The 50,912-nt window shown below is 48.5% G+C and overlaps 1 protein-coding gene across 1 annotated transcript; it reads right to left on the reverse strand.

Moving 5' to 3' along the window:
- Window positions 1-7,162: 7,162 nt before the first annotated feature.
- ACVR1 (activin A receptor type 1) lies at window positions 7,163-32,567 on the reverse strand. Its single transcript, XM_010713958.2, is given in 11 exon segments — window positions 7,163-8,420; window positions 9,126-9,256; window positions 13,496-13,636; window positions 13,639-13,692; window positions 16,475-16,750; window positions 18,779-18,925; window positions 21,486-21,585; window positions 24,559-24,776; window positions 24,983-25,237; window positions 28,072-28,148; window positions 32,424-32,567. Coding segments are annotated over 11 exon segments (1,587 nt in total). The 5' UTR covers window positions 32,477-32,567; the 3' UTR covers window positions 7,163-8,285.
- Window positions 32,568-50,912: the final 18,345 nt, after the last annotated feature.

Raw genomic sequence — 50,912 nt, forward strand, 5'->3', positions numbered from 1 at the left:
GCTTCAGGTTGCGGAAGAGCGCTACGGTCATGAAGTCCAAGCGCCGCTTCTCCATCGTCCCGTTATCTGGCCCGTGCTGAGGGCCTCAGAAAAATTCTCCTTTCGGTCTCACGAGCTGTCCCGTGTGCCACAAACTGCCAGGGAGCTTTTTTTACCCCGCTGTGCCTCGTCGGTACCGAAGGGTACCATCAGAAGTCAATCGCATTGCAGACATAGCCAAGGAAATTCTAAGAGGGCCGCAGGCACAGGCTGTGCCCTAAGCCAGCTTCAGGTGTTGTACGCTCCGTGTGTCTGTGTTTGCTGTAAGACAGAGACACTCCCAAGAGCCCAGTTCCCCACGGGCTGTTACATGAATTTCTACTGCTGCCAGTTAAGTAGCACTTTCCATGAACTTCTTACTATTATTACTATATCTCCATTAAGTCTTTTGAACGTAACAGAAATTTCTGCGTGATATCACCAGCACAAAAACCAAAGCACTTGTGGTTCGTGTCAAAAAAGTAACAAAATAAAAACTGAAATGAACTCATTCACCCAAACAGCACTCCCAGCACTCAGTTTGCTTCCCCTCAGCCTCAGTTCTCTCTGAATCGATCGGTTCTGCAATTCCAGTCTGGCCTATTGCAGCCCACTGTGTTCTACCTGACTTGTCCCAATGAGCTCGTAGAGGATCCATGATGGGACAGACAAACAAACAAATAAAAACAAACATAGAAAACCATCTGTTGCTCTTGGTCATGTATTTTCCTTAATTACTTTTCAGGACCGTCTCAACCCAACCATCCTATAGCTCAGTGATCCCCAAGGACTTCCCAACCCAACCATTCTATGACTCCCCCTGCAGCTGGAAGCGACATTCCGGCCCCCAGGAAGGACCCGGCTCAGCACAGAGCTCTGTGTGCCCCTTTATGAGAGGGGCATCCAGGGGAGGAGGCCTTGAGGAGGGACCCCGAGGAAGACAACAACACAGCAGGCAATGAAAGGAGCACAACCGCCTTCCTCACCCACTACCTCTGCACTCCAGCACAGCCCCAGGGCCCTTCACAGGGCACTGAACACCGCACTGCTCCCCAGGCTGCAGGGATGTCGGCTCCTCTCCTTCCCCACAAAGGCACCTTCACAGACCTGAAGGATGAGGGCTCAGGCCAGGCCAGGCGACTTGGGAGCCAGTAGAGCAAACAGAGCGTATTTGTTTGTTTCAGAGCTGTGGGTTTGTTCCCTTAATTCCATCGTGGACTTACCTGAATTAATGTGCTCACATTAACATTATTTGATTTCAGTGCTTCTTCAAGAGCACACTGTCACAAGAAATATCACTTGACTGAATATTTCTAGAAAGACTATGAGTTAACCTCTACCAAAATAAAACTTAAGATACAGAAAAGACAAAATCCAAAAAGTCCAGAGTTGCACAGCCATTGGCTAAGACCAAAAATAGTTGCTCTCCTACAGTTCTACCCTACGAGCACGATTTATAGACAGAAACTTACTCTGCACGTGCAAGCAGTCGATATCCTTGAGAACTGCACTGTCACAGAGATAAGGGTGAGAAGTGACTTAATACCATGCTCTGGGTTTGTCATTTAACTGCCAGGCTCCATACAACATCTCCCATATAACTCTGGTGGTGACGCCTGGCAGCGCTGTCACCTCTGCACCAAACCAAAGCCGTCAGACTGAGACGGTGCACAAGGACTTGAGGTCGCTTCCCTCAGACAGCAGTGAGAGCACGGCGCGATGCGAGCCGCGCTGTGACGGCATCACAGGAAGCTGTGCTGCAAAACCGAGCGGACAGCTTAAAAGCAGGCAGGCTGTGGGTGCTTCCTTCTTTGGCTCTGCAGCAGAGGTCCTCCAGCAGTGCCATCCCAGCAGGACAGCCCTGCTGTCTCCATTGCTGACAGAGGAAGACCCACCGCACAGCAGCCCTGAGCAGCACCAGCTTCCCAGAACTGAAAGAGCCGACCTGAAATCCCAGCACCTCCAGGCTCCTGTTTGCCAGGGCTCTCACCTCCTAACACTGCTTCAATATAGTGTTGTCCAGGCCAAGAGGCTCACGGCAAATCTGCTCTCAGCTGAACGTGCTCCATTTCAGAGCACTTTTATCCCCACGTCGTGATGAGGGCAGATTTACACCGGGAGCAGCAGAGGAGCAGCTGACTGAAAGCAGAACAACTTTCAGCAGGAAGCGCTCGGATGAGAAATCCTCATTTCATGGTAACAGTAACAGTAGAACACCATGGCACGAGAAGAGTTGGGAGCTGCCCGTCTGCAAAGGCACAACCAGCCCGGAGCTGCCCTGCTCACACCTCCAGTGCTGCTGGGATCGCTGCAGGAGCTGCCCCTTCCCCAGCACTGCAACGAGGCTGTGCTCACAGCCCACTGCAGCCACGGAGCTCAGGGAGCTGCCTGGCCGGGTGGCACTGCTGTCTGCAGCCAGGATGCAAAGCACTCAATGCTGTGCTACAGAAAATAGTTCCATTCCACTGAAATCGTTTTCTCTTCTGCCACAAAACGACATCCAGAAAATCAATGGCACAGAACCCCGCACAGGATGGGGTAAGTTATTTCTAATGCACTGCTGAGAGAAATCGCTCAGAAAAGAAAAACATGGGAGAGATTTCTGGGGACAAATCAGACAGCTCTATGGTTTTGTGCTGGGCTTTGGATTGCTGGCTTTTGGGGGTTGTTTGTTTTCAAACAAACAATATGGTTTAAGACTAATTAACAGCTTGGAGACATAAATTAATATATATATTTATATGTAAGTTTTTCAGCCAGAGGGTGGTGAGGCACTGGGACAGGCTGCCCAAGGAGGCTGTGGATGCCCCATCCCTGCAGGCAGTCAAGGCCAGGCTGGATGTGGCTCTGGGCAGCCTGGGCTGCTGGTTGGTGACCTGCACACAGCAGGGGGTTGGGACTGGATGAGCGCTGTGGGCCTTTGCAACCCAGGCCATTCTATGATTCTATGGTTAAAAAAAAAAAGGCTTTATAGAACCCCAGCAGGGCAAAGTGCTGACAGACTGAGCACCCCAAAGAAGTGCAGCCCTGCCTCTTTAAGCAGTGCTACCAACAGCTGTGTGTGAAGTGGAGCCTTTCCTTTGGGGCCGGGGTGCACAGCTGTTAGAAAATAGAAGCTCTAAGGCTGCTGACCCGCGTCACTGCAGGCAGTTTGTTAATCACCAGACCAGGTTTTATAAAATAGAGCTTGTGTATCAGAATAGGAATAAGGTTCTGCTTACTTGTTAGCACAGCGCTCTGTCTGGCTTTTTCATGCATCGAATGACAACGCTGCTGCTGCTATCTATTTTAGCCCTCATCTATAATACTGCTAACACTGTGTGTCTTCAAAACACTCTTAAGACCTTTTGTTTCCATGTCAGCTACTAAAAATTAATTGTCTGGATGCTCCACACACTACTATATTTTGTGGTCTACGATGCCTGCATGATTTGGAATAATGCCTTTCAAATCACCCCTTGGGTCTGAAACTTACTTTGGAAGGCTTTGTGAAAGTAAATATATCAGAATTGTTGTAATTATTATTGAGACAAAATTATAAACTGTGCCATTGCAGAGCTGCTTTGAAACAGAACTAAGAACCAGCCAACCCCACACTGTTGTTTTCTCAGCCCTTCTCTCCCCTCAGCTCTCCATTCTTGTTTGCTCTCACTCCAACCCAGCCACTGCTCAGGAGGCACCCAAAGTTGCTACACTACAAAAGGCAGCTCGCTGCTGGAGCAATAGCAAATGGCCTCGTGACAAAGTTGCTGCTCTGAACATTGGCCTTTTCTTGTTTTCCAAAGATTACCAGCATTACTTTACTCTGAAGGCATCAGCGTGGCAAGCTGTTTGAGATGCAATAAAAGTGGGAAATGCTGTGGTCTGAATTTAAATTGCACTGCTGGGGACTTAAAAGCGGGGCTCACTCAGCACAGAGGTGGAGATGCTGGGCGCCCACCCTGCTGCCAGCCGGGGTCTGGGGATGGGGACACGGCAGCCCCTGCTGTGCTGAGGGTAGAGGGGCTGGGAGATGCCCAAGATCATGGAAGGGACCTTAAAAATTACGCTCCCATCCAACCCAACCATTCCATGGTTCTATGATCTTCAAGGTCCCTTTTGGCACAACTGCTCATAGTTCTATGATTTGAGGCCCCTTCCACCCAAGCCATCCCATCGCTCTACGATATGATACCTGCAATCACTGATCCCTCACCTTCTGTCCTCATCAGACCTCCGATGCACCAAACGCCAGTGGGAACACGAGCCGACCAAACAAGGGATGAGAATAAAGAGCAAAGATCCCACTCTGAGGCCATCGTAAGACAGACGTGCTCCCAGGCTGGATGTCTGCACGGCGTGGCTCACAGGGGACCGAAACAGCGCATCTGAGGGATGTAAGGGCCTGTGGAAAGGGGTAACGCCATAAAAGCATTTACCAACTGAAAGTACTTCTGGGGTTGGCAGGGAAACAAGAATTCTGTTCTGTAACTTGTTTTGGTCCACACCAGGACAAAACTGAGACCGATGGAACTTCAGTGCAAGCAGAACGAAGCAAAGCGCACAGACAGCGCCGCGCACACGGCCGGGTCTGCGCCGCGCTGCTTCGCTCCTCAGAGCTGCCAGGAATCCACACAGCTGCCGTCAGAGCGACGTCCGCGGAACGGCACCGCTCCGAGAGCGAAAAGGGGAAAAGACTCCGAGATTCCCGGCCGTTCCGGGCGCCGTCGCAGCGCGGAGCTCCGCCGGGCACCGCCAGAGCCGCGCTGCCGGACGCTTTTAGCGCACAAATGAGATGATCGCTGACCCGAATCCCCGCTAACAGCCCGGCCTGACGTCACCCTCAGCGCAGGGCGGAGCGGACCGACGAGAGAAGGGAATCGCGCAGCGGAAAGCGGCGTCCCACGAGCGGAGCGGAGCGGAGCAGCATCAGCTCCCCGGCGGCAGCTCCGCGCCCGGCATCGCAGGCACCGCCTCCGTGCGGGCACCCAAACGTCGGTTTGGGATTTTCCTTCCAAGCGGGGACAAAGCGCACACATTATTCCCGGTTGGGAACTTCTGTCACAGCTCAGCGGCGCTGCGGTGGTTCCAAAGCTCTTTTCCACCTTCACGGCTCTGCAGTTCCGCTTTGCGCAGCCGTCCCGCAGCCCGTGCCGAAACGCAGCACCTCTTCGTGCCGTGGAGCCTCGTGTTGATGCCCCCCGTTATTCGTTCTCACACACCGCCCCTCCCCGTGCCCGCGGCCCCAGTCCGGGCCATCGCCATAGGAATAAATGCCGCAAGGCGCTGAGTGTGTAACAGCACTCCAAATCTCTTTAGAAGATTAGATTTTATGGGAGGAACAGAGGAACACCCATTAATAAGCACACGGGAGAAGCACAGTGCTGGGGGAGGCGCTGGCCTGAGACACAGCACTGGGGGCTCCGAGATGTGCCCCCCTCCCCTTCCGCAGTCTTAACAGCACCAGCAGCACCTCCCGCCTGCTCCGACCCTCAGCAATGGGACCACAGCCGCCCCACTCCCAGCACTGAGCTCTTCCTCCTCGGCCCCTGCTCCAAACCCCCACTTCTGCACATCTGGAAGCACGGCTGTACTCCCTGCCCCCCCCTCAGCCGTGTGTCAGGGACACAGAGCACTGAGCGACTTGGTGCCACTGCTGACCCATCCCTTCTCACCGTTGATCCCCACGCAGGGAGCTTCTCCTGATGCAAGTCTGAAGGTCCATCAATGAAAATGACCGCTGACATTTCACGAAGCATGCAGGGCATGCAGGTGGGTTTGCTCAGCAGCAGCCCTGGCAGCTCCACACGCTGAAGGAAGCTTCCAGCAGCAGCTCCAACCACAGGGGCTCACTCCGGCACATCCAGTGCCTGGCACTGAACAAGATTTAAAAAATGAATTAAAAAATAATTTACTTTTACCCTGGGAGCAGCTTGCTTGGATAATCTCTACCTAAGCCTGAGTAAATGAGTGGTTACTGAGGTTTTCCTGGCTTGTTTTTCCCATAGCAGGTTACCCTGCTCTGCTGACAGGGAAGGCCAAGGCTCCAGGCTTGTCACACTGCAGCTCTCCCATCCAGGACGGCCCATCCACGCTCAGAGGACAGCAGAGCTCTGTCACATATGCACGTGGCAACACGTGTGCACCAAGCAACAAGAACTAAGGAGCCTTGGGCAACAGCTGGTACCAGAAACCATCACTAGCACTGCTGATCTTGTCATTGAGATGCTCCCTGTTACCTCCATTCATATCCTGTTGCTCCATTCGTATCCCAGCTCCAGTCCAACAGACTGATTCCCTCCCCAGCTGCAGCTGTTTAACAGCCCACCTGGCACACAGCGAACACCCAATTCAAGGCCAACCGGAGCACATTCAGCCAACACAGCCTTTGACTTCCTATTAAGAAAAATCAGATCCCACATTTTGGCAGCAGCAGCACTGGATCTGCTCAGATTCTCACCAGGGATAATTGCCAGACCCAGTGACCGGTGGCCATGGAGCCCACGCTGCAGGCTGTCACACCAGGCCAGCCCCCAGCCCAATGGGGCACAGCACCCAATGAGAGGCAGTGCCAAGTCCAAACAGCAGCACCAGGAACCAGGGACACATCACACCATGCAGGGCAGGGGAGATGAGGCCGAGGAGGAGGAATCACAGAGAAACAGGAGAGAGGGATCTGCTGGTATACAGCAAAGAAGGGAACCTCTGACAACTGCGAATCCAGAGGTGGCACAGCATAATGGACATGTTTTCAGTTCCTGGGGTTGTCTGCAGGATCTCAAGCCCCGAATGAGGGATTTCACCAACAGACAAAAGCACACTCACTGACCAGCTGCTGCTCTGCACGCAGTGAGGGACGAGGGGAAGCAGGCAGGCAGAGCTCTGCAGGAGCACAGCTGACCTCTCCCCGTCCGTCAGGACCTCGGAGCCGCTCCTGCAGGACATGCCCTGTGAGCCTGCACAGCCAGCACCCACCCCTGCCCGGATGAGCACAGCTCCCTGCCGCACTGCTGCAGCTCTGCACAGCAGCACACAGCCACAGCTGAGCCTCAGCTGCTCGGAGCTCAGCCCTGCACTGCCGGCCCGCTGCACCTACCTGCGAGCACAGCCCTGCTGCAGCAGCATGCATCACTAGGAGGCAGGAAGAGAACTAAAACACCTTCGCTTGACTTGAAAACATTCTATTTAATTTATACAAATAACTACTAAATAGAAAAAGTAGATTAAAACAAAATAGTTATTTTTCTGGCAGAGTTTAAATGCATATTATATAGCTTAGAAGAAATAAAATGCATTCTCCCCACAGCATTCATGACCTAAAGTTCTAGTTACTTCCTCCGCTGCTTTCCTCCTCTAGCTCGGTAAGATACTAGACACGCCGTCCTGTGAGTAATGGCTATATATATGTTCCATATTTGAACTGAAAATATGTTACAGACCACACACCTACAAATGTGAAGCACTTAAGATGTGACTATTGAGTTGTAATAAGATAATACAGAAAACAATTTATGCTTCAGGTTATATCGTGTTACAAAAACGTTTGTGTAAAATCATGAAAGAGGCCACATAAAAATAAGCTTTAACTTTATGCACTCACTGTACAGTTTAAAAACTGGCAAGTGCACTGTAATAAATAATTTGCAAGTTTTGTATAAACGAGAAATTCCTAATGTTCAGCATTATTGTAAACATCAGTACACGTAAAATGCAGCTAAAATCTGACGGTTACGTTTTCTTTCCTTTTCCAAATTCTTTTCCTATTATTCAGGCATGGATCAACGCAGTATACAGCCAATTGTATTTTTGGCAAGTCATGTCATTAAAATTAACAGTGACAGTGCAAGTAAGGAATGCAAAGAATTCCTAGTGCAATAAAGAAGAGAAGCACAGGCAATATTGCTGATTAAAATTACCACTTCCGCGTGTTCACCCTGGGAGTGATTAGGAGAATTTAAAAATAAAACAAAAAAATGGGAGGGGGGAAGCTGTTCAAAGCCATTATTTAATGCCCTGATCTCGTCTTAGGATTTCTCTGTCTTCCTTCAGGCCACTACCTTTGCAACAGTACATCCAGCATGAGTCTTTATAGCTTGACCGTTTGTGAAATGCCCCTTGTAGTCACTGAGCAAAGTCCGTATGGTTCCGTGTCTCCCAGCCGGATGGCTTGGTAGGAGCTGCTGCCTCTGCTGGAAGCCACGTGGGGACCGATGACATGAACTGCCTGGCCGGGCTGCCTCTGAGCCAGACAGGTGCCTTCCTGGCAGGAAAGCACCACAAGAAGAAGGTCAACAGTCAGCTTTCAGTTTATCTAAGGAATTGTCAATTTTGGTCAAAGTCTTTTTGATTCGCAGGGCTGTTAGTCTTGCTGATGGATTCTGATACCAGCATTCTTTCATCAACTTGGCAAGAGATGTTAATGTCTGGAAAAGAATAAGAACAACACACACACATAAGTACACAAATCACAATCCAGAACTGCAACAGATTGGGCTGTTGGGCCCTAACACAGCGTGGCTTTACTACCTTACACAGCATCTATTAAGTATTTCAAATATATGAGCTGTGAGTTGAAAAATAAGAGTTTGATAATTAAAGAGAATAAGTGACTAGACAATGGGCTGACTGCAGTGTCAAACCATCATAATTTTAGAAAAGTAGTCTGAGGGTCCAGACTGACTGTGATGAAAGAAAACTTCAGCAGCACTTTCAGAGAGAACAGTCCCTTATCACATAGGTAGGGGCGGTGTGGTGCAGAAATCAAAACCGTTCCAAGTCTGTATGCTTATGAGCCACAGAAAGGCCTAACAGGCTCCATTTCCCCTACGCATACACACCCTTGGAAAGTGAGTAATAACAAAGGGAGAGTAGTGTGAAAACACTTATTAATTCTTATTACTGGAGGGCCAGTATGAGAATAGCTCAGATTTAACAGTCTGCTCATCAATTTTTTGTCCTTCTGCAACATCAAGGTCCACACATACATGTCTGAAACCTATATGGGCAATTCTCCTGGCAAGTAGCACTGAGATCATCTCAGCTTCAGGTGGTTATGGCAGCAGATTGCATGGCTTCAGTTCAGAAGAGGGGTCAGCTTCTACAAACCATACACAGGAACATCCACTTACAGGGTCTGAGAACCACCTGTTGGGAATGTTTGGCCTTTGCTGATCTACACAGACCACCTTCCTCATGTCTTCAAAACTGGGATCGTTTGGAACCAGGTCATAAAATGGTGGTTTATAGTCTTCTACAATACCTAGAGAGATACAAACAGGAGAGGCATCATTAAATGGCTGTCAGTGAAGGAGCAGCTCTGCAAAGCCAGCACACAGGACTAGCTACCTGAGAAGCACAAGAATATTTTTAAGACTCTGTGTTAAACAGTCATTAAAAAAATAGAACAGCACTTACTATCATAGCAAGAGTTTCTCCTACCGTTCTGCAAATTAAAAGCTATATCCATTTTGGAGATGCCTGAGCCAAAGTAAGAGGTAAAATTCACTTGCTGGAAGTGTGGACAGAATCTTCTGTAAGGCATGGAGGTTTACAGGATACCAGAAAACTGAGATTTCTATTAGAACAGCATAACATTTCCACATCTGCACTGTTGTTTTCAATAGGTTTGACACACTTTGCATTGTTTCACACATCATGAAAGAATCCAGTAAGCATGTCAGCATCTACAGACCTTCATGCCACTGCTTCATATAAAATCATTTCTGCTACAACACAGTAAAATGCTTAGGATAAGTGGCACCACGTATCTTCAGGTATAGGCTTTGCTATGGTGTCTGAATGCATTTTCCAAGATTCTGTCTTGAAAAGTGAGCAAACAAGAAGTTAATTTGTGTCCTCTCCTCTCATCCCCCAGGTTACATAAGACCAGCAGGCTAAAAGACTTTTTCCTGCTCACAATGGCACGCGTGCAGCACTGCTGCTGTTGTGGATTAAGCTCACCAATGATCTAGGGAGCTCAGCCTTCTTTGGAAATCAATTTAAAAACTGGTGTTTCAAGTCAGGCACTTGGGCCAGCAGCTTGGAGAAATACTGTGCAAATGAAGTCCTCTGTGTACAGTGGGAGTGTGGAAAGAATGAAGCTAAAACTGCTGCTTAGCAGCCCGGCAGCTGGCCTGTAATCAGATGCACATGAAATTCAGGACATTTTTTATTACTTCAGATACACTTGAGCAGAAGAACAGTTCTCAAGAACTTTGCTACAGCGCTTGGGATTTAGTGCTCTTGTTCTACTGGAGACTAAGACCAAAATCACACAGACACTCTGTAAGAGCCTGTAAACCTGCCTGTGAGGACTGGGCTTCAGCAAATCCTAGCTGACACAGGAAACAGCTCAAAGACCTGGCTACCCAAGGGATGCTCCAGAACAGAGCCACTAACAGCCGCAGGTTTGCCACGTGGACTCACAACAAGCTATGCCTGCCATGTGTGCCACCTTCCATTTCCAAGCAACTTCTATCTGCATACGCTGAACGTCACCTAGAGGGCTGAACTCTCGGTCGTACCCTCCTCCTGCATTCTCCCAGAACACAAAATGAAGTCTGTGAGAATTCAAGAACACAAATGAGCTCTTTTGCATCAGTATCATTTGAAATGGAAGCACAGAGACAGCAGTGGTTTCACACCATTCACGTGCAAACCCTCGGAGCTGCACGGTGCAGTGCTGGAGGTGCTGCCAGTGCCATTACGACACTGACAGATTATCACTGAACAAACCCAGCTCTATTTCAGCTTCCTACGCTCACACAGGCATTCCAGCCAAGAGAACACACAGATGGATATTTGAGGTACGCACAGTAGTAGAAACAAAGTGAACCTGGTCTTGCCGTTCCTCCAGCAGTAACCGGAGCTCTCTGAATCCTGGGCCGGCTGCTGGCTGCCACAGGCACCAAGTGCCACCTCTCACCCACACGCCTCCTCCCAGCAAGATGGCCATCCTGAACTGTGACACGCTTCCCTTTCCACTTCCCGAGGAAAGGAAACGAACCTCTTACTACAAGAGGCCCTGAAGTCGTTAAGCACAACCTACAGCTCGCCATTTTCAGGACAGCCTTACTGACTTCTGTCACTGACAATACCCTGTGCTTTTCTCTCTGGAGGAGCTGGTTTTTGCTAACCAAATGCAGTGCAACTCACACAGAGCAGCAGTTTTTTCCGCCTTTATCCTTTGTTACTTGCACGAAGGCTTATCTTGTGTGCAGAAATGTAGTGCTGGAGCAATGTCAGACCCCTACAAACCCCATGCTGCAGGCACGGCCCTGCGGACACAACGCTGACCACGAGCATTGAGCAGCAGCCCTTCCAAGCTTGGTGTCTCACATCAAACACGATCACATTATTGCGAATGACAGCTAAGACCTAAGGAACAGACTGCACTGCAGAGGAAGCACATTCCACAGCCGTGAGTAACGCTCTGCAGTGAGCGAGCGCTGCTCCATTGACACAGAGTGGAGCACCACTGGGGGCTCAAATCACATTTATGTACAGTGAGAACTGCTGAGGGGCTCCTGTTGCAGCACTAAGACAGCACACAAGCACTCTTGGTTGTGGAGAAGTTTCATAATGTTTTCCTCCTCCTGCTAAACCACAGCAGGAAAGCATTGAGAATCATGGTGTTGCCTTGTAGATCATCAAAGAGAAGTAACAGATTCATGGTTCACATCACAACCACCTTGGGATCTCCAGGAATGAATATACTAAGACATGGACATGGAGCAGATTTCAAGTTCACACCAAGCAATAGATGGCAGGCATCCTACCTCAAAGGACAAAGAGCAAAGCCCTGTTACCACACACACCAGGTACACCTGTCCCATGCTCACCTAACATCTTATTACTTGGCTCACACGAGCCTGCTGCCTCCATCTTTGCAAGCTCACTTCAAATACCAAAGTCTTATTACAGATCAGACAGGGTTATCTGATGAATTCTACCCAGTCAGTCACTTGGATTTCTGAGAGAAAATGTTTACTTCACCTCAAGCCAGTGCAAGGAAATGAAATCACTTTCGAGCAACAGCCCGAAATACAGAACGATGGAAATAAGTACAGCTGTTAGTACCACAGCTGCCTCCAACTTCAGACTCCATTGGCAAGACTAACGCCACAAGGTATCCACGTTACTGTTAGAAGAGCTTCCATGGCAGCACCAGCCTCAGCCTGAACTAAATTCCCAAAGCCTTTCCTTATCTTCTTCGTAGGTCTGCAGTCTGTGCTGAGCTTTCTGCTATCTTTGTTAAGCTGCCAGCACAGTCCAAACCCACTAGTTTAACATTAGCTCAGGTAGGTCTCCTGTGAACTGTTGTTACTGCAACTGCACATATAAATACACGACATTTCAGCATGGGAATGTTTAGATGTGTACCATTACACAGAACTTCTATTTTAAGAGCTATCAACATAGGACTGTATTTATTATCTACCATATACACACAAAGTATATTAAAAATATATTTACTGATTAAAAAAGAGCAGGACCTGTGAAGCCACACAGATTACCCCGATCTTATGCTCTAGGGGAGATTCCATTTTAGATCACTTGAGAAGTGGAGGAGTAGCATCTAGGCTTATAAGGAGGCTTAAACGAGCCCATGCCTCAGCCTACCTCTGAGTTTTGATACCTGCAAGGCAGCTTTGTTCAGGCAGCTTGTCAGCATCCCAGAGAGGACAGGCAGAGAGGAGATGATGCAGGAGAACATCACGAGGCGAATACCTGGCCTTCCACTGGCATGTGGGCCAGGCTTCATTACACTGGATGAGCTACCACGAGCCTTCACCATTACACCTCACAGCAGCCCACCTCTGCTCATTCAGACCTCACTCTCTCCAACAAAAACACTCATTCTCTCTTCTTTGGCTGTTGGCAAAGTCCTTTGGGAACGAAACAAGGTCCAAAAACCAGAGAGGACTTCTGAGTGACAAGGAATCACACCAGCAGATACCCAGCTTCAGGTTCCTTACATTCAGACTCCCTTGCCAATGAAACAATGCCATGCTGTGTGCTACAGAACAGAATTGTACTCAGACCAATGCTCTGAGGGTGGTATAGCAAGAGCATCCCTGAATTCCAATTGTTTCACTTCGTAACTTTCTACAGTTTCCTCCTCTGTTCTTTAGGTTTTGTTGTGTGAAACAACACCCAAGAGCGTCCACTGTGATTTCATGGCACATACAAAAGGTCAGAGATCTCACGGCCTAGATTTCAGTTTATTTGACTATTTGACAAAATATTTCTCATCATTATTTAGGATTTACAAGGGACTCCTTTTTCCCTCTCCACATTAACAGAGCTGGCATCAGTAGCACGTTCCGGTGCCCAGCTTACCAGCAGCTTTAGAGGAGGCAGCAATGTCCACGAACACGCAGGCCTTGGAGGTCCAGTATTTTGCTGTCCACCCCGTGCATTTCAGTGGCAGATTCTCTGCAGTCAATTATTTGCCTCCCACACTGCAAAAACAACGACACGGGTCCCCAGCACTCACCATTGCTAACCATGCGCCGAGCCACCTCCCACAGGACCAGCCCGAAGGCCCAGATGTCGACCCTCTTGTAGGAGTCGAAGCAGTCTGCCTGGATGGTTTCGTCCAGCACCTCCGGCGCCATGTAGCGTTTGGTGCCCACTCGGGGTTGTTCCCCACATCCAACTGGTTCGTGCTTTGGGAGTGCATGACTGCAAGGCCTGGACGACAGAGAAGAACTGTTGAACCCCTTTGGAACCAGACATTAAAAGTTAGGTGCTGGGAGCGACACCCAGCAGACAGTCCATTAGAAAGAAGGAATTCAGAGTCCAGCCGTCCAAAGACCAACTGGGTCAGCTCCACAGCAGCCCTCAAAAACAGCCCTCGTGTCCACAGTCTCAGTAATCCCTTAGGAGGTATTGGTCTATTAAACACGTTGTTGCACGGCCCTAAAACGCTGTTATTATAGGAACAAAATGTTTTGCAGCCACTGGATGTCACCGGCGCTCTAGGCACGTATGCACACAAGGCTGGGCAGCTGTTACTTAGAAGAAAACAATTCTACCCAGCATTCAAATTTATTTATAGAACTTTGGGGTAGGTGGATGTATCTGAGCTGTGGGGAGAAGAGAAGAAAAACACTGCATGACAGATATACACAAGTTAAAAAATAAAGCTGGAAAATAAAAGCCACCATATTTGTAGTAGCTTGAAAAATAAACATCCTCGAGTGATCCAAAATGAGTCAGCCTAAACCACTCTACCAGGCTTCTACTAATTACCAAACATTTAAGCAAAGAACATTATGTGAGGGTCTAATTTACTGTAAATTCGGAAACGCACAAAGTACTCATTTTGCCCTGGTAAACAGACAGCACTGCAAATTGAACAGCAACAGGTGCATGACATAACTAAGCAATAGAAAAGGCACGGACTCCTGGCTTTCCTCAGCAACTCCTTACTATTTCCATTTAACATGACTGTTTTAGGTGGAACTTAAGAAGCCCTTACTTCAGGCCCAAAAAAACATTAGCTCATCTGACATTTAGTTTACTTTTTTTCCTTACCAAAGGAATAATCTGTACTTCACAGGAACAAAAGTCTGGAAAATCCTCTCCTGCAATTCAAGTGACTTCAGACTGCTAGGAACACGCTCCTGGCACCTTGAGAAAGATGTTGTCTATTGACTGCCCCCTTGCCACTCAGAGATGGAGCCGAAGAGCCTATCCTCCAGATAAAAATCATTTTTGTCCTAGTTGGTTTTTTCCTTTCTCTTCAGATCTCACACACTGGAAACAGAGGTTAGAAAACAAATTTCCTGGCAAACTCTAAACACGTCAAGACTCTGGAGGACACTGGTAAAATTCATAATGTTCCATCCAAATAGGACAAAACAGATTCAATAGATTGATGGGTCAAAGTTTAGGGCTGAGGGATGCGAGTCAGCATCCAGCACACTATAAACTGAGAACGTGTTGCAACAGTGTCAGGAGACGGCATGTTGTAATCAGGTCCTCATCACAGTGGCATCTGTGCTGCTCAGAAGACAGACATCGCACTGCTTCACTTCCCTTTCACCACAGCACACCCCACTGCACATTTAAACCTCTTACTGTAAGGTACCAACTCTCTTAAAAAAAAAGTCAGGGAAAAAAAATGAAAAAAAGTGATGGAACACACTGACCTTCAGGTTGCCAAAAGAATCACTGTTACTATGCTGGGATATTTTCCAGGAACAGAAATTGAGTAGATGTGTTCTGTCAGGACTCTTTATACCTTCCTTACAAATACAAGTTCTTGTCTCAAGCTGATGTTCACTGCTCAATGGGAAGGGAGGAGTTCAGTGAAGGAGTAAGAGGAGAGCTGAGCATTTTCTTTTTTTTTTTTTTTTTTTTATTGTATAAGCTTTACACCACTGTTTTATAAAGTTGCTAAACACTGTTCTGTAAAGTTGCATACATGATCTACGACCATGTATGAGAACTGCTTTAGAAATAGAATAAATCAGGGCAGAGCTTTCTCAGGCCTAACTGCACTGACAGCCTGAAGCAACACTGACATCTGTCCTTGAACTTCATGAGAGCTTTTGCATAGCTAGGATATATTTGCTAACTCTCCTCCTTAGACATAAGAAACAAATAAAAAAATGCATCACAAATAATGCCTGTGTTTTTAAACATTTAAAATATAGGTATTTTACTATCATAAAAATTATTCAGGAAATGTTTATGACTGTCCTTGCTCAGAGAATCCCTCTGATTTTTGAGGCTTCCAGATAAACTACTAGAATGGCTTGGGCTGGGGGGGGATCTGCTAGATCACCCAGTGAATTTCACTTGGTTAGTGTAGTGTTAATCAATGCCAGCATGTGCTGGCCCCTTCTCAGTATGAACATGAATTACGAGCCAGTCCCTGAAGAGCTGTATGTTGAAAAACAGAGCTATGTTTTGCTAACTGTTCCCTCTGCAACTTTTGATAGGTCATGACTCTCCAACGCTTCTCCCTTCTGTTTATAAAAAAAGCATTTTGCAGACAGCCTTGCCTGGTGTGAGCATTGCCACAGCCATCCCACCAGCTTGACATCTCAAGCCAGCTGTCATGGAGAGCTCTGTCCTGGACGAGTTACCTGTGCAAAAAGCTCAAGCTGGACAGACATCTTGGAGACCTACAGGCTTGGAATAGTGAGCATACAAACAGAAGGGCACTTGTTCCTGCAGAAATGATGTGAACCATAGCAACTGCTGCCTGCTTGGATCTGTGAATGGCATCCAGCAACCAAGAACAAGTCCAAAACGTTCCATCTGTTTCTGAACTCTGGCCTGGACCTTGCAGCCGTGCAGCTGCACAGCAGCATCTCTAAGTTGGAAGTGTCACCTAGCGGCTGCCAAACCTTCGGGGCAATTCTCACACTGAGTTTCCTTCAAGGCTATTTAAGGTAGGAGTTATCCAACATATTTGTCTGCTGCAGGAACACAGAGTGCATTAACACTGAGATGAACTCACCCAAGTCTGCTATGCAGCACTGTCCATTTTTCTTAACGAGGATATTTTTGCTCTTCAAGTCCCGATGAGAAATGGCAGGCTTCCCCTGCGTTCCAAATATCTCTATGTGCAAATGTGCAAGGCCACTGGCTATGGACAGCACTATCCGCAGGCAGCTGACAGTGTCCAGGGTGGTGAGCTGCAGATAGTCATACAAAGATCCCATCTCGTGGTAGTGAGTAATTAACCACAGCTGAGTGCTAGAGTTTCTGGAAGTCATATCGGATGCAATAAAACCTAGAAAAGATGGGAAAAAAGAGAAAAATAGAGTGACTAAGTGACTTCCATAGGAAAAGAACCAACACGACTAGGCCTCTCGTGCATTTTAAAACTCAACTGAACTGAAACTTGACCTCCGGGATACCGCTCTGAAAACAGACTGCAGGTATTACCACAAGGGAAAGAAGAGTTAACACGAACTCTAACTCAAGTCCACGCAAAGAATGTCTTTGTGTGGAAAGTCACACCAAACAATTACTTGTCAGAACCATATATTTTTTGAAAAGTCCAAAACAAATACATTTTGTAGTCAGAGTCTTGCTGTCCCATGGGAAGCACCACATCCTTCAATCGAACAGACTGACGAAGCCCATCCCACCCACAACCACCCCAGCCACCTGATGGGCTGCAGGCCGTGGCCGCACAGCAGCCCTCACAGCTGGCACTGCTCTGTGCTCCAAGCACAGGGGGTGGCTAAAGGCAGCGTGGCAGTCCTGTGAGATCTGCACTCCAAAACCAAGCTGCAGCAGTTCTACTTCAAACTACTGCATACACACCACTTCTACAGCGAAGTGATGTAGAGCACCTGTACATCACAGCTGTACTTAACAACTGCTTGCTAAAAGGGCACAAAGGAATTTCTTTTCTAAGCTCATGAACCTCAAGGACAGTTTCTAAAAGCATGAGCATGTCTTAAAACTACATCCAAAGGTCAGGCGTTGCTCCCTTCCTGCTACATCTGAAGTTGGGGATCAGCACACTGCTGCGCTCCCACCTGCGTTAGCCAAGCAGCAGCAGAAGCATTACTCTCGAGCCAGAGGAACAAACTGGGTTTATTAAAAGCCTGTGTAAGACATTTGTCAGCAAGAACACCCACTGCACTCTTCTAGAAGTCAGATTTCTCCACAACACGACAATATCACAGATGACAAGAGTGTTTAAAGCCAGCAAATTTGACAGTCATCAAGACAGACAAAACACTAAGAGAGGAACACGGGAAACATGTAATGCAATTTCAGTCAAGTTCCTTGCTCTCTGGGAAAGTTCAATAATTCACATCTCAGGAGTTCACCAAATTATTTATGTAGTACCAAAGGAATTGCTTCAGGAAACATTAGAGCAGCATCTAGCAGAGTGAGCCACAGAGCCAAGGAATATTCTCAGACAAGAAAGATGAAGGAGCCCCAGTAAAAATGTCTGAAGACAGACTGTGGGTGAGGTAATGCAGTGAGCAGAAGACGAGGTGTTGCTTTTATTTGTAAAGGTGAGTCTCCAGAAGAGAAGCCTGTGTCCAGCCAAATAAAAACAGCTTCTATAACTTCAGCCACAGCTGATAACATCAAAAGCCCTTTTTACCTAAGCTCTTGGACTCAGCACACATGCTCAAAGGATGCACAAGATTAGAAATCATCACACTTCAATATTTACAGGGAAATGAGATAAAGGGCAACCATAACCAAAGTTTAAACACCGAAGAAGATTCACCAGTTTGACTCAAGCTCTGAGCAGAACAATTAAATTTAACAAAAAATAAACTGTGCTACGAGTCCATTCATTCAGGCACAAAGGAAAAGAGAAACTCCTCCCCATTCATTCTCCTCTCAGTCCTTTCAGGTAAACACAAATTGTAAAAAAAACAGACCCACCAGAACCTCTTCACATATACATTGCACAACGCTCTTCCTCACCACTTCGCTTCCCTGCAAGAATTGCTGCAAGGCTGAACCCTGTGCCTGTGGCACCTCCTTCCCTCTCTACGTGCTACAGTGCCAACAATCAATTAATCCTCTTGACTGTTTTGTGCCAGAGCTTTCTGCAGGACAATGAAGCACAGTTGCTGGGACACTTCCTCCATTTATGGGACTCAGATTTCAGCACCTTCCTGAAAGTCTCCCTGCTTAAAATTTCCCTTTAACCCTGAATACAAACACAAGAGTTAACTCCTGAGGACTGTGAGGTGTAAAGTAGCAGAGAACTGTCACATAAGTCAACAGTTTGGTTAACTTACCTTCATGTCAACTACATGAATACAATTATTCTACTTACCTAAAATATTTTCATGCCGCAGCAATACAGTGTTATACAATTCAGTTTCCCTGAACCAGGATTTTTCATCCCTAGAAGAGAAGATCTTCACAGCAACATTTTCTCCTTGCCACTGACCCCTCCAGACTTCTCCATAACGGCCCTTTCCTGGTCAGGAAGGAAACACAAAGAGCTGTGAACTAACGGTCCTCGCAGGATTAAGGACAGAAGCAGCCAAGCAGACAAAATCCACCCTCCCAAATACAGGTACTAAAGAATTAGTAGTTAGCTCATCACTGCTCATCACTGCCCTTCACCTTAGGTAATGTTACCAGGACAACATGCAAGACACATATGCTATTAAACCCAAGTTTCTACCATCAGCACGAGATTACTGCCAGGGTACATAAACAGAGGTACATATGCACACACATCAAATACTGTGGGTGTTTGCTGTACCACAGCAGAACAAAGCTACAGGACATAGTAAAAATTGTATTTTCTCTGCAACCTGACATATCTGCCTCTAAAATTTCCCACAGTGCATTCCTTGCACTAATTCCTTTTCTGTTTTGTCTAGAAAGAAAACAACACATCACACACAACTCCCTGAAGCGGGGGCACCTCAGCCCCATGATGCCAGAAGCAGTCAAGGCACAAAATTGAAGAGATGAACATTGACTCCGAATTCCCACTTCTCTCAACAAAACCCAAACCCGGTCACAGCTCACTGATGACATTTCAGCACCTTGCAGGACATTTTACTATTCCACACACAGTGTGTTCCACTGTCCCTTGTTTAGTCCTGTATGTTTAGACTGCATGTGCTGATAAATACAGCTGTCTCCCCCTTGCACACCAGTACTGCATCCAGCATTTGCATTGGGCAAGGAAATAATTCCACTGCCAGCAGTGACAGCGCTGCTGTTGCTTAAGTGACTTAGGCAATGTACTACAGGTCACTATAGGCAATTAAAATAAACCCATGAGTTCTGAGGTTAGGAGGACAGAAAGGACACAAACACCAGGGGAAGCCTTTGTGCCTCCCTTGCAAAAGCAGTCAGTATAGCCAGGCATAAAATGAAGGACAGCAATAAAAAACAAAAAACACTAAAGACCATCACCAAAGCATCAGACACACTGTCTGCCTCCCAAGCTTTCTACCCAAGAAGTAGAAAGCAATATTAAATTATTAAACACCCAGAAGCAAAGCAACATCCTGGAGAAGGCACAATGGGTAAGTTTCTGATCATCATCTCCACCACAGCTGGAACACCGTAGCCTGTGTTCACACAACACACTCTGCTGGACTTGACAACTGTAAATACCCAAATTCTGCCCTTTGTGGCTCTGCCATTCAGTTTCCAAAGGGACACAGACAGATCAGCTGCAGACAGATAGCCAACAGTGAAATCTCAGTGCTACCACCCAGAAGAGAACTCCTGCAAAGTGCTCCCATCTGGCCCTGCCATGTAGGATAACACACACAGGCTCTGCAAATAGCACCAGCCCATGTTACCTCGGGAGCAGGCATCAGTCCAACAAGACACACACACCTCTACACCACAGACTGCACACCTTTTAAAATCATCGTGCATATAATATTCTATAGTTTCTGATGAAGAGGAACTGCTCAATATGTAGACTAAGATTTAATGTCAGTGTGAACACATGCCTACTCAAGGCACACTACGGGCCAGAAGCAAAGACACACCGGCAAAATGTCAGCCCAGGCTCAAAGAAAATGTAAAAGATCTTTAACATCACACTTAAAGTTCTGCAAGAAGATCAAAAGGAGTGTTAGGAAATAATTATTTATAGTTAAAAAAAATAACTACTAAAAAGAATTTCTCTTTCAGAAAGGACAGAGCAGCACCAATACATCATTGCCTGCATGCTCCCAAAGCAACCACAGAGAAGCAGGCCACAAAACATACCAGAAAGGGGCAGAAATATTTAAGTATGCCATCAAAAACCCTTTTGAAACCACTATTGTGAGTGGAAAGCTGCAAGGAACATTACCATGACACCAACTGACACCCTAAGCCACATAAAATGGGGGTTTGGTCCCACGGCCGCAGAGGCCTTGCAGGAATTGAGGCAGGATCTCCAGGTGAAAGTCAGGCTGGTGGCAGCTGCCTTCCTGTGATCCCCAGCTGCCGAGAACACTCAAAGGAACACAAGATTCCCAAGGTACTGCCTTCTGCAGCCTGAGTGTGTTTAAATTCACATCATTTGCATCTCCTCTTTTAATCACATATTTATAAGTGCTATTTTAGCTACTTCACTTGCTGCTTCAACTCCAGATCCTGGAGTCCAAACAATCACTTTCCAATTCTAAAGCCTTCTAACTGAACACCATTTACTGTTTTACAAATGTGTTGGACAGCTTCAAACTCCAAATGGCGTTTGCTTCTCTTAACATACAATCCAGCTAGCTTACAAGGTGCCCATTCAAATGCTCCTCACTTGTACTCTCTAGCATTACCTTCCTGATAAAAGGTCAAATTTTTCCTTATAAAGCACAGATGATATTTGCTGTCTTCTGCATAGATCTGAACGGATGATCCCACTTTCAAAGCAGAAATGCATTCTGTAAGCTGAAGCATTAAAAGTTTCATATAATGCAAGCACAACTGAGGAGAAAGGTAATGAGGGTGCCAGACAGAGCTTTCTGTCTGCATTTGTTACCCAGACCCAGCACAAGGCAAACAAGATTCCTACTGACCTACACACTCCACAAGCGTGATCTGGCGAGCCACCGTTCTTTGCACCAAGAATGGAAGTCCAGATCCACTTCCAGATGTGCAGGAATGGTCCAATAAATCCTGTTCAAAAGCAAGATCAGAATTTTACTATATAAACTAAACTGCATTTTTTCCACTTAAATACACAAAGGTGCATCTCTTCATAAAATTAAAGCTTATTGGTAGTATCAGACACATGGGGGAGTTTGGCCACGCAGAACCAAAATACACTGCAGCCACCACTCTACAGGGAGCTGAGAGCCCTGCACAAGGTTTTCCTACTGCAAAGGCCGTACCAGGCATACCAGAAAAGAGAGGAACTGAAACTTGTGCGTAACCAATTTATCTTGGGAATTTTACCATCAACTCAGCAAGGACTAGCAAACAAATCAAGCACTGTTTCACACTCACATTTCTTATTCTGTCCCTATCCTTCATTTTGTGTTCCAGTATCATTTTCTTCCAGACAGGCATTTGTTTATTTTGAGAAGAGCATGACATATAGTGCTTGTGAACCTGGATGCTCACTTGCAGCATGGAAACCATCCTGCCATCAGACTCTGCCTACACTGGTTTTTCAGCAATTTGTCCTTCTTAGCTCCTTATCTCAAACGTGCATTTGTCACTTATTTTAAAGAGGTTAATAGAAACTTCCTTTCCCTCCCCAGAATCTTCTAGGCCTTGCAGAACCGCTTCAATGAGACCTAAGTTCTCAGACACTTAAACCTTCACCTCTGTGTAATCAGCAGAAGGAGAAGCAACGTTTACTCTTGAGCCTTACCTATTTTTCCAGCTCCTTGTGGTCTCTTCCTTTTGAAGATGACTACAAGAGCACAGCCATGCAAGCGTGCTTTCACTGGCTAGAGCTTAGCTTGTGTCTCAGATCTACTGACCTGGGGGATCCCATATCCTCTAAGTCTGCTTTATGCATCCCTATGAATAAACATGCATTAGAAAGAGCTGCTGACAACTTCTATACTTAAAAACCCAGCCACAGATGGAGTCTGGAACAGAAACATGCAACAACTTGTTTTCCCAACAGCCTCTAAGTGTGCCTGCAGACACATGCTGGTGCCCAGCCAGGCGCGTGGCTGAAGTCAGGAGGAGCAACAGGGAGATGCTGTCAAGGCACTGCACAAAAACAGAGGGGTTTGGGAGCAATGGCTTCCAGGCATGGCTCAGGAAGGGTTGTGCTTTGCAGAGCTTTCTGTTCAAAACAAAGTTAGGAAAACTCTAGTTGAACATTAAGATCCTATTAGCCTACAAAAAATGCTAATACGCAGCTACTTTTATAGCTAGGACACCTATACTAGTTCTAAGCATTAGCACCTGGTTGCTCCGTAGTACTGGGCTTTTTTTTCTCTTTAGAAAGGAAAACAGGATAAAAAAGCATATGCCCAATCAACCACAAAGCATTTTCAGGAAGCTGCACTGCTGGGCTTCAACTAGATCCAATGAAATCTCATTTCTCCTCACAATTTTTTTAATGAGTGCTCAAGAAAAGACTGTGTAATAGTGACAGGAGACTGCTGTTTTGCTTTTCTGATGGAAACAGAGCTCATTATCTTATCTACATCAATGACTGTAAAAACAAGATCGAGGAGGCCACAGCTCTTTTATTCTCCATTAGGAAGCTCAGCTTAGGGCTGTATTTACTGCACTAGGGAGACTAATCCTAAATGCAAACAAACTTAGCGTAACAGAACTGGAGATTTAGATCCCACAACTGACATGAAAAATCCAGAACATGAAAGAGTTACTGTGTAGATGAACATGTACAGACAAGGAAATATCAATATCTTTATTTTTTGTTTACATCACCAGCACCAAGAGGCAGAGAGACGATGCTTACAGAGCTACAAGAGTTACAGAGCTGTGAACAAAACGACAGCAGACCAAAACTTCACAGCTAGCAACTTTTCCAATTTCTTTTGAAAGAAATTTTTTTATTTATTTCCTCCCAGGCTTTAACTGCTGTTTCCTTGGATCATGAAACAATAAAGAGCAAAAGGTCTGCAACTGGAATGGGATTGGTCTTGCACTGATAAGAGATAAGAGCTGTAAAACAGTGCTTACAGACAATCAAGTTGCATACCTGCCTAATTTGTGGGGAGCACATCAAACTGGCTCTTTTAAGACCAAGAATCAAGCCTTCTAAGAGAGCCAAAGACATGAAAAAAAGAAGTTACCAAGTGTAATTTAAGTATGGCTGAGCTGAAGCAGAACAGCAGGCAGTGACACAAAGCTGTTGCAGTTCCCACAGCACACCAACCACCCAATGCTTCAAGCTCAGGAGGAAGGCACTGGTTTCAGTAACACTCAATGTTCTCCTGAAGCCATGAATGCTCAGTTTTGCTGGAAACATTTTCAATTATTATTACGTACAATAAGGCCAAGGTATAACACCTCAAAACTTTAAAAAGGAAACTCTTCCCAATGTTATTTTATTTTCCATAGACTGAGTGACCTGAAACATTTTAAAAAATTGAATTTTGAACAAGATGTCCAAAGAAAATGAGAAGTGCTGCTACTCTCCTCTGTCAAAAAAAATTTACTGATTTCCTACTCCTCCAAGAGCCCACTTGCTAAGTTCATGGGACTCAGATCTGAAGTTTTAAATTAAGACAACCTGTATTTTCTTCTTTCCCCATCATCACAACCTTTTCAATCTTTCAAATTGTCATTGAAACATCCAACTCACAGTACATTTTTACACCTTCCAGATCACTTTAGGCTACCCGAAAACTGTACAAATGTTGTTTTGCTGATATGTAAGCTTCTCAGTGGCTTTAGATGTTGTTTGTAGAACCAGAAAATGTTTGACTAGAGCTTACAGCAACTCTCCAAGTCAAGGAAACTATATTTACAAAAGTTTTTGTTTGTTCGTTTGTTTTAAAGTTTCATTTAAACTGTGGCTTCTGAACACAGTAACGTCCCCACAGAAGTCCTGACACTTAGATGGCATCCTGGCAGCATAAAGCCACGGCCATGTCTGGAGGGTCTGTGAGGGCATTTGGAAGCAAAGTTTTTTTACCATTCACAAAGGTTACTTACTGCCAATGTACTGTCTCCAACATTTGAAGCAATGAGTCCCTCAATTGTGCCATATTCTGCATCTCTAGAATTGAGTCTCTCCATGTGGTTCTTCTGGATTCTCCGGATGATGAGCACAGCTACCACAGAGAAAACTACCAGCACTACCACGGGAGCCAGTATAACGACGATTAGTGTTTCCATGCTGTAACCTGCAGCTTCCCCTTGCAGGGTTTGCCCTTGGAGAAGAGAAAGAACAAAAGAAAAAACATTAGAACACCCGGAGAAAACACTTCCACAACCAGCAGTGCTAACACACGTTGCTCGGTGGCCGCTCAGAGTGGGAGAGGCTTTTACACAGTCAAGGCAGCAGCACACACCTGCACAAAGCGTGCTGCCATGACTCAACTGCTCAGAATTCCTTCTTTATAGGCGAACCACTCACCTTTAGAAGAGGGCAGCTTCGCAGTGATGTTCATGTTGCACAGGTATCCTTGGCAGCACTCCACAGCTTGGTCAGGAGACGGCGGGGTTTTGCACGTCATTTTCCCTTGTTCATAGACTTGGAAGCAGCCTTTCTGGTAAACTTTAGCACCATCGTTAATGCTCAGGGAGGCAAAGCACTGCTGGCCCTGGCAGCGGTCTCCATTCCCACATGACATGCCTTCACACACACATTCATTTAGCTTCAGCTCCTCGTCTGCAAAAAGGGAGAGGTGAGGAAAAGACACACCGTAGTCTGTAACTACTTTCACAGAGAGACTTAGTTATCTCCATAGAATAAGACAATAAAAATCCTTTGTTTAAGGGAAGGAATATTGCTTGCATCTATCACAGAGGAACTACCAAGTAAGAGCTAACAATACCCATTTATCTGATTCAGCAAGGCAGAGATACGAGCCCGCACCACAGAAGAAATACCAGTCTTATCTGCCCACTCCAAGCACTCACATTCCCATGGCTCAGCTTTACATCACCCCACAGCCACCACTGCAGGGGTACAGCATGGAAGGGTTGTCTGCACAAGGGCAGTAAGCAGAGAGAAACCAACCGTAACTTTAAAGGAGATTTGCTAAACTCCCTTGCATTGCTCTGCTCAGGGTGACTGAACAGAGATGAGGCTGCTCCTGCACGCACTCCCTGGGTGCATGGACTCTTACAGCAGACTCACTCACATTCTTTTTTCAGCTCTAGCAAAGTTTCCAGCTATAAACACACAGATGTCCCTAACACAGCAGCATGCCACCACGTGTTCAACTTTTCAGAGCCTATCATTGGAGGTTGCCCACTGGGAATAGAACTCTGTTTATTTTCCTCTTGTTTTTTTTCTGCCCTCCCACAGTGAACAAATACATGAGTATAGTTTTCCACTTATGAACTGCCTAAAGTCAGCCAGCTTCCCTGCAGCCCACATCCTGCTCAGTGCACGGACCTGTTCTATCCCAGCTCCCCACCCAGGGACCCTTCCAGGCCTAGGGCAGCCTGCACCAGCCAGAGAGCAGAAAGCCACCCCTTTGGCAAAGAACCTCTGGGCTGGGAACACAAACACTCTCCTTCACAACAGTTACTCCTCATGCCCAAACTGCTCCTCAGTTTACCCAGCAGATTTTCCAGCCTCGTAGTGCATTACCACCTACCCCTATCCCCCATCAGTGGCCCTGCAGTGCCACTCAGCCCACAGGCTGTGCTGGGTTACAGCAGTGGTTGCCATGCCCCAGTAGGTGCTCATAAGCTGGATGCTGCGCCACAATGACACACGTGCATAAAGCCACACACAAGGGGTGCCTGTCCTCACCACGTTCTCCCGTGGAGAAATACACTGCATGCATTCCTTGTAACATCTCAACTTAGAGATGATCTCTCCACTGAGAGGAACGTTCTGCTTCCCACCCAAGCAGCCAAGGAAACAGGCACGGGGCCACCTCGTCTCACTTGTACTAAAGCAACACCACTTACTGATATTTCTTCAGCTCTGACTCAAAATAAACACGATGTCAGGTATGTCATATGGTCAGCAAATGATAAACTAAACAAATGTACAAAAAGTCAAAACACGCAGCACAAAAAGTCTCCGTTTCCTCTCTAAGGACAACCCACTCCCGGGGGGAACTGGCAAAGCATGTTAAGAAGTTACAAACCCAACATGGAGCCGGCCCAGGGCTGCTGAAATCTCTCACCACGACAGGGACTTCAAGCACAAAGGTCACAATATTTAAGAACAGCAATATTGCAATATTCTTTTTAGATGACAAGCGTTAAGCGGCTCTGGAAGCAGAAGGGGGCAGGGCAGCAGGTGAGCAGGCAGCACAGGGTCAGCATCCATCCCTTACAGGGCCCCAGATAACAGCAGCATTAAGTGCACAGAGAAAGAAAATGCACCATAGGAAGTTTGGCAGAGGGAAAGGGAAGGAATAAAGCAAACGGAAGCGCAAAGCTGGCATGGCTCTTCTGCAGACACTTCCACAGGAGGCTCCACTTCACACACAGGAAAACGTTCCTTGGAGACGTGCACTCAGCTGGCAGAGGTTGGTGGACTACAGCCCCCAGACAGCTGCTCCGAGCACTGCACAGCCCCAGCCCAGCCCTGCCATTGCTCTGCACTCCTTAATATAATGGCTCTGAAAGCTACTAACATTTTATTTGTAAAGAACCAGCTGTACTTCAAGTGTGATAAGGAGGTGCCAGCATGAAAACTGCTATCAAACTTTATTTTAAAAGAATATATTGTATGGACAAAAACAATAGTTTAACATATTTCCACTAAGATCTGTCTAGAGTTGCTTCCTTTTCAAATCATGCCTTAATCTCTGCTTTGTAAACACAACTAAAAATCACACTAAACCTCCACACACGTATTTCCCCACTTCACTTTTCCAAGGATCCAGTCATCATGCGCTTTTATTATTTGCATCAATATTTGAGAACAAACTCAGGGGATTTCAGAAAGACCTGACAAGGCAAAGAGCACCTATGTGCCACAGCAGATACTCTGTGCTTGTCATACATCACCTGAAATGCAGTCACAGCTGAGGAAGTCACTGGCAGAAAGCCTTCCCTGCACGCTGACAGCAGGCAGTTTTGGAAGCAGGCATCACACAACATCCAGAAACGTTCAGGTGAACCACCACCCTGCTCCCATTTTGCTGAAGCAAACCTTACACACACTGCACATCTGAAACCCTTACATGCACACAACAACAGAAGGAGTCATTCATCATTTCCAAAGACCTGACTGGAGCAGCACGCAGAAGATGAAGTGCTGTGCTGAACAGCCCAGACACGAGAGCCCTCCAGAGGACAACCCAGTAACACAACTCACCTCAGCCCACTGTGCTGCAAAGAGCTGCTCCTTTAGTTCCTCCAAAGTTTGCCATTCAAGTAAGGTTTCCTATTTCACTCCCCACTTCCTGCTAAGCCCTATGTCAACCACATACGCTATAGATTTTGTACACAAGCAGGCAAAAATCAGTCTCTGAAGCAACTCCAAGTGGAGCTGAGAAGAGCTCTCCCCGCCCTCACCAGCACAGCACTCACCTTGCACGCTGCGGGAGGGCAGGGCCAGCAGCAGCAGCAGCAGGGGGAGAGCCATGGCTCCATCTGTCACCGTAGGCCTGCAGGAAGAGACAGACATGAGAGCTGGGCACACCTGCACTGTAAGCACCTCAAAACAGTGCCTCTCCACATCTCCCATCAACTCCATAAGCAAAATGCAGGACGACCAAGTTTGGTTTCACTTCCTAAATGAGTCATTTCCCACATCTACAGAACTTCTATTTTACCACAGTTTCTTAGGGAGATTTATACTTTTTTTGTAGTCACAGAAGCATAATTTGCAACTATAGCATGTATCTGAAGTGTGCCAAGAGGACAGCAGGAACCCTTTCAGCAGCAAGCAGGCATATAAGGTAGAAGATTTGCTTTACCAACCAGCTTTTAAAGAGTTAAACTGCTATGAACTTCAAAGGAAGTTGTGTAAAACTGCATTGTTTGGACTATGGGAGAGAGAGGTCTCAGCCGAAACTGCTGAATAACTTTCTTTCACCAGCAGCAACCGGCGCTGGATGGCAGAGAAAGCACTGCATGTATGGCAGAGCCAACCCAGCTCCCTCTGCTTGCCCCACGTCCTGTGCAAGAACTGATGGTGTTCCCAGCAAAGGCACAGGCTCCTCTAAGGAAGTAAATAAAGCAGCGAATTCTTTCACATACTTCAAACCTTTTCCAGGATACTTGCTCCTTACAAGAAAACAAAAGCTCTCTTTTCACTTTGAAGAGCTATTTTACAGGCTACTGACAAGGAACTTCTTTGTAGCAGGGGTCGTCTCAGTGGAGAACTTGGGACTGCAGAGAACAGCAGATAATGGCAAGCAGCCCTATGGGTCTCCAACTCCAAACCACCCACCTGCCCCAGCCCCAAACACAACACAGCAGCAGGGAGAACATCCAGATCAACATGGCTCTGGTGAGCAGGCACGGGGCTGCTGCTGTGCCTCTGACAAGCAGCATTTACATTCGCTTACATTGCATCCCAATGCAGCAGATAGAAAAATGACAGTATCAACATTTTTCAATTTTCATGAGGTATCTTCTGTTGCTGCCTTTTCATATCATTAGCAGGCTGCCGGTGTGCTTGGTGACTAAAGCCAAATCATTTCTGTATTTATTTCCTGACACAGATTAGTTTTGGAAAGATGTCAGGGATTGCTCTGTGACCAGTTAACATGGTCAAGGATTTGTGACCCTGTGTGCTCCAGTTCTGAGACTCCTTGCTTGAAGGGAGGAGCAAGCAGCACCCAGCATCACTCCCTCTGGCACAACCCACCTCTGACTGCTCTGCTTTTCTACTCCCATTGTCAAAAGACCTTGCAACACGCACAGTATCTCACCTCCAACAATCACAAAACACAAGTAAAGCTGCATGCAGCACGATCAGTGAGCAGTCATGGATAAGGTGCATCCTAGGAGAAAGCTGCCCTGGAGCAGCCGGTACGTAGTGCTGCAGCCAGCCCAGGGCCCTGCATGGGGACAGCAGAGTCCCCACGTCCCCAGCAGCAGAACCGGGCTCAGTTGCTGCCTGGGGCCATCAGCAGTGGCAGCAGGGGGCTGCTCAGCTCTGCTAGAAATGAGGCTGAACATGTGAAGTATGTGCTCAGGACATGCTGAAGAGAAGGGACAGAAGACAGAGAAAACGGATAACGGCATGCTACCTACGTGCTGAAACCAGAAGTCTGCAAGTATTTGTTTTTCCTTTCAAGCAGTCTATTTCAATAATGATTCATCAAAAGACTGACAAAAGCCAAAAGCACATGCAAGCCTGGGCCCAGAAAGGAGGAGAACCAAACCGCCCCCAGCAGAGACACCAGCCTCCCCCAGCAGTGAGCAGTAACAGCGTTGAGGCCAGTAGTGATCCACTGGCTATACAAGGGTTTCCAGTAACCCCTCAACTCTCAGTCCCTCATCCAAAGGATCGAGGAAGGGTGCTCTGCAGAATTGCAGGCTTGGAAGGGACCTCAAGTCCTAACCTCTGCTAAAGAAGGTACCCTACCACAGGTTGCACAGGAAGGTGTCCAGCCGGGTCCTGAATGTCTCCATAGGAGACCCCACAACCTCCCTGGGCAACCTGTGCCAGTGCTCCCTCACCCTTACCATAAAGAAGTTGTCTGCATGTTTGTACAGAACTTCCGTGCACAAGTTTTAGGCAATTGATCCTTGTCTTATGCGACGCCCAACCAAGAAGAACCTGGCCTTATCCATTTGCCTCCCACCTCCCTTCAGATATTAGGGAAGATCACCTCCCTCAACCTGCTGGCCACGCTCTTTCTAAAGCACCCATGCAACACACTTGTTGGCTTCCCCCAGCAACACGCCTGCCAACGCACCATGGCTTCTAGGAGCACCGCGCCCACCATCCCACCAGGGCTCCCTGCCCAGCACCCACAGAGCCTAGCACCAAAGGACAGCCAGTGCTCAGCTATCAGCAAAGCGAACAGCAAAACCCAGGCTACAAAGAGACCTCATGCATTGTCCTCTCCAAGAGAAAAGCCAAGTACCAAGAAGTTAAACCTGGCTTGTGTGAACCTTCGTTTCCTGGATGCTTCCAAGAGCGGGGCCAGAATGCCTGCAGTGCTGCGCAGGCTGGTGCTGCCCGGGTACCCGGTGCGCGTGCACTGCAGGGGGAGCTCAGAGCAGGGCTGCAAACAGCCAGACCTGTCTGCAAAGCACTTACTGCACATACATGAGAACCAAAATCCGACTCAGGTAACACCAACAAGCGTGCCTTCTCCACCTACTGCTTATTCAGAGAAAGAAAATAAGTTTTTAACATAAAGAACAAAACAGTCTTTAACAAAACTCCACAGGAACCTAAAACACAGACCTAAAACACCAGTGGGGACTGCTCCAGGAGAATTTTTCCAAAGGGGAGAAAGTGGGATTTAATCCCAAAGGAGAGGAACTGGAAAGCAGCCAACAAATAGCATGTACCATTTATTTTCCTTTCTCCAAGGATCAGTCTCTGTTGACATCTGACTGTGAACGTTTGGCACGCCCTGTGCTGAGAAGGACTGCAGTTGCAGTAACCACTAGATGGCATTCAGGACACGAGTGCCCGTGCCTTGGGCACTTTGTGACACACTCCATCCCACCCAGGGCTTGCTTATACCGCAGAGCTGCAAACAGGATACAGTATTGTGCATGTTACCATCAGCATGCAAGGAAAAACATTGCTTGTTTCAACTTTTTCACCTACAGAAGCCCACAATTAGAAAATGGGAGGTTTGCTATGGGTCGCCAGAGACACGTCCCCAAGGGGTAGCAGTAGGCAGATCCACCCAGGCCTGCTGACCTGCTGCCACAGGGCAAGCCCGGCCCAGGCAGGCACTGCAGCAACTCAGCTCTGTGTTCCTAAGGGTCAGGAGAGCTTCCCAGAAGCACAGAGGAGCAGCAGCAAGCTCATCACGTGGCAGAGGAGCAGCAGTTAAAACTGCCCACCTCACCAAAGTGGGGCACAACTAAGTTCTGTCTGTATTCGTGAAGCCCCCAGATTCCACAGGAGAGGTTCTGAGAAGCCCCCACCCCGCCCACAGCACAGCCCCAGACGCGGTGCCAGCAGCAGGCAGAGCGCAGGCTGGGCGCCAGCAGACACGGGGTCACAGCTCATCTGAATGCAGAGCAGACACGGCACGCCGACCCGGGGCAGCTCCGCCGGATCACAGGCGGCCGCGCTGTCACCCGCAGCCTCGGCGGCAGTGGGCCAAGGGCCCGAGGGCTGCGCATATTTGGCATGCGCCTCACCAGATCGGTATCAAAAGAAAACATCCCCGGCACTGGGCTGTGACTGCCATCCTCAACCACCACACACGAGCACAATTCACCAGCGGCACAAGCTTTAAAAGCAAAGATGGGCGCTTAAAACTGACAGATCACACGGCGGTTGGCCCTTTCTTAAATCGAAGGTCACAGGAACACACGAACCTCCTCAGAGCAGCACCGCAGCAGCACTCCATGTGTCAGGACTAGGGCAGATCCGGGAGTTCTCTTGCCAGCAGCACAAAACCCAGCCACAGCACTGCCCGTGGGCAGAGGGCACCCAGCAGCACATTGAGATGAAGGAGGGCAGTGCCCTGCAAGGCCACGCACATCCCAAATCACCCCAAGAACAGAGACAACCAAGTGTGAGAAGTGCTGGGCCTCCCACACCCACACACACCCATCATACACAACGCAAACTCCCAACACAACTGTCAGGAAGCAAACAACCCGTACAGCATCGAACATGGAGGAAACGCACCAAACATCAACTTCTGACAAAGTGGCAGCTCTGCATGTGCTCACGCACATCCACTCCTTTCCTATTTAATAGTGAGGGAACAAAGCACGGAGTCACTTACAGAAATAAAGGCCTGCTCAGCCTCCCTCCTGGCACTCGCGAGCAAGAATCCATTTGTTGTCTATGCTGTCACCCACTGTCCTCAGCTGACACAACTGCAGATATTGCACAGCATGGGAGAACAAATTAGAAATATCCACAATGTCTGGAAAAAAAAACAAAACAACACAACATATTTATTCAAGAGGAAAAAATACTTACCTAGGCCAAAGACATGGGCCAGAAACACAGGAGTTCTCATTCCCTTTGAAAAAGAGGAGGGCAGGGAGAGGACGAGACAGGGCTGGCGCTCCAGGATGGCTGAACAACCCGGCAGGGCTGTGGGCTCTGTGAGAGAGACGGCCATCAGAGCCCAGCTGCAAAGCTGCACAGCTACTGCACCAGCGGGGCATCCCGAGCAACTCAGCGGCTGATGGCCTGCTCCACTGATCCCAGACATTCTTACATTGATCTGAAACCCTCATCCTATATCGCAACTTCTTCGTGCCTTGGAAAACTCCATAAGACCCTATGATACTGCACACAGCTCACTGATCATCTCACCCCTGAGCACCCTGGGAGTTACGAGCAATTCACACGTGCAAAGAGCCACTCACACTCCTTTACTTCATAAAGCTTTCATCTGTGCAACACCTGATGAAAGAGTTCAAGGAAAAACAAACCTCCACAGCTCACTGTACTTCCCAGCCCACCACCAAGCACTCCTCCATCCTGCTGCTCCAAGAAGCTACCTGGCAGGTAGCAGCCACTGAGGCACCAACACTTCCATCCCCGCACAGGAGTGGCATGGGGGGGGGGGGTGTCCCAGCCGCTGTCCCCAGGCCTCCCAAGTGAAACATTCATTTCAGCAAAACCAACCACCTGCAGCATAAAGATACGCGCACCAGAACTTTACTCCAGGGCTCTTTGTGTTGTTTTCAGTCTATAATAAAGTTTCCCATTCTGCAATTCACTTTGGCTTTCCTTTCACCCCTCAGAGGCTGCCCCTCCAGACAGGGCCCCGAGCAAAGCCCCCTGCAGGCTGGGTCCTGCAAACCGGGCCTCTTGGATGGCATCCTGCTCTGGAAATTTCAACGACCCCAATCAACTTTGGGAACCAACTCTGGGAAAGTTGTAGTGCGCTGCCTGCACGACAGGTAGAAAGCACAGCAAAACGCTCACACTGCCCTGTTGTTTTACCCCACCAAGTGTGTTTCATCACCGTGCCAGATTGCTGCCCTGTGACTGGCTGTGCAGCCCTATGGCCCTGCTGCCTGCAGCTACGCTCCAGAAACAGGAGCAGTGCAGCCATGGTGTAGGTGAAATCACTGACTGCTGCACTAAGATCAGGGTTTGTAAATGCTTTTTATTACTTTCCAGTAGCAAAAAGGTTTCCTTTCAAACATTTCTCTGAATGCTTCCACCAACACAAACAATGTAAAACAAACAGTTCTGAACACAAATCTTCAGCTCTGGACTCAGTAAGAAAAGTCCTTTTCTCTCAATGTCATGGTAGTTTGGTTGGATCCCCGCCCCTCCTTTTTATTCCTTTCCATGAGTTTTAGACACAGATCTCTTGGCCGTGGGCAGGCGCTGTGTTTTGGTTTGGTTCAGTGCAGTAGCTAGGGCTTGATGATGTAACGTGAGCAGCATTTCAAGATCGCTTCTCATTCTGGCAAGCCCTGCTACAAGTCAAACGCAGCCCGACTCCCACAGACGTACACAGCAGTGTCTCTCCGCCAGCCAGTGCTGTTTGCATAATACGCAAGGACCTTCAGAAGGTGCAAGTGCTTTTTAATTCCGCCCAGTGCTGTTGAGCTGGCTCACTCAGAGTCGAACACCCAGTAACAGACCCAAGGAACACACGCACGGCAGGCAGCGCTCCTTGGACCCCCATCTATTTTGGTGCTGCCACCGCCAGCCATGAGCCCATCCACACACCAACAGCCCCACTGGGCCCCGCCTGCCTGGGCACATCCAAACCTCCACGTGGGCTGCAATGCCAACACACCACCACCCTACCCACGGCCCTCAGCCCAAGCACCCCAACCAAGACACGGTTTGTGCTATTTTGGTCAAATCCAGCAGCAGCTCTGCACACCAGGAGCACAGCTTTTACCAGGCCTGTGTGCAGCACGAGGCTTGGGGCTCTGAGCAGAAGCCAGGCCGCTGCTTGGCACGCCACTTAGAGCCTGACTACAGCCACGTGTCAGCAAGCCAAAGGAAGCCAAATACAAGTTACCCAAATATTTTTTAGAGCAACCAGATGGGAAACAGAAGTTCCTAATGCTCTGTGGGCACGCGCCTCTGAATGATGTTTTGCTTCATCAGATCCTTTCATTAACTATCGCTTTGGTGTCCAAGAAGCACCCCCCACCCCACACGGCTGCATCAGCTCCAGCCCAAAACCTCTGTGCCCCTCCTGGTAACAGGAATTACTGCATCACCACAACAGACATTCAGCACTGCCATCACAAACAACTCTCAGCTTGATAACTTGGCATCCTATCACTTCTCCCTACTGATTTATTTCAGATACCATTCTGACTCTTCTTTCCAGAGCTCTGTGCTGCATCTTCCTTTTCCATTGCTAGCTGTATGCTTCCAAATTCATGCCTCCCACATGGCCTTGCCAAACCTGACTGTACTCGCATGTCTTCAGAAAATTGTTCCACACATTTACTCAGACTTTTGTTTTAATTGCTGTCAGAGATGCCAAAAGCAATCGAATTACTATCCACCAGCTCAATTACTGTGACTGACCTCACACATACTTCTAGCTGCAAACATGAAGTAGAACACAAGCTATGTCTCCTTACAGGCGAGTCTAGCTTTGGATTTCTGAATGAAAGACTGCCTAGAAGCAAATCCTCTGTGATCACACAGAAACTAAGCTGTATTCCCTTGATTAAAGTAAGCTTATGACATACATCCATTGGCAATTCCCAAGGCTCAGCATCTCAACATAGAGGATCCAGACACAGCTGTTAACGTAACAGATTGAATACAACAAGTCAGAGAGAACCTTCACCAACCGCTTCCGAGAGAGAAAACGGGATGTCCAAATTTGCCCTGAGTCAAGAGCCACCTCTAACAGGACACGACTAAGAGACCATTCTGAGCCCAATACAAGAAAAGACAGCATTTGATCATAAACAGAGTGTGACCATACTGTTGTTTTTTCTGTTTGTTTTTCAGTGTCAGGAAGAATTCAACATAAACCCATTTGTCTCCAGCATGAGAGCGCATAAGTTATAGGAATGAATATACTTCACCCAAAAATCCTTCAATGGCAGCTGTCCCAAGACAAAGGGGAAAGAGCACTGCCAAAGACACAGTGAATTACATTTGAATGTCTGCTTACTGTCAGTGGCCTCTGAGTGCAGTTGGTAATGTTGATGAAGGCATCCAACAGTCAATATAAAAAGATTTCCATCTTCTTATTGCCACCCAGTGGAAATGTGAAGCCAGATCTACCTCCAGAGGAAGCCACCAGCTTTTCACCTATCTCCTGGCCATCGAACAGACTGGGTTTCGTGCTGCAGAACTTCCCACTCACCAGCACAGATCTAGTTCTGAGAGCTCTGGGGTCTGCAGGAGCACGGCCGCAGAGGTAAAGCAGCAGCTGCCATGCCTGCCTGCCAGCACGCAGTTTTGCCAGGAACCATCTCAAATTCAGCTGGACTAGACGCTAAGGAAACCACAATTAAATGGACTGAGACATCTAAAGCTATTCTCAGAAAATAGGCCAGACTGGGCATGAAAACATCTGAGTTTGGCTTGATTCATAAACCACATGACCAAGACACCCCAGCAGTGCCTCCAGGCAGCAGGTGAAGGAATGCTGAGCAGCACAAAGGTAGGCAGCAGAGCTTCTCAGCCCCAGCTGCCTCTCTGCAGCTCCTGCACCTCTCAGCTCCCACATTTCCCATCATCTCCCATTTGCCACAGCCACACATCCTGAGACACCCTTCCATCCCAGGACTTCAGGGCTCCTCCAGTCGGTGCTTTTGGGCACTGGGCCATGCTCACAGCCAGAGCTGGTCAGTCAACCACCACAAACCCACCTCTGATGCAAAACCAGAGCAACACAGGCTAAATCATCACATCCAGCCAGCGATGACTGTGCACACTCCAACTGTCTGTTACACCAACACACACCAGTTTCCTCTGCACCCATCCAGAACACAACACCAAGCCCTTGTTTGAATAAGTGCACAAACTGTGATGCGGACAAGTCCTTCCCAGTTCCTAGCAAACACAGACATGACTTCAGACACTGGGAGAGCTGCACCAGCTTGGCTCCTCTGCCCTGTGAGTCAGCGTAAGTACTCTGAGCATTGCAGCAATACACATAAGTGAGCAGAGCACTTAGGGAAGCTGCTCACCAAAGTGAAAACAAAAGGCCAAAGGACATCTGCACCAAGTGGAAAGGACAAATGGCAGGGAAAGCAGACTGCTTTCCATTTTCTAGTCTCAGCAACTGAAAAAAGCAGACATTTTTCTTGTTAAAGAAATAAGCAGAACTGCAGCAATAATTTCAAAAATAAACTGCTTGTACATGTTAGAAATAAGCACACGAGGAGGAGTGAGTGGCGAAGAGACACAGGACATCTGATATTTATGTCCTGCCCAGCTACAGCACACAACCTATGGAGCAGCGCAGGACATGGCTCTCTGCCCCACTCACACCACGGCCCCGCTGCCATCCCAGCAGGTTCACACTGCTCTTACTGGAATGCTGCTCACACCCCACAGCTGTCTCCTCACACAGTTGGCACTGACCCCGCCAACGTGGGACTTGTTTCCAGCGAGGACAGTGTTATTTCATTGGCTGCTCAGGCAGCACATGCACCACTAATGGAGTTTTTATCTCCCTGCTTTCCTGCCATATAAAACCAGCCAGGCTGACTCTGTGAACATTAAGATCACTCATTTTTCCCCATTTGATATCTCCAAGCCAAAACAACATCTGGAACTTCTGTGTGCTGCACAAAGAGGGAGACAGATTAAAGCTGGAGAAAGCTACACAGAGCTTCCTGAGCACTGCGTGCGACCGCGTTTATCCACGTTTCCCACACGGGCCTTCCAGAACAGCCCTGCTGGGAAAAAAGTCCCTTGCACAGACTCAGACACAACACAAAACTCCTTCCACTGCAAAATAACCTCAAGAAGGATTATCAGAAAAATAACAGGAACAAAGCTGATAGGAAAGTTTAGAGTGAGAATGTAGCGCGGTTCTTATAGCAAAATAGGGTGACATACACTGACCTACAGAAGGAAATCAACAGAACGGCCCCAGTGCGTTTCTCGACAGCTCATGGGCAGCTCCTGGTGCCTCACACACATCCCACCCATGGGCGGCAGCCCCCCGAGCACACCAGCGCTCAGGCCATGCCCAGCACATCCCCACAACCAGCAGAGCAACAGAGAGCTGCGCCGCAGACAGGCGCAGGGCCAAGACGTGTCCCAGCTAGCACAAACCTCCCTGCCGACAGACACGCCAAGCACACACAGACCAGTTGCTCCAACATTTACTTAACTCCTGGTAGTTAATTAACAGAAGCCACAACTGCTGGTTATTCCCTAACCAGCTCTCACATCAAGGGGCCAAGCTCCGTACCACACCAAGGGCAGCCACTGGCCTGGAAGCCCTGCCCTCACAGCAAGCCCTCCCCTGCCTGCCCAGCCCCGGGCGGCCCACCAGCCCACCCAGCTGCAGTGCAGGCCGCAGGAGCTGCCATACCGTGCTGCACTGGCGGTCACCTTCAGTGCATCAGAAGGACCAGAGCGGGATAAAGCATGTGGCTTCAGGAACAAACCAAACGTGTCAACAGTTTCTACATCTGTCACCGCTACGCCCCATGCCAAGCTACCACCAGACCCCAATACTGCCCTGCCCCACACTGAGCTGTGCAGCACCACGCACACTGCAGCCGAGCACAGAGATGGCCACTGCTGCCCTAAACGTGTTATTTATCTGTAGCAGTTGGCTGAACAAACACGCAAGTTACTAAAACACCTCCCAAACTCACTAAACAGCATGATCACTTGATCCAGTGAAAGCGCCCATCCCTGCTGAGCAGCACTGCCCCGTGTTTGTGCTGCACTCACCAGCAACGCACTGAGATGGCATTCAGTTCTGCTGGAGCCCTGAGCCCCATCCTCTCCCCCTGTCTGATGGAAGGTGTTCCCTTCTTGTCCTGCTAGCATTTTGAAGAAAATATCATAAGCATTTCTCATGGATATTCAAAGCAAAAACAGCAAGACCACAGCTAGGTAAGCTTGGAACTCAGCCCAGTCAGCAGCTACAGCACCAAGCCACCCACTGGTTAGCTCTGATACCCACGAAGAGCCATTCACACAATCCAAACCTTCTCTCTGCCCAGAATTCCCCCAAGTTAAAAGAACAATGCAGCATTCTCTTACAATCTACTTTACAACACACACTGAAGCTAAATTTAACAGGCTAGACAAACTGCATGGCATAAATCACTTAACTAAGGAAAAGCACCATTTTCTCCTCTTTCTCTGTGCTTTGCCACCATGACCATTTTCGCACACTTGCAGCCTTTGAAAGGGATCATTTTCACCCCATTTTCTGGAATCTCCCCGATCCTTCCCTTTCCATTTGCCTTCTAGCCCACAGACACTCCTTCTGGCCACAGTTAATCCATCTTCCACACCGGATGAACTCACATACACCATATAGCAGGTAGTTTTCAGGCATTTGCAGCTTGCCTGCAAAAGGTTCTGATAGAATTTGCACTGATGTTCAAGCATTCATAGAACTGAATGGTGCCTGAACCACGTACTCCTTGCTGTATGACAAACAGGGACCTCGAGCCTGAAACTTCATGCATGTGCTTCACAGTAGAACAACATGAAAATCAGTTGGCTCATTTTTATTTATTATTGAAGTAAACTGAATGCAATCCACTACCTCCAAGCACTTTCTGTAGCTGGATCAACAACCCCATTCCTTTCTTCCTTATCACCCACTGAAGAGACAGCAGGGCCCTTGGCTGTGACACAGAGCATTAGCAATGCTGCAGTGGGGTTTAGTGAAGACAAGCATTGCTGGACACAAGTTAACACTGGTTTGGGGATTTAAAAAACACTGCTGCAAGAAACACGAAACTCTGAGTAACAGATCTTTAAACAATAATCCTTTATAACAGATGACTTCTTACCCAAAGCTGCTTAGAGGGACCTGAAACTACACGTTACTTTCCAGCAGTGACTACGCGTCTCATTTCTGCATTGTTTGCTTGTTTTGAAGTCCAGCAGCAACTGCTGGAGCCCTGAGCGAGCAGAGGCACCAGGCCCACGTGGGAGCAGGCAGCCAGGCTTCAGCCACAGGCGGCACAGAAGGCGGGCTGCGGGCAGGGGCTCCAGCAGCCCCGTCACACAAGGCCAGCCCCACACACGGCTCCCACAGGTGGGGCGGCAAAGAAATCAAAGAGCTTCAAAGTCGTTTTGTGGTGAGCGCTGGGGGCAGAGCTGCCAAACCAGCAGTGCTGGGGAGGGGCGATCCACAGCAGCTGGGGATCTCTCCAGGTCTGTGCTGCTCCGCAGGGAAAACCATCCCTGGCCACCTGAAAATCCAGCCGGTCTGCACAGGCTGCCCTGGGAAGGCAGTGCTGCCCAGGGTGATTTCAGCCCTGCACTGAACATTTCCATCCTTCCCAGACCGCTCCAGGGGCGATGATGTACCACACGGCCATCAGAGGAGCCTCCTCCTGGAGGGGAGGAAAGGTTCCTTTAGTCCTTCCACACTTGTGTGACTGCACTCCACCTTCACTCCCGTCTCCTCCTTCCAACCCCAAATCTTATTCTTACAAATGCATACAGCGACAGCAAGAGGCTATTTCACAGCACTTCATAGCCCCAGTGCTCCTTGCTCAGCTTGTATGCTGGGTAAGACAGAACACCCAATGCTCCCGATTACAGCCAGTGCTGTACATGACGGAGAGCTCTGCACTCAGCAGGATGCACAGGATGGAGGTTTCTTCAGGCTACTACCAGAAAAAAAGTAGCTACACAAAGCAAGATGAACCATCCTGAGTCACTGTATTAGCACAGTGATTCAAAGCAAAGCTAAGCAAAATTCAAGGACAAAATACCCTATCTGGAATTTTACCTGGTTTTCTGAAGCTTTCAGGACAGCAGTCTCTATCTGCATGGTGGACTACACTCTTTGGGGCTTGGTATTTCAACAATTCCAGGTTGAACAGTGATCAAGGCAACTAAAATCACCGAGCTGAGTCACAATTTGAAGGATGGATTTTGCGTCTGGCTTTGCATTTTTATTTTGCTCTCTAACAAAGGTTAATCACTATCCAACATAAATGAAGATACTGTTAAGACTAATTAAATGCTAACTTTATTTCCCAGGAAAAAAGCAACCTTGTTAATAATAAACAACAGGGGATGAAAGGGAAGAATAGAACTTTTGACTGTTACTGGGCGCATGCTGTGCTGGCATGCAGTAATGGGGAGGGACAGTCCCCAGAGTTAACGCTGTGAATCTCTGCTTATCCCAAACAAGAGTTCAATCAAAGGGAATGCAATTACTATTGGAAGATAAGATTATAGCAGAACTGTGCTAGTTCTGCAAGAAAGAGACCACCCAAACCAGCAGGCCCACCGCCCCTCCAGCACCCACCTGGCCTCCCGTCCCCCCAGCAGCACACGAGGGGTCAGTGCCAGCAGCACCAGCCTGTGTGTCACCTTGGTGACATTCCTGCAGCAAATCAGCACACTGTGCAAGCTCGGAGGAGATCTCAGTCACAGGATGGGAGGGAGCATCCATCACCAGTAATCCATCACTCTCAGCACACAGCCAGGGCAAGCGTTCAACCAGCTGTACTTACAACGTGCCGTGTGCTTTTATGACGACAAAAAAGCAAATGCGAACTCAACAAAAGGCCAAACACTTCAGCCATGTAGGTTAATTGGGACATTTTAGATTTTAAATGCACAGTAGCAAAGGTGAAGTCTTTCTTAAAGACCCCAGGCCGAGCATCTCCCAAAGGCATGTCCCACCGGCTTCCTGAAAATCCCCCTCGGAGAGCTAAGTTTTAGACTCACAGGTTTTAACTCAAAGGAATTTTTTTTTTTTTAACATGCATTACGCAGAAGACCTTTACCATGCTTATTTGTTCTACTTAAACATTGTTACTTACTTGCAACAGAGAAAACTTTTTCTTGGTTTTGTTTGTTTTTGTAAGACAGACTTACAAGATCAGGAAAATCAGCAGTCTCCCATGAACATCACCTCCCCCGTATGTTACAGCAGCACCAGAGCAGTGCACACAAGCCATCCTAAGGCACTGACATCTTCCTGCAGAGCCTCCTAGAGCTCAACACAGAGAACAAGAAACCTCCAAAATAAAACAAGCACAAAAGCAAAGAATGAGCTGTTACTCACACATTCACTACAGGAAGACAATGATTTCAAATCATGAGTTTTGGAGAAAGACAGGATCTGTTCTCACGGCACCACCAGGACTAAGGAAAAGCAGGATGGCTTAGGGATGCACCAACTTCTACAAATGCAGCACATTTGTGTTCAGGAGAACCCTTCACTTCACATGCAACCAAACACCTGTTTCATATGGTGATCATGAAATGTGTCAAAAGCCTTACTTTAAAGAATATTTCAGAACTTTGAGAGAAAAAATACATGCTTCATATCCTTTTATGCTTTGTCGGCACACCAAAACTCTAAAGGTTACAGTGTGTACCTGAGCATTCCCTTCTGTTTGGCGGTGGTTTAATTTCCTCACGTTCACACCAGCGAGCAGCTCAGCAAGGAGCCTCTCCCAGCACAGCACACCCAACCAGAAAGCCCCAGCGATGCTGGCTCAGCACGGCCAGGCCTGCAGGGTCCCCAGTGCCGCAGCCCACTGCCAAGAGCAGCAGAACACAGCTCTGAGCAGCCATCCGTGCTGGTAACAGAACCGCTCGGGTGGGACCCTACGGCCTGTGCTGGTTTTCTGAGTGCCAGGCTGCCTCCTGCCTCCCTTCAGCTGCCTGCACCCACATTCTGCAGCCCTCTTCGCCCAACGTCCCCCCAGGTCACCCTGGCTCCTCCTGAAGGAGGCCCCTCCGCTCGCTCAGATTCTCCATGAAGCCCCCTCCCACAGCCACATAACCCTACAGCATTCTGCCTTGCGACAAGTCTCTCAGGAGCAAAAAGAGGACAGAGTACTGATCAGGGAAAGGATTCAACTACACAGCACCAGGAATGGAAGAGCCTTCACACACACCTTGATACAAAACCCCAGCGCCCTAACTCAAATGCACTCAAAAGCAGTGACTTCAGCTCCTCCCCTCCCTAAGAAAAGTGGGCTTTGCTCATTGCTTTGGCTGCCAGTTACCTCAAGGCACACACTGGTCCGAAGCAGTGCACTTGCTCCTCTTCCCAGGTTTTCCAATCACAGCCAAGACCACAGATATCCCTCCTCCTACCTCTCCCTCTGTTTGAAAACGAACCTTCCGATCTCTCCAGCCAGGTCTCTGAAGAGCCATGAAGTTCCACAAGACTTGGCAGGACACGCGCTGGAAACACAGCAGTCTTGCAAGAGCTGCAAGTTAAAGGCTTGTCTGCACAAGAGAAGCTCCAGGGATGGCTCTCGCCGTTTCTGAGCTGCGTGCTTGTGAGAACTCCTGCAGCAGAGCAAGGGCTAAGGACAGGCTTGGTGCAGGTTAACAGCACACCCTGAACTGCATCTACTTCCCTCAAAATAAAGCACATCCTCAAATCCCCTCTTTTCATCTCAACCCACCACTGTGGGTGGGCAGTGGCTCTGTTAACTCAGCTTGCAGAGCAACTTCAAGTTCTTTCTCTTCTTCCATTTGCTCTATTTCACTCCCCAGGGCCCCATATCCAGCAGATAATTAAAATTAGATAGGTAACGTTTCATGGCCTTCAGACTCTCGTCTACACACAACAGGATCTGTCTTAGAATAAAGAACATCTGCACTGGGAGCTCAATCAGCACCGTTACCAGCAGACCACGCATCAAAGTCTGACATACCCCGGCAAACGATCTGACCAGGAATAAAGGCAGATTTACTCCAAGCAGGTCCTTTGCAAAAGTAGACCTACAACAGCACTGCAGATTCAAACGCCAGTTTCCCACCAGAGACTCCAGTAACCCCATAAGAACTAATAGCTCCTAGAACTGCGTTTGGTCTTCTGGCTTTCGGTTGCTCATCACTTTGCCCCTTCTAATGGAAAAAATAAAATTCCCTGCACTTTGCTGTACATCAGAGACCAGTGTTTTATATGAATGTCTAACAAACAACCGCCAAACAAACTCTAAATAGATCAAGTCCAAGACTTTTCCACCAAAAGGCGCTCGTACACAAGGCACAGGAATGCTGTATTTCTTTTGAGGTATTTTGGGGGTGCTTAGGATTCAAATACCATTGTTTAATAGTCGTACTGATACACTCATTCCTTAAAATACTGCAAAACACGGGTGGGGGTAGGGTATAAACAGCTTCAGACCTTAGAACAACCTTTGCAGAGCAAATATGCACAGGTTTGCTGTAGAGGAAAGGATACGAGCCCTACATGTGTGTAAAATGCCTCCACCAAGACAGAAAACCAGTCTTCTGGTTTAGGCAAGCTGGAACACGTTAGCTTGCTCTCTACTAGAGGCTGATGCAAACGTGCGGGTCCACAAACACACGCAGAGGTGTCTACATGCCATTCCTGGCACATTTGTACAGGCTTACTTGACAACCAACTAATTTGAGGTTAAAAGAGACAGCAAAAGCCAAGCCAAGGAGGTGTGGAAAAAATTTTAAGAAGTGGTGTCCTGACAGCAGAAGCCCATTGGAAGGACCATGAGAACAGAGCGAGGCATGGTGCCTGGCCAGCACCAGGGCACCGGCTGTGCACCGCACCATGTGTTCCTCTGCTAACTTGAGAGGAGCTTCTTCTAACCCTGGTGGTTTTACACAATTTGTGTTTCTTCCTGGACAGAGAAGGGCTCCAATTATGTAAGAGCTTGGGAAAACAGCTGATGTTCCCGTGATGTAGCCTTCATTGTAGCCACAAAGCTCTCAACCCTGTGCCTAGCTAGCTCACCTGCGCACTGGGCACCCCACTGGCAGAGGGACACAGAACTTCACATCAAAGGAAGGCCCTGTGCAAGTCTTCAGACAAGGCAGACCCTGCACAGAGATAAGCAGAGATGGCCCCTCCAGCACCACGTTTACACCTAGTTACCCTGGAGATGAGGAGCCCCAGGGTGACAATAGTCCTGCCAGGGTACTGTGACACTGGCCTCTCTCATCAGCACCCACACAGGTTCTATCACTCAGCCCCTGCACACAGGCTGAGTGGAAGGCAAGGAACCCACAGTGGTGCCCTGTCACTGGGAGCAGATGCCCAGGGCAGCATTTCAGCTGTAATCACTTCCACCAAAAGCACAACCCCTGCATTTCTTCCTTTGTAGAACTTAAGAGATCAAGCATCCGTATTGTTTTCATGAGATAATGGTATCTCTAAAACATTTTTATCATTTAATTTGAGACAGTGTTTAAAATCCAAATTTAAAGTAGCCTTTAAAAAAAAACAAAAAACAAACAAACAAAAAAACCACACAGCTCACCTGAATCCCCCTGCTGAGCAGAGCAGAGCAGCCTGTGCTGATTTAAGTCCCAGCACAGTGCAGGACTGCCAGTAAAGCTGTGCATCCCAACAGCAAGGAGTGGGGAGCTGCCCACACATTGGCTGCACAGCCACATAGAGCCCAGCACAGCCTTGTGTCACACCGCAGCCCAGCACAGCCTTGTGTCACACCGCAGCCCAGTCCCGCGCGGAGCAGCGTTTCAGGTGAGTGACAAAGCACTGTAATGCTGAATGAAGTCGAGAAGAGTTTCAATGTGATTTTTGCCAGTAATAAACCACCTGCAAGATACCAACTATCTTTTCTTTAGCCTAAGATGTTACAATTAATTTACCCTCTCCCAAACCAAACCACTATCTTTTCATTTCATTTTCTCTTTTAAGATTCAGCCTTGAAAGGACTTAATTGTTCCAGTCCACCCACACAAACACAAGAGACAACTCCGTTGCAGTGGAGAGCCCTAAATAGCACAGACTGGTTCAGACTGACTAATACAAACACACATCTTGTTTAATGCTACGTTTGTTCCCAGGGGGATGCAGACCTGCCCTCTACTCCCACCCCACACCCACAGCCATTGCAGGCAGCCACCCAACCCCAGCTTGGGCAGCGCAGAGCTGAGCCACGAATCGATCCCTGTTGGAACTAGTCCAGCAAAGCCAAGTTGAACTTTAACAAAATTAACACGCTTACCCAGCTCATTACATGGCCACAGAAGCATCAGAATAGGAAAAAGAGCAGCATGTGGAGAGGGGTAAGCGGGGCTGCTTGCTTCCCTGGCACCCATACCGAGCTGAAGGCTGCGGTGCTGAGTGTGGGGTGGCTCAGGCTGCAACCCCAGGCCATTAGCAGCCCAGGCTCAGGGGCCTGCTGAGGCACACAGTCATGAAAGCAGCCATCAGCAGCTTGCAGGACTTCAAAAGGAAGCCACTTCTAGCCTCCAAGCTATCCACCCAGCCAAAGGAGGCCGGTGAAGGGCTGCCAACCTGCTCCTGCAGTTACAGGATACACGCCAGACAAGCAGCAGACCTGCAATTAGAAGAGGTGTTTGTTGGACTTCGTTCTGCAGCTTATTAGCAGAGAGGTAAGGTCGGCAGCTTCTTGTCCTAAGAAATGCCTGACCTCCGCCGAGCGCAGCTGGGCACGGCCGCCCTGTGTGACAGCATGAGCTCCTCCTGCTCACCTCCACTCAACTGAGGCGGTGCCGTGGCTCAGTGCAGCAGAAAGGAGTGTTCCACGCATGGAGAGCACAGCCCAGAGCCGTGCATCACCTCCGTGTCTGCCAAAAAGCTGACTAACAGCAGCCAGTGCTCTCCTCCACTCAGCCCATCTCAGTTCAAGGTAGAGCTCACTCCATTTCTGCCAAGGAAAACAGAGTCCAATCTCCGAACTGGAGGTCTTCCTTCCTTTACAACAGACCTGAGATAACAACAAGCTGCTGGTGTGTCCACACATCTTTTCAGGAGCACGGCAGATGACTGAAGAGAAACAGGGTCAGAGGCCCTCAGGAACATCTGAAGAAGGGAACGTGCTCATCCACACAAGCCACTTTGTATCAGCAACCATTCAGTCTCCTATTCAGCTCAACAGGAGGAAAGACAACAAGAGGCACACCCAAGGCACACTAACCTGCTGGCTGCAGAAGTGCCCCTAAGCGGAGGCTGAGGGAGAAGCAATGAAGACACAGCATGGGAAGGTCACCATCTTTGCTCTGCCCCACGCTTCCGGCCGAGGCAAGCTCCCCAGCCTGACACTGCATCCAGTCCTCTGCACCCAAAGGCCTGCCCACAGGCCCAGGAACAGACCTAACGCCTTTCTTAAACTAAAACAGAAAAGCACCCTCAGATGTCCCACAGCAGTCACTCCATACCTGACACCTCACAGCTGGACGTACATCTCAACACCGCTGACCACAGGCTGCATTCCCGGCTCCCACACGACGTGCAGCCACGGCCTCACATTACAGCCACCTCCACAGGACCTGTGCTCAGACCCTCTCCCCCCAGCAGAAGTTCAGCCACACCGCGCCCACACAGCTCACAAAACCTCGCAGAACAAAGCCGAGCAGCCCCACGCCGACGAGTTACCCGAACTGCTTACAGAGCTACGCTGCCTTCGGACCATGAGGGACGTCACTGGGGTTGGAGAGGTGCTGAGGCACGGGCAGCACACTACTTTGCAGGCACAAAGGACACAGAACACGTTCCCGTCAGAACCGGGCAGCTCCTCGCCCCAGCACGGCCCGCTCTCCCTGCCGGGCCCAGAGCCGTGCCCGCGGCTGGGACGAGCCCGGCACCAAAGGAAAGCACAGATCAAAGGAGCCCTGTTTGAAGGCGGGATCGCGTAATAACCGGCTGAGACGGTGATGCAGCACCTGATGTTGACTATTCACCAGCAGATGAATCACAGGGTCGGTCAGCACCTGAACTGCTAATAAAGAACACCAGCGGCTTTCTGAAATCCTGCTTTTGCACTACCAGCAATAGCAACGCAGTCCTGACGATCCATCCAGAAAAGTCAGCGTCCCACAGCACTAACACAAAAGCAGCGGCAATTAACCCAGCCTTTCTAATCACAGTCACTGCTGATCTCGTCAGCCAGGCAAAGTTCGGAGAGCAGCAAGGGCCGCCGACAGGACAGGGGGGCAGCCTGGGGGCACCCAGCTGTGTGAGAGGGGCCGGGTCTCCAGGAAAGCACACCCACAGCCCGGCCCATAGGGAACCTCGGTTATTGCCATGTTCCCATCCACCTAGAGCTCCGTGCTTTTGGAAGCACTGCTCTAAAACTGGGTTATAACTGCAAAAATAGCCAAGAAAGAAGAGCTTCTTGAAAGCATTTCCATTAAATTCTCTATATTTTACAGTCAACAGCTGTTTCTAAGTTGATGATCTCAAAAAACCTTCCAAACTATTGTGAAGTTAGGTTTCCAACACCAAGAAATACCATTCCTTACTTCACAGACATACGTGGCTTTTTGGTTCCATGGAGGGCGTGCTCAGAAGGTGTGTTCTTAGCCCCCATCAGAGCACACTGTGACCAACAAGCTCCTCAGCTCTTCCACTCCTGGTTACTCTCAGGTCTCACACAAGCCATCCCCAAGCATGCTGGCACACCCCTGTGAGGGCCAACCCACAACCAGGCCCACTGGAGCCCTGCTAATCCTCACTCACATTAAGGACGGAAGACAGCAATTCCCACTCTGAAATCTACTACATCTGGCACACTGCTGTGATCTCCTGTTGCTGTATACAGCTACACAGACGAGCAGGCTGAGATTTTAACCTGTTTATACACAGAAGAGACTAAAAGATATGAGGGCAGATACTGCGATCCTCTTTTGAGAGTCTAAATACCTAAGAATGGGAACAAATTCAAGTACTATTTCTTCCCCTTTGGCAGGAGTGAAGGGGTTAAAAAGGGGGCCTGGTTATTTATGGCGGCTGTTCCTAGATCCTATTTTAACATCAGACTTCATTATATTTAAGCATTGCTTCAGAGTACCAGCTGGTAAATAAAATAAACCCACCACCACGCTGATGTTGTTTCACTGCCTGTGTTGCCTCCTACCTCCAAGGAGATTCTTTGTTACTGATCAGGAGCCCACTGCTCATCCCTTCCCAAGAATACGGCTTCAGAGAGCTAAGCAAGGCCAGAGCAGGGCTGTGGGAGCATTGAACCAATTTTATCCCTCTCACAGACTCACCTCCATTCCTCCCAAATAAGCTCTGTGATGTGTTTCAGCCCTGCCCAAAAGGAGCCGGGGTTCTGGTGGGTGGAAAGCTAGACATGAGCCAGCACTGTGCCCTTGTGACCCAGAAGGCCAACCTGATCCTGGGCTGCATCAAAGGTCAGCGAGGGGATCCTGCACTTCTGCTCTGCGCTGTGAGACCTCACCTGGAGCACTGCATCCAGATGTGGAGTCCTCAGTACAGGAGAGACACGGAGCTGTTGGAGAGCGACCAGAGCAGGGCCACAAAAATCCCTACGAGGACAGCCTGAGAGCTGGGGCTGTTCAGCATGGAGACAGGAAGGCTGTGAGGTGAGCTGAGAGCAGCCCTGCAGTACCTAAAGGGGCTGTAAGAAGGAAGGGGACAGACTCTTCAGCAGGGTCTGCTGTGACAGGACGAGGGGAAATGGTTTCAGACTAAAGGAGGGGAGATTGGGATTGGATACAAAGAGGACATTTTTTACAATAAGTGCACTGAGGCATTGGCACAGATTGCCCAGAGAGGTGGTGGGTGCCCCATCCCTGCAGACATTCAAAGTCAGGCTGGACCAGGCTCTGAGCTCCTGATCTACCTGTGGGCCTCCCTGTTCAGCGCAAGGGAGCTGGGCTACGTGTCCTTTAGGGCCCCTTCTGACTCAAGTGATTCTGTGATTCCATGTGTCTCCTGCGGTGTGCTGGGCAACCTGGGCAAGACAGCACAAGGCAGCTCTGTGCTGGGCAGCCACGGGGCAACGGTGCTGCGCTGAGTGGGGCTGCCCCACACCTCCCTCCCCACAGCATTGGTGATGCTTCCCTGTATTTCCCTGTACACATTGGGACCTACCAACAGAGCCAGATCGCGGACAGCCACAGCACTACCACAAGCAGCAAAGCAGCGAGAAGAAGCCTTTCTGTGCATTGGGAAGACAAGTCCTCTCAAAAATAGATAAGTTTTGCAGGAAATGGTTATATTTAGCCCTCCCCTTTCACCTCAGCTCCTCAACACATCCTCCTTCTCCTACTGAAGGACCTTAATAACTGGTACTAGAGATCAGCTTTAACACATCGCCTCAGCAGAAAAAAATGCAGCCAACTTAATGCATGTTAATATAGAAGAGTGTAAACAACCACAGGAATATCAAGTATCTGGCTACTACGGCACAAGAACTCTGGTGTCTCAAAGAGCGTTAAAAAGATAATACGACCAAAGTTATTGTGTGAGTTTAGTCTGAGGAGGGCGAGGCTGAACTTCTGCAGGCACTACTGCTGCCCTCACAAATGCTTTTCACACTAACCAACACAGCTCCAGTATTCGCTATGGAATACAAACAGGAGGTAACAGCCTCAACAGCTGCACACCAAAACGCTTCCCACTACACACGTATAAAGCTTTATAAGGAACTGGGTTTCCAAGAGTTACTGCTCAACAGAACCTGGGGAGAGGCTGTGAACGGTGTCTCCAAAGCACCACCAGCAGAAGGCCAGCAGGATTTCCCTTTCTCAGCTGTAACTTCAATACCATGCTTTAAGAACTAAAACAAGAAATCTATGAAACAGCTTTCTTCCCTCCGGCTGTTTCATTTAACTATCAGCCTCGCCTTCCACGCTGCTGGCCTCGCTACAGCTCAGCATGTAAAAACTGACAATTTAAAAGCCGAGACGGTGGAGGTTGATCTGAGTCAGAGCAACAGGCACAGACCTCGTCCCGAGGTGGAACGGCAGCAGTCAGCACAGAGCAGGCCAGTCCCGCTGGCAGGGCTGCAGGGCCATGGCAGGCACGGCGGAGGGAGATGGGGCACCTCCTGCTCCCCTTCAGAGACCCAGGGATGCCTTCCACAAGTCGGTCCGGCCAAAGGAGCCAGGTGGCTGAGAGCAACACCCGTCCTTATCCGCGGCCTCGGCTTCGCCCATCGCAGCCTCAAGGCAACCCGAGACTTGTCAAGCAGCACCAGAGCTCGGTGCGTACAAGCGGGAGGACGCCGGCAAAGCGCCCGCCGTGCCGCGGTGCGCCGCGCTCTCTTCGAGCAGAGGCAGGAAGGCGGCACGCAGAGACCATCACGGAGAGCAGACGGGAATTTCAGGCGCTCGGAGCTCCGTCAGCGCCCACAGCGCAGCGCGGCTCCCGGGGCCGCATCTCACGGCTCCCCAGCACCGC

The sequence above is a fragment of the Meleagris gallopavo genome, chromosome 7 (genome assembly GCF_000146605.3).
Source record: "Meleagris gallopavo isolate NT-WF06-2002-E0010 breed Aviagen turkey brand Nicholas breeding stock chromosome 7, Turkey_5.1, whole genome shotgun sequence".
Taxonomy (NCBI): Eukaryota; Metazoa; Chordata; class Aves; order Galliformes; family Phasianidae; genus Meleagris; species Meleagris gallopavo.